This window comes from Triticum aestivum, chromosome 1B (genome assembly GCF_018294505.1).
Source record: "Triticum aestivum cultivar Chinese Spring chromosome 1B, IWGSC CS RefSeq v2.1, whole genome shotgun sequence".
NCBI classification, from domain to species: Eukaryota; Viridiplantae; Streptophyta; class Magnoliopsida; order Poales; family Poaceae; genus Triticum; species Triticum aestivum.
In genome coordinates this window covers 199,997,250-200,069,338 of record NC_057795.1, presented here as the reverse complement: position 1 = coordinate 200,069,338, position 72,089 = coordinate 199,997,250, and the positions used below count along the sequence as shown (strand labels likewise).

The window sequence follows — 72,089 nt, the reverse complement described above, 5'->3', positions numbered from 1 at the left end:
CCGCTGGTGATGTACCAGTACTGCAGAACCTCATCCGGGAGCTTCTTGAGAGACATTAACCTCGTCAGCATAATTCAAGTGATGTTAATCCGGCGGATGCTGCCGTGCCATCGCCGACCTCTCCGGATGTGGGAGTTTAATCCAGAGGGTCCGCGGACTGTTAAGCACTTCTTTGGCCTAAAGCTCGAAGGGATGTGTAAATTATTCTTAGGACCACAAGTAGAGTGTCCGGACACCACTCAGGATGCGGGACTAAGCTGCAATCGCCTAGATACCCAAGTAAGTAACCTTGATACCGGACACTTTGTTTTATATTTGTCATAGTTGTTGTTCTGAAAACCCTCCGCGGGCGGGAATGGCTCAGCAAGGCGGAGAGAATCAGGTGTCCGGCGCCACTTCCTGAAGGCTCGCCTGGCCCAACCATTGCTAAGATGCTTGGCCGGGTGCTCAGCAAAATGCCCTTAGGGAAAGATGAAGGAAAGGGTAGCGAAGCCGAACTTCACACACTGCGCATCCGGACCGGGGGAATTGCTTCCTCCCCAGGGGAGGATAATCGGGGAGGGGAATCCGAGGCCGCCTCCCCGCGCGGGAAGAAAAGGGCCGCCTCCGAAGACTTGGAGACGAAGATGCCCAAACAGGGGACGAAAGTGTCACCGGGGGGCTCTGCCCCAACGAGCGTCCTCACCGCGTCATGCCCGCCAACGGGCCAGCCCTCAATCGAGCTATAAGTTAATCGTTAATTCGAAGGTACTGCGTTCCTCCGAGATCAATAACCAGGATTCGTTTTTTGCAGTTCGGCTAGCAGCTCTTCTCAATAGAGTTCGTCTTCGGGGGATCTTCCTCCGGAGATGATGGAGAGCGAGACCCCACCCACCTCTCCGCCTTATGAAGCGGCCTACACCGAGGTGTCGTCACGGAGGAGTCCGGATCTGCCGAAGCCGGAAGCTAATACGTCAGCAGCCCTGAGTCCGGAGCGTTTGGCTCCCACGGGGGGGGCGATGAGAAGGGTCCGGCAGAGTTCGATGTCCGGCCGGACATACTGACAGACCTTCTGGAGCGAACTGCGCTCTTAGAGGAGCACCGCTCATTAATGAGAACGGTGCTCAAGAAGATTTCATCCGCCACAAGCGGTTTGAATGAAGCATTTACGAGCCTGCTCAAAGGGTTTGAGGTATGTAGTGAAAAATACACTTTTTTTGGCTGTGAGGCACGCGCTAGGTGTGCTCCATATGGATAGTAGCCCCTGAGACTCTGGTTGGCCGCCCTAGGCGGCAAATGGGGGATCATATAGTAATGATTGCGCTGTACATGTGCGCAGGTATCTAAGGGTCCGGCAGCCGACCAGTCCGTTGAAGTTGCCGAGCTAAGGAGGCCGATCAGATCTATCGATGCCGATATCACACTGGTGAACAAGTGGCTGAACGAGTCACAAGGTATGTGCTCTGCTTTTCTTATTATATTGTATAGGAAAATATGAGAGGGGCATACTATTAATGCAATGTGTTTGCAATGCACATGGTGCTGCTGCTGTGGAAGCCCTGAGGGCGGAACTTGCCCAGGCCAAGGAACAAGCTCGGGTTAGCAATGCGGCTGCCCTAAAGGCGGCCAAAGAATTGAGAGCCGAACAGGCTGCTCATCCCCGAAGCGAGAAAAAGATAGCCGAAATGGTTGTGGAGTTGAAAAATGCCGCCGGCCGGTATGAACTCCTTGAAAAGGAGAATAAGGCTAGTTCGGCCGACATGAACAAGGCACTTAATGCCACCAAGGAGATGCGGACCGAAGTCAGGGGTGTGCGGGAGGAGCTTCGACAGGCCGGTAAAATCGCGGCTAGGGGCTCCTACTTACTATAGACGAAGTTTTTTGATCCGAACTATGTTCCCCTGGATGGACGCTGGAGTCCTGCAGACGCGTATGCGGACTTGGCGAAGAGTACAACTGATGCAGGCAAGTTTTTCAAGGATCAAGGTGATAAAGAAGTGGAGAAGCTTTTTTGGTCGCAATTCAATGCTCCCGCGCGCCCGCTATCGTTAAGTGAGAAGATGGCTGCTGTGGCGGAGCTTCATAGGATGTCTGGGCTTGCAATGCGGTCTGTAATAGACCATCTTTGGCCAAAGGGGCCTAAGCCGAACAGTTACTTTGGTTTGGTGCAACAGTTCCTTGGGGCCGTATCTCAGATCGATGCCCTGAGAAGGTCGGCGTGCATAGAGGGTGCACGAATGGCTCTTGCCCGCATTAAAGCATATTGGACAGATATGGAGGCCACCCTTGTAGCGACCCAGAATCCGGCGGGAGGCCAGTATCCGGCCGAGCACTACTTAGCGCAGGTAATAGAAGGTGCCCGCTTAATAGAGGCGCAGTGCTCGAAGAATGTCTTGTTCAAGTGACAAATCAAATCATTGTAAAAAAATGTTATTTTGGTTACAAGGCTATATTTATACTTTTTGCCCGAAAGTATTATTGTGTCTCTTGTGCGGCCGTTTATATATATATATGTAATCCGAAAGTTAGTAGTCGTTGGCTTCAGCCCCCAGACATACAATGCGGAGGTGTTCGCGAAAGATACGCGTAATCACACTTGATCCAACGTCTTGGTCCATTAAGGAGGTGACCGCATGTCGAACTAGGCAACCGGACTATATAGCTGTAACACTTTCGCTTAGCCATGGGAGTCTAATGGTGGGGCTACTATGTAGACCCTAGTACTTTTACGTGCATTCGAATATGGGCACATATGTACATGGTCGGGAAACGGCCCTTCGTTAATGTGGAGGAATCCTAAAGATTCCGGTAAGTCTTCGAGTGGTTGAACAGTCTCGCGCTGTATCATGACAGTTAGTTTTTGGCTTTCTCTACTGAGGTGCTCATCCGGAATAACCAGGGCACAATAACAGTAGTTCTCCTTTGACCGCCTTAGCCGATAAGAACGGAACGTAAGGCGGCAAACCCAGGAGCCGGGCAAAGCCAACATTTAACCAAAGACATGATTCGGAGCTGATGCATACAAGGCCAAACTCGTGACGCCTAACACTCCCGAAGGTATGCGGACTTTATAACAGAAAATGGGCTGAAGAATGCCCTTTCATTATAAACCCTGTATTTCCAGGTACGTGCATTAGTCTGTCGTGGCGAAATGCCAATAACGGCAGTATCCTTTGTGGGTATGGGACCCATGGGATGTTTAAACAGCAAGAGGCAATAGAAAAGGTTCACACAGGGGCTTAATCTAAAGAGAAACCTTTGAGCGGGGCCCTGCTGCACGTCTGTGCCTTTATCTCCATTGTGTCGTATCCTGGAAAGGTATCGCGCGAATGTTGCATGTAAAAAAGAAAACTCGTGTAGGAGAGTACAACGTAAGTATGCGATGGATAGTAAAAGTGTAAGACGTTGGCCTGCCAATAAGGTTGAGCCAAGTGTGGGGCTATATTAAATATTTATAGCCCCTGGTGTCCTCTATGGGATATATACGGTGCCCTGGTTTAGTTTTATCTGGGCTGCCAGACTCGTCTAACCGTGTCTGTGGTCTTGACGTCCAGTCATGCTTTTTGGTATCGGAGGCCGCTTAGAGTTCGGCCGCTAGAGCCGTCGCGTATTCCTCCGCGCGTGAAGAGCGCTCTGTGTTTCCGTTAACGGTGATGACGCCATGTGGACCGGGCATCCTGAGTGTAAGGTAGGCATAGTGCGGTAATGCGTTGAAGCGGGCGAAGGTCGTTCTTCCAAGCAATGCATGATAGTCGCTTTGGAAGGGTGCGATGGTGAAGAGTAATTCTTCGCTTCTGGAGTTATCTGGGGAGCCGAATGTTACCTGCAGTACAACGGAGCCCCTGCTGTAGGCTTCAACGCCTGGTATCACCCCTTCAAAGGTGGTGTTGCTTTGACTAATTCTGGATGGGTCTATCCCCATCCTGCGGACAGTGTCCTCGTATATTAAATTGAGACTGTTGCCGCCATCCATGAGGACGCGGGTGAGATGGTATCCGTCGATTATTGGGTCAAGCACCAAGGCCTCTGATCCTCTGCGTCGAATACTAGTTAGGTTGTCTGTGTGATCGAAGGTGATCGGACAAGCCATCCAGTAGTTAGGTGTGGGTACGATGGGCTCTATATCGTGCGCGTCTCTGAGCGCGCGTTCGTGCCTTCTTGTGGATGTGTGAGTCGCGTTGATCATGTTTACTGTTTTAACCTCTGGTGGGAATTTTTTCTATCCCCCAGTGTTCGGCTGGCGAGGTTCATCCTCGTCTTCACTTGGTGTTTCCCTTCCCTTGTGTTCGGCATTTAATTTGCCGTCCTGCTTGAAAACCCAGCACTCTCTGTGTGTGTGGTTCGCAGGTTTGTTGGGGGTGCCATGAATTTGGCACAGTCTGTCCAGGACTTTGTTCAGACCGGACGGTCCCTCTTTACTGCCTTTAAATGGCTTCTTTTGCTGATCGGGTCGAGAGCCCCTGAATTCGGCATTGACCATTGTGTTCTCCGGGCTCTCTTCCTTGTTTTGGCATTTGTTTTTATTACGACGTGGCTTCCCATTGTCGTCCCTTATTTCGGATGTGCTTGGGTCGCTGGTGCCCTTACGGGCCAACCGGCTATCCTCACCCGCGCAAAAGCAGGTCATAAGGCTTGTTAAGGCTGCCATTGTCCTTGGCTTTTCTTGGCCGAGGTGTCTGGCAAGCCACTCGTCGCGGATGCTATGTTTGAATGCCGCTAAGGCTTCGGCATCGGGACAATCGACAATTTGATTCTTCTTAGTGAGGAATCTGTTCCAAAGCTTGCGGGTGGACTGTCCGGGCTGTTGGATTATGTGACTTAAATCGTCCGCATCTGGAGGCCGAACATAAGTCCCTTGAAAATTGGCCCTGAAAGCGTCTTCAAGTTCCTCCCAACTCCCAATTGAATTTTCGAGGAGGCTTTTCAACCAGTGTCGAGCTGGTCCATTCAACTTGAGGGGAAGGCATTTGATGGCGTGGAGGTCATCCCCATGAGCCATGTGTATATGCAGGATAAAATCCTCGATCTAGACTCCTGGGTCTGTCATTCCATCGCATGCCTCTATATTCACAGGTTTAAAACCCTGTGGAAATTCATGGTCCAGTACTTCTTCGGTAAAGCATAGGGGGTGAGCAGCCCCTCTGTATCTGGGCGTGCTGTGGCATGCCGTCGGCTGTTGTTGCGTCCCGTGTTTATTTTGAACTGGTATTCGATTTGTATAATCGTTTTGGTGGCCGTAGTCCCGCATCGGGTTGTGTCCTTTAGATCCGTAGATGGATCTAGCCGCACTGGCTTTCTCATCCAGGTGCCCACGTAAATCGTGTGCGGCGTCGGTTACTGCTCTATTGCGGTTACGTAGTGGTACATCCGGCCTCCTTGTTGTGTTGGTCTTTGGTGGAACGGCTGTTGGGGAACGTAGCAGAAATTCAAAATTTTCCTACGTGTCACCAAGATCTATCTATGGAGAGACCAGCTACGAGTAGAAGGAGAGTGCATCTACATACCCTTGTAGATCGCTAAGCGGAAGCGTTCAAGTGAACGGGGTTGATGGAGTCGTACTCGTCGTGATTCAAATCACCGATGACCAAGTGCCGAACGGACGGCACCTCCGCGTTCAACACACGTACAGCCCGGTGACGTCTCCCACGCCTTGATCCAGCAAGGAGAGAGGGAGAGGTTGAGGAAGACTCCATCCAACAGCAGCACAACAGCGTGGTGGTGGTGGAGGAGCGTGGCAATCCAGCAGGGCTTCGCCAAGCACCATGGGAGAGGAGGAGGAGGGAGAGGGGCAGGGCTGCACCAACGAGAGATCAAATCGCGTGTTATGGGCAGCCCCATGCCTCAATATATATAGGGGGAGGGGAGGGCTGCGCCCCCTTTAGGGTTTCCCACCCCAAGGGGGGGCGGCCAGCCTCCAGATGGCATCTGGTGCGGCGGCCAAGAAGGGGGGGAGGAGTCCATCCTCCCCAAGGCACCTCGGAGGTGCCTTCCCCCTTGAGGACTCTTCCCTCTAGGGTTCCCTAGGCGCATGGGCCTCTTGGGGCTGGTGCCCTTGGCCCATGTAGGCCAAGGCGCACCCCCTACAGCCCATGTGGCCCCCGGGGCAGGTGGTCCCACCCGGTGGGCCCCCGGGACCCTTCCGGTGGTCCCGGTACAATACCGATGACCCCGAAACTTGTCCCAATGGCCGAAACAGGACTTCCTATATATAAATCTTTACCTCCGGACCATTCCGGAGCTCCTCGTGACGTCCGGGATCTCATTCGGGACTCCGAACAACATTCAGTAACCACATACAAGCTTCCTTTATAACCCTAGCGTCATCGAACCTTAAGTGTGTAGACCCTACGGGTTCGGGAGACATGCAGACATGACCGAGACGTTCTCCGGTCAATAACCAACAGCGGGATCTGGATACCCATGTTGGCTCCCACATGTTCCACGATGATCTCATCGGATGAACCACGATGTCAAGGACTCAATCGATCCCGTATACAATTCCCTTTGTCTAGCGGTATTTTACTTGCCCGAGATTCGATCGTCGGTATACCGATACCTTGTTCAATCTCGTTACCGGCAAGTCACTTTACTCGTTTCGTAACACATCATCCCGTGATCAACTCCTTGGTCACATTTCGCATATGATGATGTCCTACCGAGTGGGCCCAGAGATACCTCTCCGTTTACACGGAGTGACAAATCCCAGTCTCGATCCACATAAAACAATAGATACTTTCGGAGATACCTGTAGTGCACCTTTATAGTCACCCAGTTACGTTGTGACGTTTGATACACCCAAAGCACTCCTACGGTATCCAGGAGTTACACGATCTCATGGTCAAAGGAAGAGATACTTGACATTGGCAAAGCTCTAGCAAACGAACTACACGATCTTTGTGCTATGCTTAGGATTGGGTCTTGTCCATCACATGATTCTCCTAATGATGTGATCCCGTTATCAACGACATCCAATGTCCATAGCCAGGAAACCATGACTATCTGTTGATCACAACGAGCTAGTCAACTAGAGGCTCACTAGGGACATATTGTGGTCTATGTATTCACACGTGTATTACGATTTCCGGATAATACAGTTATAGCATGAATAAAAGACAATTATCATGAACAAGGAAATATAATAATAATACTTTTATTATTGCCTCTAGGGCATATTTCCAACAGTCTCCCACTTGCACTAGAGTCAATAATCTAGTTCACATCGCCATGTGATTAACACTCACAGGTCACATCGCCATGTGACTAATACCCAAGAGTTTACTAGAGTCACTAAACTAGTTCACATCATCATGTGATCAAGACTCAATGAGATCTGGGGTTTGGTCATGTTCTGCTTGTGAGAGAGGTTTTAGTCAACGGGTCTGAACCTTTCAGATCCGTGTGTGCTTTACAAATCTCTATGTCATCTCCTAGATGCAGCTCCCACGTTCTATTTGGAGCTATTCCAAATAACTGTTCTACTTGGAGCTATTCTAAATTGTTGCTCCATTGTACGTATCCGGTATCTCTACTCAGAGCTATCCGGATAGGTGTTAAGCTTGCATCGACGTAACCCTTTACGACGAACTCTTTTACCACCTCCATAATCGAGAAAATTCCTTAGTCCACTAGTTACTAAGGATAACTTTGACCGCTGTCCTGTGATCCATTCATGGATCACTCTTGTACCCCTTGACTGACTCATGGCAAGGCACACTTCAGGTGCGGTACACAGCATAGCATACTGTAGAGCCTACGTCTAAAGTATAGGGGACGACCTTCGTCCTTTCTCTCTTTTCTGCCGTGGTCGAGCTTTAAGTCCTAACTTCGTACCTTACAACTCAGGCAAGAACTCCTTCTTTGACTGGTCCATCTTGAACACCTTCAAGATCATGTCAAGGTATGTGCTCATTTGAAAGTATTATTAAGCATTTTGATCTATCCTTATAGATCTTGATGCTCAATGTTCAAGTAGCTTAATCCAGGCTTTCCATTGAAAAACACTTTCAAAATAACCCTATATGCTTTCCAGAAATTCTACGTCATTTCTGATCAACAATATGTCAACAACATATACTCATCAGAAATTCTATAGTGCTCCCACTCACTTCTTTGGAAATACAAGTTTCTCGTAAACTTTGTACAAACCCAAAATCTTTGATCATCATCAAAGCACACATTCCAACTCCGAGATGCTCACTCCAGTCCTTGAAGGATTGCTGGAGCTTTGCATACTTATTAGCATCTTTTGGGATTGACAAAACCTTCCGGTTGTATCACATACAACCTTTCCTCAAGTATAACGTCGAGGAAACAATGTTTTGACATCCTATCTGCAAGATTTCATCAATCATGCAGTAACTGCTAATCCAATTCCAACAGACTCTTAGCATCGCTACGAGTGAGAAAACCTCACCGTAATCAACTCCTTGAACTTGTCGGAAAATATCTTAACGACAAGTCGAGCTTTCTTAATGGTAATTCTTACCATCATTGTCTGTCTTCCTTTTAAAATCCATCCGTACCCAATGGCCTTACGACCATCAAGTATTTCTTCCAAAGTCATGGATCCGTTCTCGGATTTTATGGCCTCGAGCCATTTATCGGAATCCGGGCCCACCATTGCTTCTCCATAGCTCATAGGTTCATTGTTGTCCAGCAACATGACTTCCAAGACAGGATTACGTACCACTCTGATGTAGTACATATCCTTGTCATCCCACGAGGTTTGGTAGTGACTTGATCCGAAGTTTCATGATCAATATCATAAGCTTCCACTTCAATTGGTGTAGGTGCCACAGGAACAACTTCCTGTGCTCTGCCACACACTAGTTGAAGAGACGGTTCAATAACCTCATCAAGTTTCCACCATCCTCCCACTCAATTCTTTCGAGAGAAACTTTTCCTCGAGAAAGGACCCGATTCAAGAAACAATCCATATTGCTTTCGGATCTGAGACAGGAGGTATACCCAACTGTTTTGGGTGTCCTATAAAGATGCATTTTATCCGCTTTGGGTTCGAGCTTATCAACCTGAAACTTTTTCACATAAGCGTCGCAGCCCCAAACTTTTAAGAAACGACAACTTAGGTTTCTCTAAACCATAGTTCATACGGTGTCATCTCAACGGAATTACGTGGTGCCCTATTTAAAGTGAATGTGGTTGTCTCTAATGCCTAACCCATGAATGACAGTGGTAATTCGATAAGAGACATCATGGTACCCACCATATCCAATAGGGTGCAACTATGATGTTCGGACACACCATCACACTATGGTGTTCCAGGCGGTATTTATTGCGAAACAATTTCCACAATGTCTTAATTGTGTGCCAAAACTCGTAACTCAGATATTCATCTCTATGATCATATCATAGACATTTTATCCTCTTGTCACAATGATCTTCTACTTCACTCTAAAATTACTTGAACCATTCAATGATTCAGACTTGTGTTTTATCAAGTAAATATTATCAACATCTACTCGAATCATCTGTGAAGTAAGATCATAATGATATTCACTGCATGCCTCAGCACTCATTGGATTGGACACATCAAAATGTGTTACTTCCAACAAGTTGCTATCTTGTTCCATGTGGTATGATTTGCATATCTCAAGTGATTCAAAATCAAGTGAGTCCAAACGGTCCATTTGCATGGAGTTTCTTCATGCGTATACACCAATAGACATGGTTCGCATGTCTCAAACTTTTCAAAATGAGTGAGTCCAAAGATCCATCAACATGGAGCTTCTTCATGCGTTTTATACCATTATGACTTACATGGCAGTGCCACAAGTAAGTGGTACTATCATTACTATCTTATATCTTTTGGCATGAAAATGTGTATCACTACGATCGAGATTCAATAAACCATTTAGGTTTAATACTAATCTTGATGGTAGAGGGAGCGTGCGATGTTTGATCACATCAAACTTGGAAACACTTCCAACATATATCGTCAGCTCACCTTTAGCTAGTCTCCGTTTATTCCGTAGCTCTTTATTTCGAGTTACTAACACTTAGCAACCGAACCGGTATCTAATACCCTGGTGCTACTAGGAGTACTAGTAAAGTACACATTAACATAATGTATATCGAATATACTTCTATCAACCTTGCCAGCCTTCTTATCTACCAAGTATATAGGGTAATTCTGCTCCAGCGGCTATTTCCCTTATCACAGAAGCACTTAGTCTCGGGTTTGGGTTCAACCTCGGGTTTCTTCACTGGTGCAGCAGCTGATTTGCCGTTTCATGAAGTATCCCTTCTTGCCCTTGCCCTTCTTGAAACTAGTGGTTTCACCAACCATCAACAATTGATGCTCCTTCTTGATTTCTACTTTCGCGGTGTCAAACATCGCGAATACCTCAAGGATCATCATATCTATCCCTGATATGTTATAGTTCATCACGAAGCTCTAGCAGCTTGGTGGCAATGACTTTGGAGAAACATCACTATCTCATCTGGAAGATTAACTCCCACCTGATTTAAGTGATTGTTGCATTCAGACAATCTGAGCACAAGCTCAACGATTGAGCTTTTCTCCCTGAGTTTGCAGGCTAAGAAAATCGTCGGAGGTCTTATACCTCTTGACATGGGCACGAGCCTGAAATCCTAATTTCAGCCCTCGAAACATCTCATATGTTTCGCGACGTTTCAAAAACCGTCTTTGGTGCCTCTACTTAAACCATTTAATTGAACTATCACGTAGTTATCAAAACGTGTATGTCCGATGTTCGCAACATCGACAAACGACGTTGGGGTTCAGCACACTGAGCGGTGCATTAAGGACATAAGCTTTCTCCTGATCGCATAATCGCTACTATCAACTTTCAACTATATTTTCTCTAGGAACATAACTAAAACAGTAGAACTATAGCGTGAACTACGACATAATTTGCAAAAGGTCTTTTGACTTTGTTCAGGATAATTAAGTTCATCTTATGAACTCCCACTCAGATAGACATCCCTCTGGTCATCTAAGTGATCACATGATCCGAGTCAACTAGGCCGTGTCCGATCATCACGTGAGACGGACTAGTCATCATCGGTGAACATCTTCATGTTGATCGTATCTACTATACGACTCATGCTCGACCTTTCGGTCTCCGTGTTCCGAGGCCATGTCTGCACATGCTAGGCTCGTCAAGTTAACCCTAAGTGTTTTCGCTGTGTAAAACTGTCTTACACCAGTTGTATGTGAACGTAAGAATCCATCACACCCGATCATCACGTGGTGCTTAGAAGCGACGAACTGTAGCAACGGTGCACAGTTAGGGGAGAACACTTCTTGAAATTTTGTAAGGGATCATCTTATTTACTACCGTCGTCCTAAGTAAACAAGATGCATAAACATGATAAACATCACATGCAATCAAATAGTGACATGATATGGCCAATATCATTTTGCTCCTTTTGATCTTCATCTTCGGGGCTCCATGATCATCATCGTCACCGGCATGACACCATGATCTCCATCATCATGATCTCCATCATCGTGTCTTCATGAAGTTGTCACGCCAACGACTACTTCTACTTCTATGGCTAACGCGTTTAGAAATAAAGTAAAGTAAGTTACATGGCGTTCTTCAATGACACACAGGTCATACAATAAATTAAGACAACTCCTATGGCTCCTGCCAATTGTCATACTCATCGACATGCAAGTCGTGAATCCTATTACAAGAACATGATCAATCTCATACATCACATATCATTCATCACATTCTTCTTGGCCATATCACATCACATAGCGTACCCTGCAAAAACAAGTTAGACGTCCTCTAATTGTTGTTGCATGTTTTACGTGGCTGCTATGGGTTTCTAGCAAGAACGTTTCTTACCTACGCAAAACCACAACGTGATATGCCAATTGCTATTTACCCTTCATAAGGACCCTTTTCATCGAATCCGTTCCGACTAAAGTGGGAGAGACTGGCACCCGCTAGCCACCTTATGCACCAAGTGCATGTCAATCGGTGGAACCTGTCTCACGTAAGAGTACGTGTAAGGTCGGTCCGGGCCGCTTCATCCCACAATACCGTCGAAACAAGATTGGACTAGTAACGGTAAGCATATTGAACAAAATCAACGCCCACAACTACTTTGTGTTCTACTCGTGCAAAGAATCTACGCAATAAACCTGGCTCTGATACCACTGTTGGGGAACGTAGCAGAAATTCAAAATTTTCCTACGTGTCACCAAGATCTATCTATGGAGAGACCAGCTACGAGTAGAAGGAGAGTGCATCTACATACCCTTGTAGATCGCTAAGCGGAAGCGTTCAAGTGAACGGGGTTGATGGAGTTGTACTCGTCGTGATTCAAATCACCGATGACCAAGTGCCGAACGGACGGCACCTCCGCGTTCAACACACGTACAGCCCGGTGACGTCTCCCACGCCTTGATCCAGCAAGGAGAGAGGGAGAGGTTGAGGAAGACTCCATCCAACAGCAGCACAACGGCGTGGTGGTGGTGGAGGAGCGTGGCAATCCAGCAGGGCTTCGCCAAGCACCATGGGAGAGGAGGAGGAGGGAGAGGGGCAGGGCTGCACCAACGAGAGATCAAATCGCGTGTTATGGGCAGCCCCATGCCTCAATATATATAGGGGGAGGGGAGGGCTGCGCCCCCTTTAGGGTTTCCCACCCCAAGGGGCGGCGGCCAGCCTCCAGATGGCATCTGGTGCGGCGGCCAAGAAGGGGGGAGGAGTCCATCCTCCCCAAGGCACCTCGGAGGTGCCTTCCCCCTTGAGGACTCTTCCCTCTAGGGTTCCCTAGGCGCATGGGCCTCTTGGGGCTGGTGCCCTTGGCCCATGTAGGCCAAGGCGCACCCCCTACAGCCCATGTGGCCCCCCGGGGCAGGTGGCCCCACCCGGTGGGCCCCCGGGACCCTTCCGGTGGTCCCGGTACAATACCGATGACCCCGAAACTTGTCCCAATGGCCGAAACAGGACTTCCTATATATAAATCTTTACCTCCGGACCATTCCGGAGCTCCTCGTGATGTCCAGGATCTCATCCGGGACTCCGAACAACATTCGGTAACCACATACAAGCTTCCTTTATAACCCTAGCGTCATCGAACCTTAAGTGTGTAGACCCTACGGGTTCGGGAGACATGCAGACATGACCGAGACGTTCTCCGGTCAATAACCAATAGCGGGATCTGGATACCCATGTTGGCTCCCACATGTTCCACGATGATCTCATCGGATGAACCACGATGTCAAGGACTCAATCGATCCCGTATACAATTCCCTTTGTCTAGCGGTATTTTACTTGCCCGAGATTCGATCGTCGGTATACCGATACCTTGTTCAATCTCGTTACCGGCAAGTCACTTTACTCGTTCCGTAACACATCATCCCGTGATCAACTCCTTGGTCACATTGCGCATATGATGATGTCCTACTGAGTGGGCCCAGAGATACCTCTCCGTTTACACGGAGTGACAAATCCCAGTCTCGGTCCGCATAAAACAATAGATACTTTCGGAGATACCTGTAGTGCACCTTTATAGTCACCCAGTTACATTGTGACGTTTGATACACCCAAAGCACTCCTACGGTATCCAGGAGTTACACGATCTCATGGTCAAAGGAAGAGATACTTGACATTGGCAAAGCTCTAGCAAACGAACTACACGATCTTTGTGCTATGCTTAGGATTGGGTCTTGTCCATCACATGATTCTCCTAATGATGTGATCCCGTTATCAACGACATCCAATGTCCATAGCCAGGAAACCATGACTATCTGTTGATCACAACGAGCTAGTCAACTAGAGGCTCACTAGGGACATATTGTGGTCTATGTATTCACACGTGTATTACGATTTCCGGATAATATAGTTATAGCATGAATAAAAGACAATTATCATGAACAAGGAAATATAATAATAATACTTTTATTATTGCCTCTAGGGCATATTTCCAACAACGGCCTCGTCGTTGAATTCTGGCAGTAGCTTGTGTTTTGGGTAGCTCTTTGCATGGCGATCATCGCCGTATCTTTCTTCAGTGTCTAGCACTTTGTTCCACCTGCGATTGAGCGTTTCCTGTGCGGCCTTTAGCCATTGCTTCTGCTTCTTTAGACTTCTTGTGGTGGCCATAAGCTTTCTGTGGAGGTTATCTCGTTCCACGCGTTTTTCCGGGATGATGAATGCATCATCATCCGGATTGTGTTCTTGTGCTGGGTCGGTTTGATGAACTCATCCCTCGGGATCATTGTGATCGGGCGTCTGCTCCAGACTATGTTCGGCGTGACCTGGCTCGTCCTGCTCCATCGCTGGGTCCATATGGTCATTGTTGCCTTCGTAGTTGACGGGAGTATCGATCCTTCTGGCACTCTTGTCGCTATTTTTACTGTTGCTGGATTTGGAACAGCGTCTGCGCCGCCGCTTTGGTTTTTGCCCGGGGGTTTTATCTTCCGTATTGTCACCGTCGTCCTCCTTAGGCATGTCCACCATGTATATGTCGTATGACGTGGTGGCTGCCCACCGTCCTGTAAGCGGTGGTTCTTGTTCTTCTCCTGCATCATCGTCTATACTGTCGATGTCTTCGGAGTCGAAGTCAAGCACGTCGGTTAGATCGTCAACCGTGGCAATGAAGAGGGTGGTGGGTGGGCAACGAATTCCTTCTTCGCCTGCTTCCCACTCGAGCCGGACATAGTTCGGCCAAGAGTCTCCTGCCAAAGAGAGAGATTTTAACGAGTTCAGCATGTTGCCAAAGGGCGAGTGCTGGAAGATATCCGCAACGGTAAACTCCATTACCGGAGCCCAACCTGGCTCGGCTGGCTCGGGAGCGCGCGGACTGGAACCAACAACCGGATACGAGTCCGGGGTTCCAGAGTCACAGGCCTCCATAGAGGTGAGACCTGTGTTCGGCTCCACCGCCGATGAGTGTGCAGCCTGCGGGGCGGGGTCCATCCTTCCGTCCCTAGGCAACGCAGCCTGCTCCGGATTTAGGTCCGGGGCTACTGCAGGGGTGATATCTCGAGCATTGTCCGACAGCGGGTCTAAGCCGTGCTCGTCGCGACTGTACGGTGCTCCTGGCATAGGCCCGAATCCATCGAAGATCAAGTCTCCGCGAATGTTCGCCGTGTAGTTCAGGTTTCCGAACCTGATCTCGTGGTTGATAACCCACAAGTATAGAGGATCGCAACAGCTTTTGAGGGTAGAGTATTCAACCCAAATTTATTGATTCGACACAAGGAGAGCCAAAGAATATTCTTGAGTATTAGCAATTGAGTTGTCAATTCAACCACACCTGGATACCTTAGTATCTGCAGCAAAGTGTTTAGTAGCAAAAGTGGTATAAAAGTAATAGTAGCGGTAGCAAAAGTAAAGATAAATGTTTTTGAGTTTTTGTAGTAGTTGTAACAGTAGCAACGAAAAGTAAATAAGCGAAGAACAATATGTGAAAAGCTCGTAGGCAATGGATCATTGATGGATAATTATGCCGGATGCGATTCCTCTTGCAATAGTTATAACATAGGGTGATATAGAACTAGCTCCAGTTCATCAATGTAATGTAGGAATGTATTCCGTAAATAGTCATACGTGCTTATGGAAAAGAACTTGCATGACATCTTTTGTCCTACCCTCCCGTTGCATCGGGGTCCTTACGGAAACTAAGGGATATTAAGGCCTCCTTTTAATAGAGAACAGGAACAAAGCATTAACACATAGTGAATACATGAACTCCTCAAACTATGGTCATCACCGAGAAGTATCCCGATTATTGTCACTTCGGGGTTGTCGGATCATAACACATAATAGGTGACTATAGACTTGCAAGATAGGATCAAGAACACACATGTATTCATGAAAACATAATAGGTTCAGATCTGAAATCATGGCACTCGGGCCGTAGTGACAAGCATTAAGCATAACAAAGTCATAGCAACATCAATCTCAGAACATAGTGGATACTAGGGATCAAACCCTAACAGAACTAACTTGATTACATGGTAAATCTCATCCAACCCATCACCGTCCAGCAAGCCTACGATGGAATTACTCACGTACGGCGGTGAGCATCATGAAATTGGTGATGGAGGATGGTTGATGATGACGACGGCGATGAATCCCCCTCTCCGGAGCCCCGAACGGACTCCAGATCAGCCCTCCTGGGAGAGATTAGGACTTGGCGGCGGCTCCGTGTCGTGAAACGTGATGAAACTTTCTCCTTGATTTTTTTTCTCTCTGAGACGATATATATGGAGTTGGAGTTGAGGTCGGGAGGTGTCCAGGGGGCACACGAGATAAGAGGGCGCACCCCCTTGTCTCGTGGACAGCCCGTGGGCCCCCTGGCCTTCATTCTTTCGCCAAAAATTCTTATTAATTCTGAAAAGTGCCTCCGTGCATTTCCAAGACATTCCAAGAACTTTTCTTTTCTACACATAAAACAACATCATGGCAGTTCTGCTGAAAAAAGCGTCAGTCCGGGTTAGTTTCATTCAAATCATGCAAGTTAGAGTCCAAAACAAGGGCAAAAGTGTTTGGAAAAGTAGATACATTGGAGACGTATCAACTCCCCCAAGCTTAAACCTTTGCTTGTCCCCAAGCAATTCAGTTGATAAACTGAAAGTGATAAAGAAAAACTTTTACAAACTCTGTTTGCTCTTGTTGTTGTAACATGAAAAGCGAGCATTCAAGTTTCAGCAAATATTATGAACTAACCATACTAACAATAACACATAGGTCTCACAATTACTCATATCAATAACATAATCAGCTAGCGAGCTATAATAATAAAACTCGGATGACAACACTTTGTCAAAATAATCATAACATGATATAACAAAATGGTATCTCGCTAGCCCTTTTTGAGACCGCAAAACATAAATGCAGAGCACCTTTAAAGATCAAGGACTGACTAAACATTGTAATTCATGGTAAAAGAGATCCAGTTAAGTCATACCCAATATAAACCAATAATAATGAATGCAAATGACAGTGTGCTCTCCAGCGGGTGCTTTTTAATAAGAAGGGTGATGACTCAACATAAAAGTAAATAGATAGGCCCTTCGTAGAGGGAAGCAGGGATTTGTAGAGGTACCAGAGCTCGATTTTAAAATAGAGAGTGAATAACATTTTGAGCGGCATACTTTCACTATCAACACAACAACTATGAGATGGTTGTATCTTCCATACTACATGCATTATAGGCAGTTCCCAAACAGAATGGTAAAGGTTTATACTCCCCTAACCACCAACAAGCATCAATCCATGGCTTGCTCGAAACAACGAGTGCCTCCAACATACAACAGCCCTGGGGGAGTTTTGTTTAATTATTTTGATTTTCTTTGATCTTTTTCGATCATGGGACTGGGCATCCCGGTTACTGGCCCTTTCTCGTGAATGAGGAGCGGAGTCCACTCCTCTTGAGAATAACCTACCTAGCATGGAAGATATAGGCAGCTCTAGTTGAAGCATGAGCTGCTCGAGCATACAAAACAGAATTTCATTTGAAGGTTTGGAGTTTGGCACATGCAAATTTACATGGAACAGCAGGTAAATACCGCATATAGGTAGGTATAGTGGACTCATATGGAACAACTTTGGGGTTTAAGGAGTTTGTATGCACAAGCAGTATTCCCGCTTAGTACAGGTGAAGGCTAGCAAAAGACTGGGAAGCGACCAACTGAGAGAGCGACAACAGTCGTAAACATGCATTAAAATTAAATTACACCGAGTACAAGCATGAGTAGGATATAATATACCATGAACATAAATATCATGAAGGCTATGTTGATTTGATTCAACTACATGCGTAAACATGTGCCAAGTCGAGTCACTTAATACATTCAAAGGAGGATACCATCCCATCATATCACATCATAATCATTCTAATAGCATGTTGGCACGCAAGGTAAACCATTATAACTCATAGCTAATCAAGCATGGCACAAGCAACTATAATCTCTAAATGTCATTGCAAATATGTTTACTTCATAATAGCTAACTCAGGAACGATAAATCATCATATTTACAAAAAACAAGAGAGGTCGAGTTCATACCGGCTTTTCTCATCCCAATAAGTCCATCATATATCGTCATTATTGCCTTTCACTTGCACGACCGAACGATGTGTATAATAATAAGAGTGCACGTGCATTGGACTAAGCTGGAATTTGCAAGCATTCAACTCAACAGAGAAGACAAGTAATATGGTCTCTAGATTAAGTAAGCAATCATGCATATAAGAGCCACTAAGCATTTTCAATATGGTCTTCTTGACCCCCAAAAGAAAGAAAAGAAAATAAAACTATTTACACGGGAAAGCTCCCAACAAGTAAAAGAAGAACAAGAAATCTTTTTGGATTTTCATTTTAATGTCTACTACAGGCAAGGAAATTAAACTAACTAACCTTTTTGGTTTTTCTAAAGGTTTATCAAACACACAAGAAGAAAACTAGAAAAAGAAATTTAAACTGACATGGATAATACAATGAAAGAGTATGATCACCGACGACTAGTGTGTGAACATGAATGTAAAGTCGGTGAGAAATACGTACTCCCCAAGCTTAGGCTTTTGGCCTAAGTTGGTCTAATACCAATGACCGCCTGGCTGATATCCATAAGAATAGTCGGGGTAGTACTGGGATGCAGAGGCGACCACCTCCTGAGCAGCAGTGTGTTGGCTAGCTGCCTCCATTCCTCTCTCATATTCAGTGGCTTCTTCCCTGGTGACAACATATCTTCCTTTTGTCTGATAATCAAAAAGGTAGGGAGCAGGAAGATTAACAGGGACGACGTTGCGTCTGTTATAGGTTAGTCGATAATGTAGGAATTGTTCATTCCTCTCAAGAAAATGATGATCAAACATAGCTTCTTTATCCAAATAAACAGGAGGTACAATCATATCCCCCTCTCGTGGAGCTATATTAAGAAAATTAGCCACATGTGTTGCATAAATTCCTCTAAAGAAATCTCCCTTTTTATTATTATTATGCAACCTACGTGCAACTATTGCCCCCAAGTTATAACCTCTATAACCTGACACAGCACTCTTGAGGACACAAAGATCAGGAGCACACATGTGACATACTTCGTTGTTACCATTGATGCATCTACCAATAAAGAGAGCAAAGTAATGTATAGCAGGAAAATGGATGCTCCCTATGGTAGCTTGTGTTACGTCCCTAGATTCTCCCACAGTAATACTAGCAAGAAAATCTCTAACTTCAGATTTGGGAGGATTATTAATATCACCCCACTGAGGGAGTTTGCAAGCAGTTGTAAAATCCTCTAAATCCATGGTATAAGATGTATCATAAATATCAAACACAACACTAGGAGAATTACGCGAAGAAATATATTCGAACCTCCGCACAAAGGAATCAGTTAGTTGATAATTTTGAGGACACTTATCTTGTAAGAAGTCCTCAAGCTCGGCATTACGCACATACGCGTCAAATTCCCCCTTGAAGCCTGCTTCAACCATAAAATCATCGGATGGCCACTCACAAGCCCGTACATTTGCGTTCCTCGGCAAATTAACATCTTGTTCACGTATAGCAATCCTGGGCCCTTTCTTTGCCGAGGAACCACCTTGGTACATTCTTCTAAGCATATTTCTTTTTCTGAAAATTTCTGAAATTTTAGTAACTTCAAAATAAAAGTGAATAAAACTAAACAAGATTGGTAGCAACTACTCCTACAAGTGCCTAGAGCCTATATCATGCATTGGGATTGCTAGGGACCTCAAAAATTTAACATGCAAGCTCAAGAACATGGTCACCTATGCAGCAAAAAATTGCAATGAATAAAGCACTAGAACAAAAACTAATTGGACCAATGGAGGAGTCACATACCAAGCAACAATCTCCCAAAGCAGTTTTGTGAATGGAGCTTTGAGCTAAGAGATCGAAAATCGCAGCAAAACGAGCTAGAACTCGGGCTTGAGCTGGATGGGGATTTTTTGGGTAGAAGATGAAGTGTGTGGGTGATGGCATAAGTGGAGGGGGCCCACCAGGGGCCCACGAGACAGGGGGCGCGCCCTACAGGGGTGGCACGCCCTCCTCTCTCGTGGCCTGGTGATTGCCCCTTTTCAGTGTTTTCAGTGCCTAAAATCCTCAAATATCCCAGAAAAAATCATACTAAATTTGCAGGGCATTTGGAGCACTTTTATTTTTGGACTATTTTTTAATGCACGGATAATTCAGAAAACAGACGGATAATATTATTTTTGCTTTATTTATTCTAAATAACAGAAAGTAAAAAGAGGGTACAGAAGGTTGTGCCTTCTAGTTTCATCCATCTCGTGATCATCAAAATGAATCCACTAACAAGGTTGATCAAGTCTTGTTAACAAGCTCATTCCGAATAACACGGAACCGGAGAAATTTCGAATAACACTAAGTTACCTCAACGGGGATATGAAAATCGCCAACAATAAGAATATCATACTTTTTCTTGACAGTAGGTAGAGGAAATTCAAAACCTCCAAAAATGATAGTTGGAACTTTTTCAATAGAATTGATGCTATGAACTTGAGATTGTTTCCTCGGAAAGTGTACCGTATGCTCATTACCATTAACATGAAAAGTGACATTACCTTTGTTGCAATCAATAAGAGCCCCTGCAATATTAAGAAAAGGTCTACCAAGGATAATAGACATACTATCGTCCTCAGGAATATCAAGAATAACAAAGTCCGTTAAGATAGTGACATTTGCAACCACAATAGGCACATCCTCACAAATACCGACAGGTATAGCAGTTAATTTATCAGCCATTTGCAAAGATATTTCAGTAGGTGTCAACTTATTCAATTCAAGTCTACGATATAAAGAGAGAGGCATAACACTAACACTGGCTCCAAGATCACATAAAGCAGTTCTAACATAATTTCTTTTAATAGAGCATGGTATAGTTGGAACACCCGGATCTCCAAGTTTCTTTGGTATTCCACCCTTAAAAGTGTAATTATCAAGCATGGTGGAAATTTCAGCTTCCGGTATCTTTCTTTCATTTGTGATGATATCCTTCATATACTTAGCATAAGGATTTACTTTAAGCATATCAGTTAAGCGCATACGTAAGAAAATGGGTCTAATCACTTCAGCAAAGCGCTCAAAATCCTCATCATCCTTTGACTTGGATGGTTTAGGAGGGAAGGGCATGGGTTTCTGAACTCATGGTTCTCTTTCTTTACCGTGCTTCCTAGCAACAAAATCTCTCTTATCATAACATTGATTCTTTGATTGTGGGTTATCAAGATCAACAGCAGGTTCAATTTCTACATCATTGTCTTTGCTAGGTTGAGAATCAACATGAACATTATCATTAACATTTTCACTAGGTTCGTGTTCATCACCTAATTGTGTTTCAGCATCAGAAATAGAAATATCATTGGGATTCTCAGGTGTGTCTATAGTAGGTTCACTAGAAAGACCTATCGTTTTTCTTTTTCTTCTTTTTAGAAGAACTAGGTGCCTCTAAATTATTTCTCTGAGAATCTTGCTCGATTCTCTTAGGGTGGCCTTCAGGATACAAAGGTTCCTGAGTCATTCTACCAGTTCTAGTAGCCACTATGACAGCAAAGTCATTTTTATTATTTAATTCCTCAAGCAAATCATTTTGAGCTTTAAGTACTTGCTCAGCTTGAGTAGCAACCATAGAAGCATATTTGCTAACATGGTTCATCTTTAACTCTAGCTAGATTATCACTTACGCATCCTATCTCGAAAGCATTATTCTTTAACTCTCTACCAACATAAGCATTAAAACTTTCTTGTCTAGCCATAAAGTTATCAAATTCATCTAAGCATGGGCTATGAAATTTAGTAGAGGGTACTTCAACTTTATCATATCTATAGAGAGAATTTACCTTCACTACCTGTGTCGGGTTATCAAGACAATGTGGTTCTTCAGGCGGTAAATTAAGACCATGTATTTCTTCAATAGAAGGTAAATTCTTAACATCCTTAGCCTTAATACCTTTTTCTTTCATTGATTTCTTTGCCTCTTGCATATCTTCAGGACTGAGAAATAAAACACCTCTCTTCTTCGGAGTGGGTTTAGGAATAGGCTTAGGAGTTGGCTCAATTGGTTCAGGAATTACTTCAGGAACTGGCTCGGGAAGAGTCCAATTATTTTCATTAGTCAACATATTATTCAATAATATTTCAGCTTCGTCGACTGTTCTTTCCCTGAAAACACAACCAGCACAACTATCCAAGTAGTCCTTTTAATAGAGAACCGGATATTAAAGCCTCCTTTTAATAGAGAACCGGAACAAAGCATTAACACATAGTGAATACATGAACTCCTCAAACTACGGTCATCACCGAGAAGTATCCCGATTATTGTCACTTCGGGGTTGTCGGATCATAATACATAATAGGTGACTATAGACTTGCAAGATAGGATCAAGAACACACATATATTCATGAAAACATAATAGGTTTAGATCTGAAATCATGGCACTCGGGCCCTAGTGACAAGCATTAAGCATAGCAAAGTCATAGCAACATCAATCTCAGAACATAGTGGATACTAGGGATCAAACCATAACGAAACTAACTTGATTACATGGTAAATCTCATCCAACCCATCACCGTCCAGCAAGCCTAGTGACAAGCATTAAGCATAGCAAAGTCATAGCAACAACAATCTCAGAACATAGTGGATACTAGGGATCAAACCCTAACGAAACTAACTTGATTACATGGTAAATCTCATCCAACCCATCACCGTCCAGCAAGCCTACGATGGAATTACTCACGCACGGCGGTGAGCATCATGAAATTGGTGATGGAGGATGGTTGATGATGACGACGGCGACGAATCCCCCTCTCTAGAGCCCCGAACGGACTCCAGATCAGCCCTCCTGAGAGAGATTAGGGCTTGGCGGCGGCTCCATGTCGTGAAACGCGATGAAACTTTCTCCTTGATTTTTTTCTCCCCGAGACGGTATATATGGAGTTGGAGTTGAGGTCGGGAGGTATCCAGGGGGCCCACGAGATAGGAGGGCGCGCCCTAGGGGGGGCCTGTCTCGTGGACAGCCCGTGGGCCCCCTGCCCTTCATTCTTTCACCAAAAATTCTTATTAATTCTGAAAAGTGCCTCCGTTGATTTCCAGGACATTCCGAGAACTTTTCTTTTCTAGACATAAAACAACATCATGGTAGTTCTGCTGAAAACATCGTCAGTCCGGGTTAGTTTCATTCAAATCATGCAAGTTAGAGTCCAAAACAAGGGCAAAAGTGTTTGGAAAAGTAGATATGTTGGAGACGTATCAGTGGCCAGGGGCGTAGCTATCGATCTGCTCCAGATGGCCAAGCGAATTAGCCCGCAGCGCGAAGCCGCCGAACACAAAGACCTGTCCGGGGTAAAAAATTTCACCTTGGACCGTGTCGTTGATGATGATTGAAGGAGTCATCGAGCCTTGCAGCAACGACACAGAGGAACTCTCAATGAAAGCACCAATGTCGGTGTCAAAACCGGCGGATCTCGGGTAGGGGGTCCCGATCTGTGCGTCTTAGGCTGATGGTAACAGGAAGCAAGGGACACAATGTTTACCCAGGTTTGGGCCCTCTCGATGGAGGTAAAACCCTACTTCCTGCTTGATTAATATTGAAGATATGAGTAGTACAAGAGTAGATCTACCACGAGATCGTAGAGGCTAAACCCTAGAAGCTAGCCTATGATGATTATGATTGTAATTGTGATCGGCCTCCTAAGGACCAACCTCTCCGGTTTATATAGACACCGGAGAGGGCTAGGGTTTACATGGAGTCGGTTACAAGGAAGGAAATACAATATCCAGATCGCCAAGCTTGTCTTCCACGCAAAGGAGAGTCCCCACCGGACATGGGACAGAGTCTTGAGTCTTGTATCTTCACGCTTCAATAGTCCGGACAAAGTATATAGTCCGGCTATCCGGATACCCCCCAATCCAGGACTCCCTCAGCCGGGCCCTGTCAATGCAGAACACAAGGGCTTGTCCCTGCACCTTTTCCTAAGTTGTTCGTACGTCAAGGAGGACTCCTGAGCACCATGCCTCAGGAGCCTAACTGGTCACGTAGCCTCTCACCCCTTGGGCTCGTCCTGGTGATCCGGACGACCTAACGGCGACTGAGATAGGCGCGGGGCCGGGCTCTGCCGATGCAGAACAACAAAGCAAATGGAGAAGTCGAGGGAACATAATCTAATTATCACAAAACATATTGTTCCAAGCAAACAGTTTTAAACGCCTCCCCAAGGCATGCTACATGATGCAGGGCGGACAAGGAAAAACAGAGTCACCAAGCCACCTCTTCAGACCTGGGCGCCACCGTCGCCCGCCAGCGGAGCCTCGTCGCCAGGCGCGTCACCCGTTCCATCGACCTCGGTCGGAGGACCGATGGCCAGGACTTACTCAGCATGGCGTCCATGATGCTCTTCACGGCAGCGGCAGCAGCATCCTGGGAGTCCGAATCCATCGGAGTAAGAAAGGAGGAGAGGTCGAAGCCGGCATTCTGGAGATAAAGATGGCTGAAGACGCAAGTAAGAGCCGGGGAAGAAAGTGAGCGCCCCTCGCTTTCCACCAGGAAGGCAAACCCGTCGACGACATCTTCGAGCACTGCCAAGACTTCAGGAAGCAGAGCAGTAGGGCTCTCCCTCGAGGTCATTGCCGCCACCTTCTTCAAGGAATCGTCCCCAAAGAGCAACTTCTGAGCCTTGTGGAAACGTGCCTCGAGGGAGGAAAGGGTGCTGTGCTCCATGGTGGCCACCTTCTTGGCCTCGGCAAGGGCTGCTTGGGCCGCCCCCACCTCCTCCTTCAGCTTCGTCAGTTAGTCGCCCTCTGCAGCCTGCTCCAACACCGCCTTCTTCACCTCGGTGTCTCGATCAGCGACGGCAGCCTCCTGGGCCTTCAGCTTCTCCTCACGCTCCTGGAGCTGCTGGCCTGGGTAGCCTGCCAATCCTGAAGAGCCCTCGGTTCAGCGTTCGCCACGCGGCACTGACCCTCAGCTTCCGTGGCCTCCTTCCGCGCCAAGTTGCGCATAGTGGATAGCACCCTGAGCACCTTCTGGGCTTCCTCCGCAGAATCCCAGGCCGCGCGGACAGACGCATCGGCTTGAAGCCAACCAGAAATCAGCCCAGGCGTCCCTGCGCCGAGCGACAATCCGGGCCCCGAAGTTCACCCTGGAGGAGGTCCAATGCCACCCTTGCCTCCTCCAGGGCCCCAAAGGTAGCAGGAGTGTCGCGGCTCGGCCACGCGCTGGGCAGGGGAGAAGACGCCCTCAGTGCCAAGATAGAAGAAACCTCAGCCTCAGGAAGGACCGGGGGCTCCGGAGGCTGGGCGACCTCAGCAGCTGCAGCAAGGATGGGCACCGGCGGGGTCAGCCCCGCCAAAGGCTCCGGCACCTCCTAAGGGCGGGCTTCCATGCCCTGGGGAGACGGCATCACCACCGGAGCTGCGGGGCCGCGGCATTCTCCTTCGACAGGGTCGCGGCGGCCACCTCAGTGACCCCGACCGCGGTGACCTCCGCGTCCTCTCTCTGCTTCTTCGACGGCTGCTGCCTAATGACAAACGAAGACGCTAAGCATTGCTCCAGGAATCAACAAACAAGGATCAGGAAGAGACTTACTGGCCAGTGAAGACATAGTTCCTCTTCAGGCTCAGCAGCGGGCGCTGAGGCGGGGCAGCCGGTGCTGAACTCCTGAGAGCAAGAGAGCTCGCGGTTGGTGCCGCTTGGGACGTCGTCGACAAAGGCGGAACGCTGCACGGAGGAATCAGCGCGGTCTTGCCCTTCTTCGTGGCCGCTCGCTTGGGCTGCTTCGAAGAGGACACCCCAAATCTCGTAGTGACTCCAGAAGGGCGTGGCACCTCCACCACCGGAGGCTCATCATCATCATCGTTAGGGAAGTCGCGGAGGAGCTCCCTCTGCCGCGGAGCAAAGGATTCTTCCACAACCACATCCTCGGTGGCCTTGGAGGATTGGTCATTGGAGGATAGGTGCACCAAGGCGGTAGGCGGCGAGGGAGGCCCCGCCCGCACAAGCCCAAACTCGTTGAAGACCGGCATAGCGGCGGCAACCTCCTCGCCGTCATACCGGCAGTATAGCGCGAGACAATCTTCTGGAGGATCGCTCGGATCCTTCCCCGTCAAGTAGAGCAACACCTCGCTCAGCTCCTCTTCAGGAAGGGCGTCCTGACACAGGCGGACTTGTCATCAACACCACCAAACTTCCATAGGGGGTGGGAGCGGTCTTGGAGCAGCGCTATGCACTGCCTCAAGAACTCCTTGATGAACATGGCCCCCGTCAGCTTCTCGCTCCTCAGGTCCTCCTCCATCTTCTTCACCAACGGTGTCAAGAAAGGTCAGTGATCTTCTCAGAGTACCACCCCTTCTCGGAGATGGGGAGTTTGGTCGGCGGCTCCAACAAGCTCTAGGAGCACTTGGCATCCATCAGAACCCACCTCTTCACATCATCCTCTACCTTCTTCCCGGTGCGGGAGATCGCGTTACCGCCCCGCGCCGCGACGAAGCCGATGCACCCAACCGGATGTTCGCCAGTCATGTGAAGATAGAAGAAGTGGCGAAGCATGGCGACGGAGCGCATCACCCCCACGAACGCCCCACAATAGAAGGCAAAAATGGACAGGAGGAGGATGGAGTTGGCATGAATGTGGAGCGCGTGGAGGCCATAGTGGTGAAGAACAACGTAGAAGAAGCGGGAGAATGGGGGCACCAGCCCCGAGTAGACGTTGTGCAGGAAGAAGGGGAAGAAAGTGTTGTTCGCGGGCTCTGGCGCAGCGGTGGCGACCTGGAGCGTCGTCTCCTTCCACTCTTGTCTTCGCTCGCCGTCAGGAGAAGCACGGTCTGGAGCTTCTCCCCGGCCACGCAGGGCGCAAGCAGCGCTGGCTCGTACCAAGCGGAGCCGGCAACCGAGGCAGAGGCCGTGGTCTTCTCAGCGGCCATTGAGGAAGATATTGGGGGGGGGGGAATCGGAAGATCTGGTTAGTTCTTCTGCTGCTAGGAGAAGGGGATCTGGAGCAAGACATAGAAGAGGCGATGAAGTCCTGGCGGCGGACGGTAGCCCTTTTGTCAGATGGAAATAGTTGCCGAGGCAGCATGGGGGAGCGGAGTCGCCCACGTCCCATCAATCATCACGCGTCATCAAGGACGCAGGCGGTTAGTGCCCGCGGCGCTCCGCACTTGCCCTTTGGCTTCACCTGGAAGCCAAGTCCGAGCGCGCCTTGGGCCCGGGGGCTATTGTCGGCGTTCTGGATATGGGGGTATCCAGCCCTGCCTGCCTGCAGCCCACCGTGTGGCTCTATCAACGGCCTGGTACGGCCCGGCTTCAGCATCAACAACTCAAGACCCTCGCGAGGCGGACAACGTCAAGACCCCCGAGGGGACCGGCCTCACCAGGCTGGCTCCCGAGGGACGGAGAGTTCTATGCAAGGTTCACCTCACGAGGCTCAGCTGACGTGAGCCATGACGACCAAGGCCAGGCGGGCGCCAGGCGGGCACAGAGCCCAGGTTTCCTCTTTGGTGCCAAGGAGGAAATCCACAGGCGCGGAGTCCCAAGGAATCAGCCAAAGGTTTCCATTCAGGTGCAACGAGACCAAGACCGCCAAGATGGCAGGACGGAGGCCATCGATGAGCCCACCGCAGCGTCACGACCAGAGGCTTTTCGCAGGCAAAGACTACTTTTGTCAGGATAAGATGTACTACTTGTACCCTTTCAAATCCGGCCGTTGTGGGATCCCTTCCCGCCAACATTTGGGAAGAGGACCAAGGCCACTATAAATAGGACTAGCCACCACCATAGAGGTAAGACAGGTCGAACTAGCTCACACCACACCAGCTCACGCGAGCCCAAGAACACCTCACCTCCTGAGGCCAGTTCATCCATTGTACTAGTTCATCCTCAGCCCTCCGAGGCAATCCACCAAAACGCTGGAGTAGGGTATTACACCACAAGGTGGCCCGAACCAGGATAAACTGTTGTGTCTCTTTGTCCCTTTGAGCTCGACGCGCTAGGCTTAGGAGGATCGCGAGTAGGCAAGCTGGGTAGGTTGAGATTTCCACACACACCCCAGAGTTCGAACCTCTTAAGGGTTTGCGGATCCCTTAATCCGACAATATAGATCTGATCATAAACTCAAAGTTCATCGGATGCCAACAAACACACCGCAAAAAGAGTTACATCAAATACATCTCCAATAGACCATTGTATTGGGAATCAAAAAGAGAGAAGAAGACATCTAGCTACTGCCTACGGACCCGTAGGTCTACAATGAACTACTCACACATCATCGGAGAGGCACCAATGAGGATGATGAACCCCTCCGTGATGGTGTCTAGATTGGATCTCGTGGTTCTGGAACTTGCGGCGGCTGGAATTGTGTTTCGTCGACTCCCCTAGGATTTTTGGAATAGGGTATTTATAGGGCGAAGAGGCGGTGCAGGAGGCCACCGAGGTGGGCACAACCCACCTGGGCACGCTTTGGCCCCCAGGCGCGCCCAGGTGGGTTATGCCCCCCTCGGGGCACCCATTGGGTACTTCTTTGGCCCAAGTTGTTCCTTCTGGTCCATAAAAATTCTCCAAAAAGTTTCGCTGCGTTTGGACTCCGTTTGGTACTGATATTCTATGAAGTAAAAAACAAGCAAAACACAATATAATTCACCTAGTCCTAGAGTTAGACCACATCTTACGATCTCGAGGTAGATCAGCTCTGTACTCGATAAATCTATATCAATATAAACAAGAGCAGAACGTAGGGTTTTACCTCCATTAAGAGGCCCCAAACCTAGGCAAAACATTGTCTCCTTGTTCCTGTTACCATTTGTCCGAGATCCACAGCTCGGGACCCCCTGCCCGAGGTCTACCGGTTTTCACACCAATACCATGGCTGCCAAACATCCAGCCCTGCTCGTCGAGATGTGTGCGAGCTTTTGGCCCATGCGTTGGGGCTTCCTCCACCAGCAGCAACACCAGCGTCATCGGCTCCCTCATCGACCTCCGCCTCCCACGAATTAAAGGAGATGGCCGCCGATGTTCATCCTCGAGCCGCCCCGCTCGTCCCGGACTAGCAGCGCAGGGCGGTGCCCTATTCCTAGATCCGACGGTCTCCTGCCTCGTGGCCGGGATCTAGCACCTCCTGGCCTCATCTCCGGGCGCCACTCGATCCATACGGTCTTGGAGGAGGTGGAGAGTGAGATGCAGAGGGGAGTGAGAGGGAGGCGTGAGATGTGATGTGGGTGGAGTGGTTGGGTGGACTGGTGTGTGGTGAAAACATTCGGACGACGTGATCACTAGAACGAACCCTGGTACATCTGACGTGGCATTGACCATGACGTTAATATCCGAGCTCGTCATCCAATGGCCAAAAGCAGTTCAAGACGAGATGTGAAAATGCGGCACATTAGGGAGTTATATATTTCGTAAGAAAATCCACCCATGCCTCCCATTCCATCAAAACTCATAGGTGCAACAAATATCACACGTACAATTCGTTGTTTGTCACCACCAAAGAAGGTGAAAGTAACGATTACAATGGATAACTCTTGACTAGTGATTTCGAGGGAGGCGCTGGTGGAACCTTAGGGCCCTCCTAATGCTCCACCTTGTACATGTGCTAAGGTTACCAACTAAGCAAAAAGTTTGATGTGACATGCTAGTTAAGAAGGGAGAGAGTAGTATGGTGACCCCAGAAAGAAACAATGATAAGCACGTGTACCTAGATGGAAGCATAATTCTGAGTCTACAACTAATTAAATGCATGCTAGCACCCAAAAGCTTAGCATCTTTGCATTGGAGACTTGACTTGTTAAGGCATTTAATATAATTAGGCATTGGAGGAGGTCTTAGTGCAAAAAATAGCCTCGGTACAAAACACGATGACGCCGGCTGAGTTCCAATCGTTCCTTTTTCTAGGACAACGCTAACGCTCACACGTGTGGTGGGAGCCAAACCCGGCCACACGCCCTATAACACATAGTCTGCGTCACGTCACCGCATGTATGTATGTGGAATTTTTTTTGAATTTTCAGTTTTTAAAATGTTTTATCTCTTAAATGAAAAATCCGATTGAAGATCCGTTTTCATCATTAAATCCCTCGCGACGAGATCTTCGAAACAAAATCTCATATCAATATATTTTGACCAAATTTTTTTGGGGTTAAAAGTTGACATGTCTATTGCATATGAATTGTCATGATGTTTACATTGAAGTTGCCATGATATGTTTCAGCTATTTTCTTTTACATTTAAAAGTAAATTTTGACATATTATAAAATGGGGAATTAAGAAACTAGACTTGCCATGGACCATAAACTAAAATTGCCATGATACATGCACTTAAAATTCCCATAGTTAATACAAAAATTAATTTTCATGGTCAAAGTATTGGAATTGCCATCATCAAAAAATTAAAATTTTCATGCTCTACAAACTAAAATTGCCACATGGCAACTTTAGTTTAATCACTATGACAACTACAGTGTAAACATCATGTCAACTTTTGGACAAAAAAAATTTCGTCGAAATATATCAACATGGAGTCTAGTTTTGAAGATATCGTCGAGACGGATTTAAACGTGAAAATGGATTTTTAATTCAATTTTTTAATTAGGGGATAAAACATTTTTTAAGCTGATAATCAAAAAGATTCCTGCTGATGTTATCTGTCCATACGTCGCAAAATGAGTGATGATGGAGGCGTGTGGACGATGTGCAAGATGTCACACGTGTGGACGTTAGTTTTTTCGTTTTTCTAATATATATCAAACTTGTAATCCGAATCCGATGCTGGTAAAATTAGATAATAAAGCATACCATCCGTCCTCCCTCCACCCAAAAAATACTCCATTCACAAATGTACTTCTTGTACTCCCTCCGTTCTTTTATATGAGGAGTATTTGTGAATAGAGGGGAGTACTCCCTCCATTCCATAATGTAATGCCTATAGATTTTTGTAGAAGTCAAACGTTGTCAACTTTGACCAAATGTATAGAGAAGACTGTCTACATCTACAATACTAAATATATACATTCTGAAAATATAACTCACAATGTATTCAATGATGTGCATTTGGTATTCTAGATATACCTACTTTTCTCTATAAACGTGGTCAAAGTTTGTAATGTTTGACTTTTGTAAAAATCTATAGGCACTACATTATGGAACGGAGAAAATAGTAAACTACTACGAGCAAAATCACGCCAGGGTGCACCGAAAACACGTCCCCATCTGTACCACAGTCCGACAGACCAGTTAAATAATCAGGGCACGGTGCATGACAGCATCCCTAATTTCTTTACTAATTATTCTACTCTGTCACAGTACCAGGCCCCTTAATACATGATACCACTCCCATGACAGCATCCAAGTAACAGAGTACTAACTAATCCCATTCATTTCCATTTCCCTCTGTTCTCTTCTCTTCTCTCCAGTCTCCACACAACGGGAGGAAGCTAGCTAGTGAGGCGTGAGAGGGTGAGAGCAAGGCAGTACCAGCAGCGGCAATGGAGACGCTAATGGCGGCCGAGCTGCCGCAGCAGAAGGCGGGGGGCCTCGCGCGGAGGCTTGCGAGGCTCCTCCGCCGCAAGCGCTCGCCGGCGGGGTCGGGCGTGGCGTATTCTGTGGCCAGCGATGTGTACGACGAGTCCCTCGACAGCTCCATCAACTCGCTCAGCCAGCTCAAGCTCTCTGGGAACATGGCTGCCGCCTACTCCCTCGACGCGCTGTTCAAGACTGCCACCAAGAAGAAGGGCGCGCCGCGCCAGTCTCCGGTGCCGGCGGCGGACGCGCATGCGTTTGTCGCGAACCTTTTCGTCGAGGTTTCCGCGGTGAAGGCGTCGTACGCTCAGCTGCAGCTCGCCCAGCACCCCTACGACGCCGAGGCGATACAGTCGGCGGACGCCGCGTTGGTCGTGGAGCTCGGCAAGCTCTTGGACCACAGGAGGCAGTACGTCAGGGACCCGGTCGGCGCCGCCAAGAACGCGGAGGCGGGCCCCGCCGCAATCGCCAACGAGCAGCGCCACCTCATTCGGACGTATGAGATCACGGCGCGCAAGCTGGAGACGGAGCTGCGCGCGCGGGACGCCGAAGCGCAGCGCGCCAGGGACGAGCTCGCCGACGAGCTCCGCGCCACGCGCGCACTGGAGGAGCGTGTCCACCCCGGTCGCACGCTCGTCACGCTTGACGACCTTCACTTCTCCGGCCTCAACGCCACTCACTTCCTCACCGCGTTGCGCCTCTCCGTCAAGTCCGTCCGCTCCTTCGCCAGGTCAATGCTCGACGAAATGCGGCTAGCCGGATGGGATCCCGCTGCGGCCGCTGGTGCGGTGCACCCGAGCGTCCCGTTGCGCCATGCCGGCGACGCCAAGTTCGCGCTCGAGTCCTACATCACGCTGAAGATGTTCACAAACTTCCACCGGAGAGACTTCGGTCTGAATCATTTGCAGGAACGGGGCTCCTACGACCAGCGCCGCTTCTTCGAAGAGTTCGCGGAGCTCAAGACAGTGCCGGCTTCCACGCTCCTTGACGCGGGGAGCTCACGGTGGAGCACGCTAGGCAAGTTCTTGCGGGACAGGTACATTTCTGTAGTTCACGAGCGGATGGAAATGGCGTTCTTCGGAAGGCCAGTGCAGCGCGCTCTGCTGAACGCCGGGGCGGCGTTCCCGGAGACGGCGTGGTTTGCCGAGTTCGCCGAGATGGCGCGCCGCGTCTGGTTACTGCATTGCCTGTTCTTCGCGTTCGATGGGGGCGACGACGGCGCGTCCATCTTCCAGGCACGGGCCGGGGACCGGTTCTCGGAGGTCTATATGGAGAGCGTAAGCGACATGGACGAGGAAGACGGTGCCGGCATGTCACTGGCTCTGGCCGGGAACCGCGTCGTCGGGTTCACCGTTGTGCCGGGGTTCATAGTCGGGCGGTCAGTGATGCAATCCCGAGTATACCTCTCGCGCCCCGCGCGACATACGTGATGATGGAATCACCACGTTGCTTTTCTAGGCCATGGCAGACATTCCAGGCGGCGGCATGGTCGCCGGCCGGCAGCTGGATGGACAAGAATGTATGTGGGTATGTTATTAGTTCTATTTTTTAGACAGGTAGTATGTTACTAGTTGTATGCATAATGTATCTATGTATTTGTCTACCAGGGTATCGATGTACTGAGATGTCGCAATATGAGCATAATACAAATCGCATTTTGGTTCAAGATGCAATGTACTTTTGGTGTTCCCACTGTGCAGCATGGTCCAAATGAAATTGAATCCACCAACTTTTTGGCACGTTGAGAGCGAGCTGATCTAGATCAGAAATGTGTACATTCCACTTGATCTTTGTCGCAAAGCCGGAAAAGAGATTGGCAAAAGATGTATGTGTACATGGGGCGGAGAGAGAGAGAGAGATGGAACGGGAGGGAGCGCGCACATGAACCCCATATAGGCAGGCATAATGGATCTCAAGTAAAGCGTGGGCGAACAAATATGTGTTCCATATAATGGCATGTACAATGATGTACAGTCAACCGTTTATAAGAGGTGCCAATTGGGATATTTGATTTTTAGGTGAAAGGAAGAGAAGGGGAGATAAAAAATTTGAGACAAAGAAGGAGAGATAATTAGTCGGTCGATAGAATTATAGACGGTCGATAGCCCATAATTCTTGCCCGCTATTGATGACCTTTTTCTGTTGTATATTGAGGATGTCTGCACTCTCATATTTTCGGCATCACGGACGACCCAATATTCCAATTCCAGTACTTCTGAAGAGTGATATGACTGTCGATGTAGAGTTCCTCTCACTGTCGTCAGCGGTGAGACAGTCCTTGAGGAATAAGGAGGGAAGATGATGCGAGCAGCGGGCCGGCGGCAGTCTGTGACGGTTCGTCGGCGCCACCACCAGAGCTTAGCGGATGTTCGAGAATCGACCGTAGGCACGCATCTCGTTCGAAATACATGCCACCAGCGCCCGGATCTCCTTCACTTTAACCATCGCCGCAGTGTAGAGCTTCTCTCTGTGGGAAATGCATTGGAGCACCCGGGGCCACTGGGACTTCTCCAATGTATCTATAATTTTTGATTGTTCCATGCTGTTATATTATCATTCTTGGATGTTTTACAATCATTTTATAGTCATTTTATATCTTTTTGGTACTAACCTATTGACATAGTGCCAAGTACCGGTTGTTGTTTTCTGCATGTTTTTTACATCGCAGGAAATCAATACCAAACGAAGTCCAAACGGAGAGAAACTTTTTGTGGATTTTTTTTGGATCAAAAGACATCCAGTGAGCCGGAGAAGCACCTGGGGGTGCTCCGAGGGGAGCACAACCCACCAGGGCGCGCCTGGAGGCCCAGGCGCGCCCATGTGGGTTGTGCCCACCTCGATTGCCTCCCGAACCGCCTCTTTACTCTATAAATACCCCAATATTCCCGAAATCCTAGGGGAGTCGACGAAAATAAATTCCAGCCGCTGCAAGTTCCAGAAACCACAGATTCAATCTAAACGCCATCATGCAGGGGTTCATCATGCCCATTGATGCCTCTCCGATGATGCCTAAGTAGTTCTTGGTAGACCTACGGGTCCGTAGTTAGTAGCTAGATGGCTTCCTCTTTCCCTTTTGATTCTCAATACAATGGTCTCTTGAAGATCCATATGATGTAACTCTTTTTGCGGTGTGTTTGTTGGGATCCGATGAACTTTGAGTTTATGATTAGATCTATCTTTTTATCCATGGAAGTTATTTGAGTCTTCTTTGAATCTCTTAAATGCATGATTGCTTATAGCCTCGTATTTCTTCTCCGATATTTAGGTTTTGTTTGGCTAACTTGATCTATTTAACTTGCAATGGGAAGAGGTGCTTTGTGATGGGTTCGATCTTACGGTGCTTGATCCGAGTGACAGAAGGGAACCGACACGTATGCATCGTTGCCATTAAGGATAATAAGATGTGGTCTATTTATACATAAATAGATCTTATTTACATCATGTCATCGTTCTTATTGCATTACTCCGTTTTTCGATGAACTTAATATACTAGATGCATGCTGGATAGCGGTCGATGTGTGGAGTAATAGTAGTAGATGCAGGCAAGAGTCGGTCTACCAATCTTGGACGTGATGCCTATATAATGATCATAGTATGGATATCGTCATGATTATTTGAAGTTTTATCAATTGCCCAAGAGTAATTCGTTTATCCACCGTTTGCTATTTTTCTTGAGAGAAGCCACTAGTGAAATCTACGGCCCCCAGGTCTCTTCTTTATTATATTTGCCTTTGCGATCTATTTTCCTTTGCTTTATTTTCAGATTTATTAAACCAAAAATACAAAAATACCTTGCTGCAATTTATTTTATTTGGCGTTTGATCTATCAATATTTATAACTCTCTCACGCCCGTTTGCTAATTTCTGGCGCCGTTACCCGAAAGGGATTGACAACCCCTTTAACACGTGGGTTGCGAGTATTTGTTATTTGTGTGCAGGCGCTATTGACGTAGTGTTGCATGGTTTTCCTACTGGTTCGATACCCTTGGTGTCATCACTGAGGGAAATACCTACCGTTGCTGTGCTACATCATTCATTCCTCTTTGGGGAAATACTGACGTAGTTCTAACAGACATCAAAAGGAATTTCTGGCGCCGTTGTCCAGGAGACATCATCAACATCTACGAGGTTCCTAATCATAAATCTCATCTCCTTGCAATTTATATTATTTGCCATTTGCCTCTCGTTTTTGTCTCCCCCACTTCACAACCATTTGCCGTTTTATCCACCTTCTTTTTCGTTCGCCTTTTTCTCGTCAGGTCTCATGTTTCCTTGTGTTTCCATGTGCCTTCTATTTGCTTGCATCTTCTCTTGCTAAAAATATATTGTTATGGATCCTCATCCACTTGCTAATATTTTTGAAAGATCCAATTATGATGAACCAATTGCTAGTGAATTGAGTTCACTAGATTATCTTTATGAAGTTTTGCTTGAGATTTATGAATCTGAAAATTGTGATGAAGTGTAGAAAAAAAAACTGATGAAGTGATTCATGATAGCTCCTTGAATGAAAAGCACGATTGCAATGATGTTATTATAAATTCTATTAATGTCAATTGTGTTAATGAGATGCAAAACCCCAAGCTTGGGGATGCTAATTTTGGTACGTCTACTACTTATTGCAATGATCATGATTGTGGTGATTCTTCTTATGATCTTGAAAATTTATTTCAGCCTCATGATGAATATGTTTGCGACAATATTAAAAGTGGGTTTTGGAAGAGTGTCAACTCTAGGTAATAATGATTCCACTACTTTGGAGCATGATCAATCTTATAAATTTTTTGATAAAAATGGTCTTGTAGAGGTCATGACTTTATTTGATGATCCCACTATTTTGGAAGAGTGTCAACATTGCATGCATGTGGATCATGTAGAGAATATGTTATGTGATAGCTATATTGTTGAATTTGAATATGATCCCACATATAATTATTATGAGAGAGAAAAATATGGTTGTAGAAATTTTCTTATTACTAAATTACCTCTTGTTATGTTGAGATCGTCAATGTTTTATTCCTCTTCTTTGCATATGCTAGATGTTTCTTGTCTTGATAATTTATTTGCTTATAAAATGCATATGCATAGAAAGTATGTTAGACTTAAGTGTGTTTATCACATGTTTTATGATGTCCTCTTCGTATTTCAATTACTACATTTCATGTGAGAATCATTGAAATTATTATGCCTAACTAGGGGCGTAAAACGATAGCGTTTGTTGGGAGGCAACCCAATGAATACAATTTATTTTTGTCTTTTGCTTTCTGTTATTGAGTGTTTGCACAATTATGCTACAGTATGATTGTGTTTTTTGTGTTTTAGTTAGTGTTTGTGCCAAGTAAAGCCTTTGGGATCATGTTGGGTGATAGTTGATTTGATCTTGTTAAAAAATAGAAACTTCTGTGCCCAAAAGAATAATTTTAACATATAAGGAGGCTAGCCAACTTTGCCTCCACGGAGCTCCCCCGATTGGGCCGTTCCTGGCCGTCCGATCGTAGTAAATTTCCCACCTCGCCTCCCCTCGGACGTTGGATATTCACTGCATATTTCACCTTGTTATTTCTTTCACATATGTATGACCGGTGGGCCGCTTCGTCGGTGGGGTCGTCATGCATTGGCTGGGTTTGCCGGTGCGAGGGTCTGATTGGTTGCACCTCTGGAAAGCCCATTTGCCCCCAATCCCCACAGCCGCCCGCCCGCACCCCTCCCTCCTCCCTCGTCTCAGCCGCCACCCCCACGAACCCTAGTTGCGCCCTCCTGCATCCTCCCCTCCCTGGTCCGCCCCAAGATCCTCCTCCTCCGTCCTCACATGCTCCACCCTGAGCACGCCGTCGGCGAGGCGCACCGCAAGGCCCCGGAGCAACTCAGCCAGAGCCCCTCCGTACAGGAGGAACCCCGCGGCCAGCGCAACCAACAACGGTGGCGCATACAAGAGCTCGGCCTTGATGGGCCGCGCGCTGTACGCGAGGGTCACGTCCGCGCTGGAGGGCAGCAACGAGCACATGGTGTGGTACAAGGAGGTGCGCAGGGAGAAGGTGCACGGCTCCGCCTAGCACCATGTGTGCGGCGGCGGGGACAGGCAACCACGGGCAGATTTTGGGGAGCGGCACGAGCATCAAGAAATGGCTGATTCCAAGGTGGGCTTTCCCTTGGCTCCTCTCTCTCTCTCCCCATCACACAATAATTTCCTCCTGATCCCATCACACAATAATCTCCTCCTGATCTTGTTATTTATGCATCTCCATATGTCATTGATGTTGTTCCGATTTGCAGGCATGTCAAGATCAAGGATATTTAAAGTTGTTTCTTCTATCGATGGAAGATTTCAGATACTTCTGTAGATGAATTTCTAGGATAAGATACATTGTGTTAATTGTCCCAAAGATGGAACGATTTGCTCCATGGAAATTATCTCCTTAGTTGCATTCCATTTACAGGTAAAGTGAGATTGTTACCTTTGTTTGATTTTCTGTTCAAACTTCACAATTGGAGTATGGATATTAGCTTAGTTGTTGTATTGAATTTTTCATTAGAGGGGCCCAGGCTGAGACTTAATACTTAATTACTTTCTCTTTGAACAAAAAAAAAGAGTGCACTTATGAAATGTAAAATGTGAAGTGCACACCCGACATCCTCCAATATTACCTGATTTGGTGCTGATTTTCATCTTCCAGTTCATGTTCATTGCCTTGCTGTGGTTGCACCGTGGTCTGTGGGGAACATGAACAAATACCTTTGCTACAACCGAGGTCTTAAAAGACCAGTCAAGGAGAGATAGGTTCGGTGAGTTATTTTACCCTCTGTTTATCCCTCTCAGATTAGCGGAGAAGAAGGATCTTTTTTTTCATTTCCTTTTGATTTCCTCTCTTGTTTGACAGGAACGAACTTTTTCTTCATAATTTTGTAGGGGTTGTTATGCTCTGTCCCTCGAGGTAAGTTTGCTAGGCAGCAACTTACTCCTATCTTGTTTTTTTTTAGTTTTGACCATGGTATGGAAATTACATGTGGTCGATGGTGTCAAGTTTAGGCAGGTGCCATCTGCATTTTGTGAAGATTGTCGTCATCTAGATTTTATTGCGGCATGATGCATATGTAATAAGGAATTTGGTGTTTCAGAAGCATCATTCGAAGTTCGTATGCTAAGATCTCAATTGGCAAGATAAAAAGACCACTACTTCTTACCTTCCAGTCATTTTAATATTATAGGAATGTAAGTGTGTACTAAGTAGAAAAGATGGTTGAATTCAGTGCCCCTGCATTTACACGACTAGGTGTTATTCATTTTTTGTTTCCTTTGATGCGCTGAGTACATATTGGAGCTTGTTGGGTACAAAATGTTTCCAAGATTAGTTTAGGATCAGAATTATTGTCATGTTGTCCAGATATTGCTCTAAGAGGTTCCTAGAATTAGTTTACTATCAGAGTTATTGTCATGTTGTCTAGATATTGCTCTGAAGAATCGAAACATACTTTTCAGGTTGCTTGGTTATAATTTTTGCCCCCCAAATGGCAGCTTTGCCCATTTTCTTGCTATAATATTATCATAAGGCTTGATTAATTTTGAACATACCTTTGTCTTTTCACTCTTATGTTATTTTAATAGTTATTTGACATGCTGTAAACTATTTCTTTTATTTTTCCAGGAAGAAATAGAAGTTGAGGGGAAGCTATTGCATGCTGGGAAATCAGTTGGTGTTGTCTATGTTGGTTTCCGGAAGAAAAGGACCGGCAAATTGATGGCTCAGGCACGTCGTACAAAGTACCTTGCTGTATCTTGCAGATTGTGAGGATTCCCTTCTGTTGTAAGATAAAAACCTGGTTATGTGTTGCATCTCAAAATCAAGATGTTGATTCGAGAAGAGAAAGGAGTTGTCGGCGTGGTGTGGTGCGAGACCTTTGTCCCGGAGCATGCAGATTGTCAGTATAAAGTAATGGGTATCAATGTTTTCTCATACATATGATTCTGAAGTAATAGAGAGCAGGAAGTGGTAGGCTTCATGCTTTATACATCGTGTATATACGCATAAAGTACACCCACATAAACTATAGTTCGTAATATCGGCAGCAAACAGAGGCACAACTAAGTAGTAGCATGTCCCTATTTTAAATGGGTAAAAAAAGCGCTTATCAAAAGAACAGTATCTCTGTTACATGATAAGAACGAATGTTTGCTTTTATGCATATGTGTAAAAGCACTCCACTATCATGCAAATAGTATCATGTTCAGAGCCTTAATAATGGCAGTTGTAAACCCAAAATAATCCATCTTATAATTTAGTATACAAAACAGATTCCGGTGAGAATTACTCCAATAAGAATGCTAGCTGCTACCATATATCTAATTGGTCCCAGATTGAAAATTTCAGTTGTTAATCTCCGAATGCAGTATGCACTTGTGCTGAAACATAGAGCGTGTGCAGTGTTGCTCTGTACAAGAATAAAAAAATCTCGGTTGTTAATCTCTGAATGAAGAAGGATCATGGTTCCCCACCTCTCTACTACTCATATTAATGCCACCCTTTGCTAATTTATCTTTGGTTGTTCAATGCATGATAACACTTTTTGAATTTGCAACATATGATACCTTCATCTTCTGAGTAGGAAGTCACTGGATAATATAATTAGACGAATACAACGTTAGAAGATGCCACAACCTCGAATATACCTAAATCTGGAAAAACAATTGGTTAGGTAGGAGGTCTATTGACACAATTTCCAATTTTTTAGTGCAAGATGAACTCAGTTTGGGGTTCTTCATCTATTCTCAGCGAGTGTTAGTTTTGTATTTTGTGTGTACTTCCACTTAATAATTAAAAATTTCATGATACATCCGATTTTATAAAGGGCTACCTCACAAGCATTTGATAGTAAGAGAATTAGTCCATGATATTGCCTCAACTGCATGTAATGACTGATAAGCAAGCTATTCTCCAAAATAAGATTACTGGTTGATCTGCTTACCACCTTCTCATTTCAGGCCCTCTTGCTATAGTCATGTGAAAGGATGGTGTTCGGAGCTATATATTGGAAAATATTTCTTGGCATTCCATTAAATTTTCGAGGTAACAATTTTCCATCACTTCAACACCATAGTGTGTTCCATAAATAGCTTGAGTATGGTATTATAATTGTACTCTTTTCCTTAGATAAGGTATTTTAATGTTTTAGTGTTCTCCAACTGCAGCGGCCATGTCGTGACTGCCGTGTTGAGTTCTTGCACAAGCACAACCTCTAGCCCAGTGAGCACACTCACCCCACTTAGTTTTATGGTCTTGGTCTGTTTTACTGTACTGATAATACATAGAAGATGTGCCGGTGAGTAGAAATGCTTACTGGATTTTGCATCTCTCCCTTCAACAGTTTTGAATGTAGCATCATCTGCTATTAATGTCATTCTGCCGCCAGCAAATTACTCACCTGGCATTTTTGCTCTGTGAATGAAATACACAGACAACATCTGTTGTTTATCGTCTGCAATATGATTGCTTTTACAGGCTTGGTTGAGTTCCTCTTTATTTTCTAAGAAATTATGCATTGGACTTGGCACGGAACTGCTGCATTGTTATCAATTTGGCACTTGGTTGTTCGTCGCCGCTGAGCTACTCTAAGCAAATTTATTTATCTGTGCCTTAAAAGTGTTCGACTGATTGATCATAAAGCTATGCTGCATATTATGCTCTTACGAACGGCAACCCTGTTTTGCTACATTGGTCTGGCGTTAGGTACGGAAAAGATTACAGGTATCACTTAGAATCTCGGAGCTATCAAACAATTCTTCTTGATTAGTACTACTACATGATACTACGATAATATACATTGTAACTGCTCTTTCCTGAGTGAATCTATTTAATTGTGCCTTAAAAGTGCTCGATGGATTGACCGTAAAGCTATGCTGCATATTTTACCATTGAAAGTGTGGACATATAGTTCTCCACAAATGTTATACCCCCTGCTGCAATTATTGACCCTTTTAGCATTCAATCAGAAACCAAGACGGCAATCCTCCAAACTTTTCAGTAACTTCGTATGTTTAATATCCTTTGATAATTGATAGTATGTTTCTCTTCAGATATATACCGGATTGAGTACTGCACTTTTAACTTATATACCATGGTCGTGCCTGATGATTGCTGTCATGCTTTGTGGGTTGCATTGTCGCCAATAGTTGCAAAACCACGCGGAGATGTACAAAATGCGTAAGCACTTAAGATTGGGATCACCTGGTGTATTACCTGGGCCTTACTCTCATGTACTACAATTGTTCAAAGCTATGATTTAAATGATCATGGTGTATTACAGAAAAGTCTAAAAATACTCATTATTGTCCATGTTAGTCAGGATCAAGATTTCTGCGTAATTATTTTTATTGTCAAAATTTTTTAAGTACAATGACAATTGTTCCTGTTCGTTAGGCCTTGATCTTACTATCCTATCTGAATATTCCTTTTATGACAATTCACATATCTATGCGATTGCCGGAGATGTAACCATGAGAGGAGCAGTGGCAATACTCAAAAAATTTAAATGGCGTGGTTTGAGTATATCCATTACAGGGATCCCAAAAATTATGCACAACGACATTGGCATCATAGACAAGTCGTTTGGGCTTCAAACTGCAGTGGGGATTGCTCAGCAGGCGATCGATGCGGCACATGTGGAGGTTGTGAGCTTTGTGAATGGCATCGGTCTTGTCAAACTTAGGGGCAGGAGTACGGGCCACATTGCTATCAATGCCACCCTGAGCAGCCGAGATGTTGACTGTTACTCCCTCCGTCCCAAAATAGTATAAAGTTAGTACAAAGTTGAGACACTTATTGTGGGACGGAGGGAGTATTTATTTCTGGGATTTTGAGTTCCTGGATTAAAGGATAAAGACGAAGGAGCATGCTGTCTGTTGTTGCTGAAGTCGCTGGTAAGGAGTTATTCCACGGACTGATGACCAGAATCAAGAGCAGGATGAGTCTGGCAACTGTCCTGCATGGTTAAAAAACTAATTTATATCTTTTGTTTCTTTGACGGTTATACTCATTTCTCTTATCATTGTATAAAATCAATTGTATTTTTGTTGTTGGCCGCTTGTTTCTTCTGTGGGCTCATTTTCTAGGAGAATGAGATGTTGCATAAACTACTATATAATGTTTGGTTCCCTTCAATCCATTTATTAGCTAACTAATTTTGGCTGTTGTTGCACATGATACAATTGTACTCTGTTGTTGCCATCTTGCCTTCTATAGTTTTATATGTGTTTAGCTCTGTACAATCAATTACACTTTTTAACTAATTAATAAAGGAGTAAAGAAAAGCCATGCATATGTTTAAAAAAATGGGCATATACATTCTTTTACGTTTTTTAACGCAGTCACAAATACGTTTCTCTTTTCATACATAAGGATCTGTTATACCACCAAATAAGTATGTGCGTGCGTGTGTGCGTGTTTTTTTCATTGTACACAACAATTTTCAAAACGCCTAAGTGGTTGCTAAAACCTATTTTTACTGAGAAAGATAAATCTTTTCAAAACACTCATTGTATAGATTTTGAAGACAATTCTATCTTAATTTTTCATACCAAGCCATGTTTTTTTTGTTTTAAATTAGACTCTATAAAGTTAAGCCATGTATATTCATATCGTATACACAATATTCCACCGTGTTTACTATGGCAAAAACTTTTCAAAGAAAACCATAGAATCATCAAAACAAGCACACAACACAAAGAAAATAGAATCTGTCAAAAACAGAACAGTCTGTAGCAATCAGGGAACTTCGAATACTTTTGTAACTCCAAAAATTCTGATAAATTAGGACAACGTGGGAAATTTGTATATCAATCTAGTGTAAAACATTCAGAGAAAAATCATGTTTTTTTTGTTTTAAATTAGACTCTATAAAGTTAAGCCATGTATATTCATATCGTATACACAATATTCCACCGTGTTTACTATTAGAGGGATTAAAGCATGGAACTTTTTTCATCACGGACATAGCTTTAGCGTGCCTCTGTGCCATCTGGCGCAACGGGTCCACTAGTTTTCATAAATCACGGAAACGTGATTTTTCTCTGAATGTTTTACACTAGATTGATATACAAATTTCCCACGTTGTCCTAGTTTGTCAGAATTTTTGGAGTTACAAAAGTATTCGAAGTTCCCTGATTGCTACAGACTGTTCTGTTTTTGACAGATTCTATTTTCTTTGCGTTGTGTGCTTGTTTTGATGATTCTATGGTTTTCTTTGAAAAGTTTTTGCCATAGAAAGGTTGGAATACAGTAGATATAATTCAAGAATAAAATAAGGGTTGGTTTGCTACAGTATTTATAGTAGTGATTTGTTTTCTTATACTAATAGATCTCATGAAGGTTTTGTTAAGTTTTGTGTGATTCAAGTTTTCAAGTTTTAGGTGATGTTACGATGGATGAAGAAATAAGGAGTAAGAAGAGCCTAAGCCTGGGGATGCCCATGGAACTCCAAGCTATTATCCAAAGAGAAGCAAGCAACTAAGCTTGGGGATGCCCGAGTGGCATCCCCTCTTTCTTCTAACGACCATCGGTATTTTACTTGGAACTATATTTTTATTCGTCACATACTATGAGTTTTGCTTGGAGCGTCTTGTATGATATGAGTCTTTGCTTGTTTTGCTTTTTGTTTATGTCTTGAATCCTTGCTAGACACACCTATTTGAGAGAGCCAAAATTATGCCATGACTTGTTAGAATTGCTCTCTATGCTTCACTTAAATCTTTATGAGCTATGGAATTTCTCTAGGTCTTCACTTATATCTTTTTGAGCACGGTGTGCTTTGTTATTTTTGAATAAATGCACTCATGATTCACTTAGATTTATTTGATAGTTAGTAATTTTTTTAAGAAATTTTCTCTTGTTTCACTTAAATTAATTTGAAAGAAAGAACTATTATGCTCATGATCTTCACTTATATTTGTTTGAGCTTATCAAAAGCAACACATGAAAATTAGTTCCAAAGTGATAGATATCCAAGAAGGATATAATAAAAACTTTCATGAAGATCATTGGATGAAATAAACTTGATTCCTTGTAATAGTTTTGAGATATGATGATGTGATATGTGAGTCATGTTGATGGGTAATTATGCTTTAGTAAGAATATTGGTGTTAAGGTTTGTGATTCCCTATGCAAGCACGGAAGTCAATAGTTATGCAATAAAATTACATCCTACTTGTGCTGCATTATTCGGTGTTAATTATGCTTAATGCTCGCTTATGAGATTTTTTGTTTCTTGGTTGGTCGCTTCTCAATCTTTTGCTAGCCTTCACTTTGCACTAAGTATGATCACTACTTGTGCATCCAAAATCCTTTAAACTAGTTTTGCCACATGAGTCCACTATACCTACCTATATGCGGTATCTCCGTGCCATTCTAAGCAAATTTGTATGTGCCATATCTAATTTTCAAAATAAACTTTTCTTTTGTGTGCTCGTACCGCTCATGAAACGGTAGGGGGTGGCTAATATATTTCCATGCTAGATATGTTATTCTCACGATGAGTGTTTATTCAGTTGGCATTGCACGAGAGTAAGGCAAATGTATTAGGGTTGCCTAGTCCCGAAATGAAAAAATGAATTTATTTTATGTTGTCAAAAAATAAATTCCTTGGAAAGTGTTGGTATGGAAGGCACCCGTGGATACGGTTAGCCATGGAAAGTGAAAGTATGGTGAAAAAAGGAATAAACTTTCATTTTTGTTTGGGAAGCGCCTATGATATATCTAGCATAGAAAGTATTGCGAACTTCTCGATCGTTCTCATTCACAGGAAAAGCATGCCTCTCAAAATGTTTTTATCTCTATGTTTTTCGCTTTGAGCTCTCGCACCTCTACAAATCCCTCTGCGAAGGGCCTTTCTTTTATTTTATGCAATTTTTATTTTTAATTTGAGTCTCCATCTTCTCTTATAAAGCACCAACTAAGGGGCACTATGATCGTACTTGAGCATTGTGTGTAGCTAATATGCGAGTGTGTTTCATGAATGGATCAATGATTGAGCATGATGGGCTAGGGATAACTTATATTAGCGTTGATATTTTGAAAGACATGGTTGCTTGTTGATATGCTTGCGTATTTAAGTCTCGTGTCAAAACTAGACTACTGCTTTGAACCATATAAAAGTCCAAATGTCCATGCTACAAAGAAAATAATATGTGATGAACATGTTAGGCAGCATTCCACATCAAAAATTCTGTTTTTATCATTTACCTACTCGAGGACGAGCAGGAATTAAGCTTGGGGATACTGATACGTCTCCAACGTATATATAATTTTTGATTGTTCCATGCTATTATATTATCGTTCTTGGATGTTTTACAATCATTTTATAGTCATTTTTATATCATTTTTTGGCACTAACCTATTGCCATAGTGCCAAATGCCAGTTGTTGTTTTCTACATGTTTTTTACATCGCACGAAATCAATACCAAACGGAGTCCAAACGCAGCGAAACTTTTTGTGGATTTTATTTGGACCAGAAGACATCCAGTGGGCCGGAGAAGCACCTGGGGATGCTCCGAGGGGAGCACAACATACCAGTGCGTGCCTGGAGGCCCAGGCGCACCCAGGTGGGTTGTGCCCACCTCGGTTGCCTCCCGAACCGCCTCTTTACTCTATAAATACCCCAATATTCCAGAAACCCTAGGGGAGTCAATGAAAATCAATTGCAGCCACCGCAAGTTCCAGAGACCACAGACCCAATCTAGACACCATCACAGAGGGGTTCATCATGCCGATTGGTGCCTTTCCGATGATGCGTGAGTAGTTCTTTGTAGACCTATGGATCCATAGTTAGTAGCTAGATGGCTTCCTTTCTCTCTCTTTTGATTCTCAATACAATGGTCTCTTGGAGATCCATATGATGTAACTCGGTGTGTTTGTTGGGATCCGATGAACTTTGAGTTTATGATTAGATCTATCTTTTTATCCATGAAAGCTATTTGAGTCTTCTTTGAATCTCTTATATGCATGATTGCTTATAGCCTCATATTTCTTCTCCGATATTTGGTTTTTTTGGCCAACTTGATCTATTTATATTGCAATGGGAAGATGTGCTTTGTGATGGGTTCGATCTTACGGTGCTTGATCCCAGTGAAAGAAGGGGAACCGACACGTATGTATCATTGCCATTAAGGATAACAAAATGGGGTCTATTTCTACATAAATAGATCTTGTCTACATCATGCCATCGTTCTTATTGTATTACTCTGTTTTTCCATGAACCTAATACACTAGATGCATGCTAGATAGCGGTCGATGTGTGGAGTAATAGTAGTAGATGCAGGCAGGAGCCGGTCTACTAATATTGGACTTGATGCCTGTATACTGATCATTGACTGGATATCGTCATGATTATTTGAAGTTTTATCAATTGCCCAACAGTAATTCATTTACCCACCATTTGCTATTTTTCTCGAGAGAAGCCACTAGTGAAATCTACGGCCCCAGGTCTCTTCTTTATTACATTTGCCTTTGCGATCTATTTTCCTTTGCTTTTATTTCCAGATCTATTAAACCAAAAATACAAAAATACCTTGCTGCAATTTATTTTATTTGGCGTTCGATCTATCAATATTTACAACTCTCTCACGTCCGTTTGCCAATTTCTGGCGCCGTTACCCGAAAGGGATTGACAACCCCTTTAACACGTCGGGTTGCGAGTATTTGTTATTTGTGTGCAGGTGTTGTTCACGTAGTGTTGCATGGTTCTCCTACTGGTTCGATAACCTTGGTCTCATCACTGAGGAAAATACCTACTGTTGCTGTGCTGCATCATCCCTTCCTCTTTGGGGAAATACTGACGTAGTTCTAGCAGACATCAGCTACGCACCCCTATATGAAAGTAGCATTAAAAAATATCAAAAAATTTATTTTTTTTGAAGTTTTGGGATATCAAACCTGGGTGCTCGCTGTATACCCGTGTTCATTTTCATGGGGAATGGTGCCCGTGGTATCTGCAGTGCTAGAATTGTGGTCCGACATACAAACATCCAAAAAATAATATATAAATACAATCTTTTTACTGACATTGCCATGTGCACCCATTCCCCACGAACTAAACACGGATGTACAATGGACACCATGTTTCATATAAAAAATCAGATTTTTTTGGAAAATTCCTAACATGTTTTTAATGCTACATTCATATAAGGGTGTATGGCACCCGTGAGCCATAAAGCTTCCTCCTTCTCTCTGTCGTCCAATGAAGCAAAGTCCGGCCATCTCTATGTTCGCATGACTCTACACATGGCCCGCCTTTAAAAAAATTAACATAACGCTGGAACATCAGAAATCTGGCTTCTCCTCTGAAAGGCTTCATAGTCGGTGCACGAATCTTGGCAATCCCATGTTGTCATGTCCTTAAGAGGCACTCGTTCGCTCGAAGGCTCACGTGGACGTTTTTCACTCGCTCGCATCGCATATTGCCTCACTCCCCCAGTTCTCGCCTCACCTCTCTTCCCCGGTTCTCTTGTCACCTCACTCCATCCTCGCACTCTCCCATCTACATGGGATCTCTCTGCCATGACGGGGGAGGCCATACACCGGCGATGAGGAGCCCATGTGTGGCGACAAGGCGGGTTCCGCCGTTCCCGTGGCTGGCGGTAGTGGAGCCTAGGCGGGTCACTACGGAGAGGAGCTCCACCAGACCAAATCAGGGTGTCGCGCGGCGGAGTTCATGCGCGCGGGCCTTGAGGCATCACACGCGGGGTGATTTTGCGGGTTTCGTCGTTCCAGTGGCTGGCGGTGGGGAGTCGAGGCGGGCCGCTACGGAGAGGAGCTCGACTGGACCAAAGTGGGGTGTCGCGTGACGGAGGCGGGCCGGCACAGCAGAGGCGGGCTTTCCACAGATGCTCCTACCTCGCTCCGTTCTTCGTCCTGCTTCTTGGGTCCCCTTCAAGCTTGACATCGTCTCCCCCAAGGTGAGCAGCGTCTTACCCTCCTTCCTCCCTTTCAGATCGATGCCCAAAGGCGTCGTGCCCGTCAAATCCAGCCGCGACCTACCCATCCTTGATATTTTACTTGAATGAGGTGATCCCAAGATTCGGCCGCCCATAGTTGTTGTGTTGAGTTTAGTATCAACAACATCGAGCAGTAGGATATGAGATGCGGGGATCAAATTTTTCCATGCGGTTGTATTATTTTGTATTTTGAATTAGAGAACTATTGTTCCACGTACACACCATGGCAAGTTTTAGATCCATGGCAAAGTTAAATTTCCAAGACATGACAATTTGCATTGCTCGGCCATGGCTAGATTTATATCCATGGCAAACTTTTTTCAGAGCCATTGTAAATTTTAGTTCAATAACCATGGCAAATTCATTATCTACAACTTGTCAATTCCTTTTGTTTTTGCTTTTTAAACTATATATGTCTTTGCATGATTTTCAAATCACTGGTATGTGGTAGTTGGTCATGGTAAATTCTATGTGTACAGTATGAAAATTCCATGGACATAACATGGCAAAAAAATTGATAAGGGAATGGGGGTCGGGTGGGCAAAACCACACTTTTTTCCTATAGGGGGTGGCAAATCCTTTATATGTAGCATGACCAACATAGCATGACAATTTCTATATTTGATCACATGGCAAGTTTAGAAATTGTTCCAATAAACGGTTTTTAAAGTTTGCCATGGCAAAGCTGTCATGATTATTTTCCATGGCAGAGAAACATATCCAATTTTTTTCCATCAAGTTCACATGATGTATGCATAGGTGCCATGGCAGAAAAAACTTCCTATAGATGATACTATAATTCATGGCAACAATGTCAGGAAAATGTTCTATAGTTCATGGCAATTTTAGACATGTTTTTGTATTGACGAGAATTTGAAGTTTAGAAATTTTCCTTATAACAAATTCTTAAGGTTTTTGCCATGGCAAAAATGTTATGGACATAACAAGGCATTTTTTGATAAGGGGGTATGGGGGGGGGGGACCACACTTTTTCCTATAAGACGATGGCAAATCTTCCAGATGCAGCATAGCAAATGTTTTTGTAGACAACATGGCAATGATTCGTCGCCATGGCACCTCAAAATTTGTTGACACGACAAGAAACCCTAGGATACATCATATGTTCCTTTTGAAACAGAAAATATATTGCCATATTAACTCAACTTTTGCACCATTTTGTCAAATTAAACCATGCTTTTATTGCGATGGCAAGCTAGATCAAGAGAAATGAACTTAACTTTGTCATGATGGGGAAAGCAATTGTGCCATATCATTTTGCTTATGAATCAACCATTTACTTTATGAATCAATGAATATTAAGATGCATTTTCCATGGAAATGTCTCTCTCAAAATTTATACGTATGATTTTCCCATGGCAAACTAAAACTATATGTTGCCATGATGGCAACTTTTCGTAGTGTTTTCGCCATATCTATTTCAAGAATATTGCCATGGTTACTTACATACTTTTTTGGCCATGGCATCTTGCAATCTAGTTTTTTCCATGGCAAATTTTTAATACGATATCATTGCAACTTAAGATGCCTTTTCCATTGAAATGTCTCTCTCACATTCTATATAGATGTTTTTGCCATGGCAAACCAAAACTATACACTAGTGGAAAAACAGCTAGCCACAACTTTTGTTGGTGGCGTGCCATTTTCCATCAATGGCAGCACAATTTTTTTCAAATAGTGTTGGCGGCTGCATAATTAGCACGTTAGCTATACATAGTTAGTCCTGGTGTTGATATTTTGTAATACATCAGTACTATGTGGACCCAACTGTGCTGAACAGTTGGAAGATACTGCTGGTGTAGGATTGCTATGCATGTAGTAGTTAATTAATTAGTGCTGGCGTGCCAACTTATGTTACACCAGAAATAATTTTTCCATTTTATCAAGTGTTTTAAGTGTTTAATGATTATAGTAGTCAAAAAATAATGCACATATTATATTATATTTTTGTCATCATTATTATTAGTATTTTTTTTTATCATTTTGGGTCTTTTATTTCTTTACTACAATTCTAATTTTGAGTCTTTTATTATGTTAAGTCTTTTATTAATCTTAGTCTTTTTTATTTGGGATGTTATTATCTATGACGTTGCATTTTTGGCCCACGCTAGCACTGGCCCACTTGAGTAAACTCCCCACCTTAGTAAAAGACCTAGTCGTCGCACTCATTTCACCCACTACACTCCCCCTCAACCAGCCGTCGTCGCCACCTCCAGACCTCGCCGCCCCGTCGCCGCACCGCCGGTAGCAAGGTTCGATCCTCTCCTTCCCCTCCCATCACATCTCCTTCCTCTCCACTCGCACCTCCTCCATCCGCGGGCATGCCACACGGAATCCATGGGGATTGCTTTGTGTAGGAATTTAGGGGATTACTTTGTGTAGAATTTTAGTATCATGGATTGCTTTGTGTGATGTAGAATTCACAGTTAGTTCCATGAATTGCTTTGTGTAAGAATTTTAGTGATAGTCTGGTTGCTATTGTGTAGAATCCGATTTTAATACTACATTTTGAGTAGAAATTTTTTGAGTGTCTCAAATGTTAATGATTCAAGTTTAACTTAATTTGGTAGTGTAGTCTGGAATGTTTGGAATAAAGAAGATGAACTCCTATAAGTTAGATTGGCAGTGTAGAATTTGTTTATTTGTGTCTCCCTCCGTGGATTTTGTTTATTTGTATAGAGAAATACTAGTGTAGAATAATATTTAGCACTATAGCATCCGATCATATTTAGTAGAACTAGTGTAGAAACCGATTGTACTTAGTGTTGATCAGTAGTCTAGAATCTGATTATACTTAGTTTTCAATATGTTTTTTGTAGAATGGTGCAACCACCATCATGTCGAGTGTGCAAATCAAGGTGTGCAACTGGCACGTTGTTCGGCATCTACTTCCAGTCGTGTTTTGTTCCTACAGTGGTAACAAATTATATGAACATTCTAACAGTTAATTCTTTGTTTTTGTTGCTATTTCCACTAATGCATTTATGTGTTTTTTGGTTTTTCTTACACAGATTGTCCCTTGCAATGTGATATTAGAATTCAGTGAGCTCATTACTGGAGACACTGTGATCTTCGACGCTCCTGGGGACACTACACTATGGAGGTTGATGAGTGATATTTTTACACTCATTTCAACCTTGTTTAAACTGAATTATTTCACTAAAAGAGAGATATATGTTTCAATATTGCCACTAATGACTAATGAATGCAAAGGATTCCACAAATACTCTCTTTGTTATTTTTTCCACAGGAAATGGGCTAAAAAGGTAAGAGATCACATGGGAGATAGGAAAGGAAGGAAAATGGAGAAGAAATAAGTCACCAGGAGGTGTCAGAAGGCCACCATAACCAAAGACGGTGTTCCAGGTGACCGCACACGCTTGCATGAGCAGTTTTTTGGCGTGGAAGCCGAGGCAGGTTGTCAACCTAAGCAACTTTATAAAGGGGGCCCCATCGAAATGTCAACAGAAAGGGGGAGAAGGAGGAGCGTCGAGCACAGGTAGAACTTGTTCATCATCATCTTCATCCACAAATCCTAGTGTGACGCCCGGGTAATCAGGCTACAGTAATCCCATGTTAATGATGCCACGTCACCTCGGTTATTGTTGATAATTCCATGTTAGATCGAAACGGATTCAAATTCTAAATTTGAATTAAAGTTAAAACTATTAAAGTTTTCAAAAGTCAAAACTAAAATGTTCGATGTGTTGAAAATATTCCCTAACTATTTGTCATGAAGAAACCATGTTTTTATATAAGGCCTATATTTTTTTAAAATGAGCTAAAACAGTAGAGAAAATAAAGAAAAAGGAAAACAATAAAAACAGAAAACAAAACTACAAAAAAAAAGAGAAGAGGCCCCCTGGCTAACTGGGCCAGACGGCCCAGCTGGCCATCCAACCAGACCGGCCCAAACCCCCCTCCATATCCCCTCTAGGGAAAACCCTAACTCCCCCGACCGCACCCCCCACTCCCCACGACTCTCCCCTCCCCCTCCCGATCTGATCTGGATCGGGGGCTCGATCGCCGCCGCCAAGACGCCACCCGGAGTGCCCCCTCCCCCGCCTGAGGACCCCGTCGCCCTCCACCTCGCTCCCTCATCTCCCTCCCTGCCCGATCTGGATCGGGGCAGCCCCCCCCCGATCCCATCTCGACGCCGAACCGCCATCGCCGCGCTCGCCTCGGACGTCGTCGTCTCCACCACCGCCGCCCTCTTCATCGCCGGACCTCCCCGACTCCTCCTCGAGCCTACTTAAGCACACCTACAGGGCTCGGTGAGCTCCGCCGTCCGTTCCCTCCCTTCCCCTCTGCTCCCATCGCTATGCAACGCTCGTAGTCGCCGCTGGCCGCCGCCTCTGTCGACGCGCTCACCGCGCCTGTAGGTGCGCCCGGTCGTGCACGCCCTCTCCTCGACGCGCCCGGGGCGCGCCCCGCAACCGCCCGCGCGTGCGCAACCTCACCTCACCAGCGATGCGGCCTCGCCGGTCTGCGCGCCCGTGCCTCCCACTGCTGCAGCTGCCGTGGCCTCGCCCCTCACGCCAGCCCGTCCGCACGGCCCCACTCCGGCGGCGCCTCCTCTGTCGCCCGCGAGCTCGCTCGTCGCCGGCCCCGCACTTCGTCTCCCCACGCCGGCCGGCCACCGCGGTCGCCTTGGCCACTGGCCTCGCCTCGCCACACTCCGTGCGGGTGAGCGCTCGCCCCGGCGCCCGTCGCCCTCCTGCCCGCTAACCCGTTAAGGCCCCCTGGGGCCACTAACATGGGGGCCCCAGCCCCAGAACGTTTTGTTAAAAAAAAGGAATTAAAAATAATATATAAAATAAATAAAATAAATAAATAGATAATAATAATTTAATTAAGAAACTAATTAAGTTAATTAATCATAATTACATTAACCTAACTAACTAATTAGTTTAATTAAACAGTAGTTAGATTAGTTACACACTAATTAGACTAAACAGTCAATGACTAGTGGGACCCACACGTCAGTTGACCAGTCAACATCTCTGTTGACTGCTGACGTCATGCTGACGTCATGATGATGTCAGCAAACACTGTTTTGGATAATGTTGAATTTAAATAAATAATTAAAATCAGAAAATGATTTAAATCTTTAGAAAATCATATCTTTTAATCCGTAATTCGGATGAAAATACTTTCTACATGAAAGTTGCTCAGAACGACGAGACGAATCCGGATACACGGTCCGTTCGTCCGCCACACACCCCTAACCTATCGAACCCGCAACTTTCCCCCTCCGGCTCCTCTGCCCGAAAACACGAAACCCCGGGAATACTTTCCCAGATGTTTTTCCCCCTTCACCGGTATCACCTACTACCGCGTTAGGGCACACCGAACACCGCGTATTGCCTTGTTATATTTTGTGATGCTTTGTTTGCTCTGTATTCATTATTTCTTCCCCCTCTTCTCTCCGGTAGACTACGAGACCGACGCTGCTGCTGACCAGTTCGACTACGGAGTTGACGACCCCTCTCTATTGCCAGAGCAACCAGGCAAGCCCCCCCTTTGATCAACAGATATCGCCTATTCTACTCTATACTGCTTGCATTAGAGTAGTGTAGCATGTTACTGCTTTCCGTTAATCCTATTCTGATGCATAGCCTGTCATTGCTGCTACAGTCATTGATACCTTACCCGCAATCCTAAATGCTTAGTATAGGATGCTAGTGTTCCATCAGTGGCCCTACACTCTTGTCCGTCTGCCATGCCATACTACTGGGCTGTGATCACTTCGGGAGGTGATCACGGGCATATACTATATACTTTACACTGTTACATTACCTGTGATACTGTACGGAGTTGGGGGCTGAAAGGACAGGTGGCTCCATCCCGGTAGAGGTGGGCCTGGGTTCCCGACGGTCCCCGACGATTACTTTGTGGCGGAGCGACAGGGCAGGTTAAGACCACCTAGGAGACAGGTGGGCCTGGCCCTGTTCGGCGTTCGCGGATACTTAACACGCTTAACGAGATCTTGGTATTTGATCTGAGTCGGCTACGAGCCTATACGCACTAACCATCTACGTGGGAGTAGTTATGGGTATCCCGACGTCGTGGTATCAGCCGAAGCACTTCAGACGTCAGCGACGGAGCGGCGCGCGCCGGATTGGAACGTAAGCCTGCTCTTGTATTAAGGGGGCTAGTTCTGCTTCCGGCCGCCCTCGCAACGTGCAGGTGTGCTATGGGCGATGGGCCCAGACCCCTGTGCGCTTAGGTTTAGACCGGCGTGCTGGCCTCTCTGTTTTGCCTAGGTGGGGCTGCGACGTGTTGATCTTCCGAGGCCGGGCATGACCCAGGAAAGTGTGTCCGACCAAATGGGATCGAGCGTGTTGGGTTATGTGGTGCACCCCTGCAGGGAAGTTAATCTATTCGAATAGCCGTGATCTTCGGTAACAGGACGACTTGGAGTTGTACCTTGACCTTATGACAACTAGAACCGGATACTTAATAAAACACACCCTTCCAAGTTCCACAGACAACCCGGTGATCGCTTTTCCGCAGGGCGACGAGGAGAGGATCGCCGGGTAGGATTATGCTATGTGATGCGACTGGAGATGCGCTTGGAGATGCTACCTGGATATGCTACTTGGAGATGCTACTTGGAGGACTTCAATCTACTCTCTTCTACATGCTGCAAGACGGAGGCTGCCAGAATAAGAGGTAGATTGTAGCATGTAGAGAGTAGATTGAAGTCCTCCAAGTAGCATCTCCAAGTAGCATATCCAGGTAGCATCTCCAAGCGCATCTCCAGTCGCATCGCATAGCATAATCCTACCCGGCGATCCTCTCCTCGTCGCCCTGCGGAAAAGCGATCACCGGGTTGTCTGTGGAACTTGGAAGGGTGTGTTTTATTAAGTATCCGGTTCTAGTTGTCATAAGGTCAAGGTACAACTCCAAGTCGTCCTGTTACCGAAGATCACGGCTATTCGAATAGATTAACTTCCCTGCAGGGGTGCACCACATAACCCAACACGCTCGATCCCATTTGGCCGGACACACTTTCCTGGGTCATGCCCGGCCTCGGAAGATCAACACGTCGCAGCCCCACCTAGGCAAAACAGAGAGGCCAGCACGCCGGTCTAAACCTAAGCGCACAGGGGTCTGGGCCCATCGCCCATAGCACACCTGCACGTTGCGAGGGCGGCCGGAAGCAGAACTAGCCCCCTTAATACAAGAGCAGGCTTACGTTCCAATCCGGCGCGCGCCGCTCCGTCGCTGACGTCTGAAGTGCTTCGGCTGATACCACGACGTCGGGATACCCATAACTACTCCCACGTAGATGGTTAGTGCGTATAGGCTCGTAGCCGACTCAGATCAAATACCAAGATCTCGTTAAGCGTGTTAAGTATCCGCGAACGCTGAACAGGGCCAGGCCCACCTGTCTCCTAGGTGGTCTTAACCTGCCCTGTCGCTCCGCCACAAAGTAACCATCGGGGACCGTCGGGAACACAGGCCCACCTCTACCGGGATGGAGCCACCTGTCCTTTCAGCCCCCAACTCCGTACAGTATCACAGGTAATGTAACAGTGTAAAGTATATAGTATATGCCCGTGATCACCTCCCGAAGTGATCACAGCCCAGTAGTATAGCATGGCAGACGGACAAGAGTGTAGGGCCACTGATGGAACACTAGCATCCTATACTAAGCATTTAGGATTGCAGGTAAGGTATCAATGACTGTAGCAGCAATGACAGGCTATGCATCAGAATAGGATTAACGGAAAGCAGTAACATGCTACACTACTCTAATGCAAGCAGTATAGAGTAGAATAGGCGATATCTGTTGATCAAAGGGGGGGCTTGCCTGGTTGCTCTGGCAAGAGAGAGGGGTCGTCAACTCCGTAGTCGAACTGGTCAGCAGCAGCGTCGGTCTCGTAGTCTACCGGAGAGAAGAGGGGGAAGAAATAATGAATACAGAGCAAACAAAGCATCACAAAATATAACAAGGCAATACGCGGTGTTCGGTGTGCCCTAACGCGGTAGTAGGTGATACCGGTGAAGGGGGAAAAACATCCGGGAAAGTATTCCCGGGGTTTCGTGTTTTCGGGCAGAGGAGCCGGAGGGGGAAAGTTGCGGGTTCGATAGGTTAGGGGTGTGTGGCGGACGAACGGACCGCGTATCCGGATTCGTCTCGTCGTTGTGAGCAACTTTCATGTAGAAAGTATTTTCATCCGAATTACGGATTAAAAGATATGATTTTCTAAAGATTTAAATCATTTTCTGATTTTAATTATTTATTTAAATTCAACATTATCCAAAACAGTGTTTGCTGACGTCATCATGACGTCAGCATGACGTCAGCAGTCAACAGAGATGTTGACTGGTCAACTGACGTGTGGGTCCCACTAGTCATTGACTGTTTAGTCTAATTAGTGTGTAACTAATCTAACTACTGTTTAATTAAACTAATTAGTTAGTTAGGTTAATGTAATTATGATTAATTAACTTAATTAGTTTCTTAATTAAATTATTATTATCTATTTATTTATTTTATATATTATTTTTAATTCCTTTTTTTTAACAAAACGTTCTGGGGCTGGGGCCCCATGTTAGTGGCCCCAGGGGGCCTTAACGGGTTAGCGGGCAGGAGGGCGACGGGCGCCGGGGCGAGCGCTCACCCGCACGGAGTGTGGCGAGGCGAGGCCAGTGGCCAAGGCGACCGCGGTGGCCGGCCGGCGTGGGGAGACGAAGTGTGGGGCCGGCGACGAGCGAGCTCGCGGGCGACAGAGGAGGCGCCGCCGGAGTGGGGCCGTGCGGACGGGCTGGCGTGAGGGGCGAGGCCACGGCAGCTGCAGCAGTGGGAGGCACGGGCGCGCAGGCCGGCGAGGCCGCATCGCTGGTGAGGTGAGGCTGCGCACACGCGGGCGGTTGCGGGGCGCGCCCCGGGCGCGTCGAGGAGAGGGCGTGCATGACCGGGCGCACCTACAGGCGCGGTGAGCGCGTCGACAGAGGCGGCGGCCAGCGGCGACTACGAGCGTTGCACATCGATGGGAGCAAAGGAGAAGGGAGGGAACGGACGGCGGAGCTCACCGAGCCCTGTAGGTGTGCTTAAGTAGGCTCGAGGAGGAGTCGGGGAGGTCCGGCGACGAAGAGGGCGGCGGTGGTGGAGACGACGACGTCCGAGGCGAGCGCGGCGATGGCGGTTCGGCGTCGAGATGGGATCGGGGGGGGGGGGGCTGCCCCGATCCAGATCGGGCAGGGAGGGAGATGAGGGAGCGAGGTGGAGGGCGACGGGGTCCTCAGGCGGGGGAGGGGGCACTCCGGGCGGCGTCTTGGCGGCGGCGATCGAGCCCCCGATCCAGATCAGATCGGGAGGGGGAGGGGAGAGTCGTGGGGAGTGGGGGGTGCGGTCGGGGGAGTTAGGGTTTTCCCTAGAGGGGATATGGAGGGGGGTTTGGGCCGGTCTGGTTGGATGGCCAGCTGGGCCGTCTGGCCCAGTTAGCCAGGGGGCCTCTTCTCTTTTTTTGTAGTTTTGTTTTCTGTTTTTATTGTTTTCCTTTTTCTTTATTTTCTCTACTGTTTTAGCTCATTTTAAAAAAATATAGGCCTTATATAAAAACATGGTTTCTTCATGACAAATAGTTAGGGAATATTTTCAACACATCGAACATTTTAGTTTTGACTTTTGAAAACTTTAATAGTTTTAACTTTAATTCAAATTTAGAATTTGAATCCGTTTCGATCTAACATGGAATTATCAACAATAACCGAGGTGACGTGGCATCATTAACATGGGATTACTGTAGCCTGATTACCCGGGCGTCACAAATCTCCTCCACTACAAGAAATCTCGTCCCGAGAATTTAAGAGGGGGACTAGGGGGAAAGGTCTGGTTACGAAATCCTAACGAATCTTCTCGTCTTTGGTTGCTCTTCTCGAAGAGGTCGATCCATTACATTGATGTCTTCAGTTCTCCGCTTCGGGTCATCATGATGAAGTTATCGTCCTTCCTTGGGGATCTTCATCGTACTTACGGAAAGGATAAGGGGTAGCTTCAAAAGGACAGACCTCTACAAGGTTGACTATCTGGTCGATAACACCGAGGAAGGTGGCGGAAGTTACTCTCGAATTGAATCTTAAGAAAATATCGAGAGCAAAGTAAGGAGGTACCATGAGAAGTTTCAAACGGATAGGCAAGTGTTCGATGCCTAATCAGCAGGTGAAAGGGGTTCAGGGCAACGAGAATAAGTATTGCGTCTGATACCAAAATAGATCACTTGGGACGGCGGTCCGTGAATTACATACGAGTCCACTCGCGAGGAATAACTTTGGGAACAGGGGTTGTACAGGAGAGTCAGGTTTCGATCCTGTGAAACTGTGGGTTATGGGCCCACCATGTGGATTAACAGTAGGAAGGGCGGTGACGTTTTGCACGATCATGATAGCAAGGCATGTCAGAGAGTAGCATATCAGTTATGTCGGCAACAATGTTGGTACCAAGGGCGAGGGACGAAGAGAACCATTTTCCTGCTCGTTGAAACGAGGCGGGCCAAGAGGCAAAGTTCTCATCCATCGGCGGTTACCGAAATGTCATCAACAATAGAAACAGGTCTCACTGGCAGAGTTGTACACCGAGGTGTTTACATGAGCAGAAGAATCTTACTGTTTAGATCAGATAGATCACAAGAAAGGTTAAACAAACCAATGGAAAAGAAAATGTGATCCTCAGGTTAAACAGAACAAATGGAAAGGAAAAATGTGTTTAAACACATATTTCAGGGGTATATCCTTCCCAAGGACAAGCAGAGCATGATATCCTTGATAGGATATAAGGTAGAAAACCCTTTCAGGTAAGGGGAGAGAAATTTCATGACATTACTCACACAACGGTGTTAGGATAAATGATAAATAAAATTTAGCATCGTGCTTCAAATGTTCCTGTTGAAAATCGGAGTACCATTGACATGCTTCTAGATAGCATTGACAAGGTCTTCAGGTGAAGATCAAACTTTGGAAACACGAAGGATCCATCAGGAATAACTTGTAGAATAAGTCTTACAATTTCCTCCAGGAAGAATGGTTGTCCTTGCAAAAGAAATTATAACGATAGGTCCTCCACCCAGCGGGGGGGGGGGGGGGTGCTAGGCATGACATCATGTTACCGGGTCACGTAGAGATCAATGTTACAACTCTTGGAGGTATGTCCCAACCATCATATCTGACCGAGATTCAGATCCGGTTGGTGTCAGGATACCTCAGACTTAGGATACCTGAGAAGAAAAGGTGCAACGCAAATTGACGAGATGACATTGTAAGATTCTCGGGGAAATGAACTGTGAAGTGATTTCCGTTATCAAGAGTCCATCATTAACCCAAGGAGAGGACAAGGAGGTGTCTGGTGAACTCAACGGCAATTCACCGAGATTCCTAAAAGATGGATGTCCACAATTAAGTGAACAAGGAGATAACATTGGTCAGATCAAATGATATAAGGAAATATGCTCGAGGAAAACATACACAATTAAACATTGGTTGAAAGGTGCGTCCGAAATATGGGTTGGGTTGCACGACCGACGTCGGAAATGGTGATTCAATAATCAATAGTCTAAGAATGAATGGCCAACCATTAACTTCAAAGCAAGAGGGTTCCTAGAAGGGCAGAATCCAAACAGCACCGCCCACTTGTTGGTACCCCGGTTGGAATCAACACGAGGACCCAAGAAAGAATGGTGATGGTGAGAAGTATCACCTACCAAGAATTCTTAAGAGGTGGTGTAATTCCCATGACATTCTTGACATAAAAGGTGGTAATATCCAAGGTAAAGAAGAACAATGCTGGGTAGCAAGGAACTCAAGGTACAACACAAAACAAGAACAAGTCTGTGTTGGAGGAAAGGTAGTAGAGTGGTCGATGATAACACTAATCATCGAGGGCAAGGATGGTATTTCTCATCATGAACTCAATTGACATCCTGGAAGAGCTCAGAATGCCGATGATGATCACGACACAATTGTTGAGAGATTTCATGAAGATGTAATCGGTCGGCGATGGCATCAAGCCAAAGGAATGATGAAGTGAAAGGTTACTGAAACCAAGGGTATGACACAAACTCGAAACAAGCTTGTAGTTCAAGGCGAAGTGTTAAGACGAGGAAGATCGACGTAAGCTTAGCTCATCGTCGAAAATTGGTGCTCCGAGAATAAGGACCAGGTAGCACGGTTAGAATCATCACGTCAATGATATAGCCAAACAGGCTAGGAATGGCGTGATCGGGTTCAAACTCGTACTTATAGAAGCTTACTGAAGAGTTGTTGAACCATAGTGCGGACTTGGTTCAGTTATCGGTGTCTTTGAGTGTTTAATAACTCAGAGCCCGTGAAAAATTGGGATCAGTGGGAAGGTAGCACTTGATGAAGAACTCATAAGAGGTTATGCAGTTCCATGATAATCTCGAGATACCAGGGGTAACACTCAACGACAGATCAAAGTAGAGGTTGGACTGGGGTAATGCTCTGCAGAAGACAAGTACTCTAACTTGTCTGAGAAATAGAATCAAGGGAGAACAACATGGTCGGAACCACAGTTGCGTAGGATCAATTCACAGATACCAGATGATATTTATCAAGAAAATAGTTATTATTACAAGAAGTTTCCATGATAGGATCTACATCGTGTCCATGGGCATGAACACAAAGTTCAAGGTCGACTCCCACTTCTTCAATGTATAACCTTCCATTCACTTCTCGCTTTGATAAAGGCATTGGTGTTGAAAGTTTTACCTGGTGAAATACCAGATGAGTACGACTCGTGAAAACTTCCGAGTTCACACATATAAAGGAAGGCATAGGTTCAACCCGGCAGGGTATCATGGAAACATATACCACAAGCTTCAATAGTAAATACCACCAGCTCGAAAGCAGAGCATGGTTGGCAAAAGGAAAGGATACAATTTACCAAAGGCATTATGTATCGGAGAAGGAACTCACAAAGTGATTAATTATGAAGGACACTGTCAGATAATAATCCAACAGTGGATATGGCGATCCACGATGGGGCTGATATGAGTATCGATACCCAATCAGAGGAAGAAAGATTGCAAATGCATCGGTTTATAGAACAGCTGAATAGTTCAACGCTTAATTAGCAAAGTAATTATGATTTTCAAATCAAGGGATCAGGAGCAAATGCTCTGATCAAGAATGGATAAGCTGAATAGAATTAGGGATACAATCAACGACAATTGGACTGGTCGAGAACCAATTCCAGTTAAAAGAATGGCAGCTCAGCCGGAAAGGTAATTTATAAGGATCAATGATGATTGCGTGTATTCGCAAACATATTGAGTCATTAGACCCAAAATGATAATGACAAGGAATGTCAATAAGACTACGAGACTTATGGGATTAACCATAATGCGAGCAAGCAAGAATTTCAAGAGCCAAAGGCTCCAGAGGATTTTCGGAAGATCGAATAGTATTTAGACTTTTGTGAAACACATGAACAACTGGGGATGAGCGGATACTCGATAAGTGCGAGAATTATCCATAGGGGTATTCAGGTGACAAGGAACAGCAAGGCGATAAGCTCAAAGGATTATCGAGACAACGACGAGTGTTTCGAGGTATCTGGTAATAACAAGACCAACTGGGGATGAATGTAAGAATAACAACTGCAAGTAGTTATCCATAAGGGTTGACGGTGGAAGGGGAATTGCAAATGCGATGAACATAAGTTCTCGGGTTAACAACGGAGAGTATCTTCAGGGTCTTCACGTGCCGCAGACGATCATCATTAATAAGGGGCTCTCCGGGTGAAAGTGATAACGAGATCCTAATGTTAGATTTAGCAAAAATCATTTAACCCGAATAGAAGAGAAATAAGAGTCCCAGAGTATAGGTCGAGGAATAAAAGATCCTAATACCACCCAATGGCGACGTGGGCCCGTAAGGCACACAGCCAAGTTAGTAAAAGTTTTGCAATGGCTAGACTCAACTTCGGCCGAGGAGTTGGAAAGGGGATTCCTACAGGCAGTCGGCTCTGATACCAACTTGTGACGCCCCCGATTTAATCGTACACTAATCATGCACGCAAATGTGTACGATCAAGATCAGGGACTCACGGGAAGATATCACAACACAACTCTAAAACATAAATAAGTCATACAAGCATCATAATACAAGCCAGGGGCCTCGAGGGCTCGAATACAAGTGCTCGATCATAGATGAGTCAGCGGAAGCAACAATATCTGAGTACAGACATAAGTTAAACAAGTTGCCATAAGATGGCTAGCACAAACTGGGATACAGATCGAAAGAGGCGCAGGCCTCCTGCCTGGGATCCTCCTAACTACTCCTGGTCGTCGTCGTCAGCCTGCACGTAGTAGTAGGCACCTCCAATGTAGTAGTCGTCGTCGACGCTGGCTCCTGGCTCCTGGACTCCAGCATCTGGTTGCGACAACCAGAAAGAAAGGAAAGGGGAAAAAGGGGGGAGAAAGCAACCGTGAGTACTCATCCAAAGTACTCGCAAGCAAGGAGCTACACTACAAATGCATGGGTATATGTGTAAAGAGGCCATATCAGTGGACTGAACTGCAGAATGCCAGAATAAGAGGGGGATAGCTAATCCTGTCGAAGACTACGCTTCTAGCAGCCTCCGTCTTGCAGCATGTAGAAGAGAGTAGATTGAAGTCCTCCAAGTAGCATCTCCAAGTAGCATATCCAGGTAGCATCTCCAAGCGCATCTCCAGTCGCATCGCATAGCATAATCCTACCCGGCGATCCTCTCCTCGTCGCCCTGCGGAAAAGCGATCACCGGGTTGTCTGTGGAACTTGGAAGGGTGTGTTTTATTAAGTATCCGGTTCTAGTTGTCATAAGGTCAAGGTACAACTCCAAGTCGTCCTGTTACCGAAGATCACGGCTATTCGAATAGATTAACTTCCCTGCAGGGGTGCACCACATAACCCAACACGCTCGATCCCATTTGGCCGGACACACTTTCCTGGGTCATGCCCGGCCTCGGAAGATCAACACGTCGCAGCCCCACCTAGGCAAAACAGAGAGGCCAGCACGGCGGTCTAAACCTAAGCGCACAGGGGTCTGGGCCCATCGCCCATAGCACACCTGCACGTTGCGAGGGCGGCCGGAAGCAGAACTAGCCCCCTTAATACAAGAGCAGGCTTACGTTCCAATCCGGCGCGCGCCGCTCCGTCGCTGACGTCTGAAGTGCTTCGGCTGATACCACGACGTCGGGATACCCATAACTACTCCCACGTAGATGGTTAGTGCGTATAGGCTCGTAGCCGACTCAGATCAAATACCAAGATCTCGTTAAGCGTGTTAAGTATCCGCGAACACCGAACAGGGCCAGGCCCACCTGTCTCCTAGGTGGTCTTAACCTGCCCTGTCGCTCCGCCACAAAGTAACCGTCGGGGACCGTCGGGAACCCAGGCCCACCTCTACCGGGATGGAGCCACCTGTCCTTTCAGCCCCCAACTCCGTACAGTATCACAGGTAATGTAACAGTGTAAAGTATATAGTATATGCCCGTGATCACCTCCCGAAGTGATCACAGCCCAGTAGTATAGCATGGCAGACGGACAAGAGTGTAGGGCCACTGATGGAACACTAGCATCCTATACTAAGCATTTAGGATTGCGGGTAAGGTATCAATGACTGTAGCAGCAATGACAGGCTATGCATCAGAATAGGATTAACGGAAAGCAGTAACATGCTACACTACTCTAATGCAAGCAGTATAGAGTAGAATAGGCGATATCTGTTGATCAAAGGGGGGGCTTGCCTGGTTGCTCTGGCAAGAGAGAGGGGTCGTCAACTCCGTAGTCGAACTGGTCAGCAGCAGCGTCGGTCTCGTAGTCTACCGGAGAGAAGAGGGGGAAGAAATAATGAATACAGAGCAAACAAAGCATCACAAAATATAACAAGGCAATACGTGGTGTTCGGTGTGCCCTAACGCGGTAGTAGGTGATACCGGTGAAGGGGGAAAAACATCCGGGAAAGTATTCCCGGGGTTTCGTGTTTTCGGGCAGAGGAGCCGGAGGGGGAAAGTTGCGGGTTCGATAGGTTAGGGGTGTGTGGCGGACGAACGGACCGCGTATCCGGATTCGTCTCGTCGTTCTGAGCAACTTTCATGTAGAAAGTATTTTCATCCGAATTACGGATTAAAAGATATGATTTTCTAAAGATTTAAATCATTTTCTGAGTTTAATTATTTATTTAAATTCAACATTATCCAAAACAGTGTTTGCTGACGTCATCATGACGTCAGCATGACGTCAGCAGTCAACAGAGATGTTGACTGGTCAACTGACATGTGGGTCCCACTAGTCATTGACTGTTTAGTCTAATTAGTGTGTAACTAATCTAACTACTGTTTAATTAAACTAATTAGTTAGTTAGGTTAATGTAATTATGATTAATTAACTTAATTAGTTTCTTAATTAAATTATTATTATCTATTTATTTATTTTATTTATTTTATATATTATTTTTAATTCCTTTTTTTTAACAAAACGTTCTGGGGCTGGGGCCCCCATGTTAGTGGCCCCAGGGGGCCTTAACGGGTTAGCGGGCAGGAGGGCGACGGGCGCCGGGGCGAGCGCTCACCCGCACGGAGTGTGGCGAGGCGAGGCCAGTGGCCAAGGCGACCGCGGTGGCCGGCCGGCGTGGGGAGACGAAGTGCGGGGCCGGCGACGAGCGAGCTCGCGGGCGACAGAGGAGGCGCCGCCGGAGTGGGGCCGTGCGGACGGGCTGGCGTGAGGGGCGAGGCCACGGCAGCTGCAGCAGTGGGAGGCACGGGCGCGCAGGCCGGCGAGGCCGCATCGCTGGTGAGGTGAGGCTGCGCACGCGCGGGCGGTTGTGGGGGGCGCCCCGGGTGCGTCGAGGAGAGGGCGTGCACGACCGGGCGCACCTACAGGCGCGGTGAGCGCGTCGACAGAGGCGGCGGCCAGCGGCGACTACGAGCGTTGCACAGCGATGGGAGCAGAGGAGAAGGGAGGGAACGGACGGCGGAGCTCACCGAGCCCTGTAGGTGTGCTTAAGTAGGCTCGAGGAGGAGTCGGGGAGGTCCGGCGACGAAGAGGGCGGCGGTGGTGGAGACGACGACGTCCGAGGCGAGCGCGGCGATGGCGGTTCGGCGTCGAGATGGGATCGGGGGGGGGGGGGGAGGGGGGCTGCCCCGATCCAGATCGGGCAGGGAGGGAGATGAGGGAGCGAGGTGGAGGGCGACGGGGTCCTCAGGCGGGGGAGGGGGCACTCCGGGCGGCGTCTTGGCGGCGGCGATCGAGCCCCCGATCCAGATCAGATCGGGAGGGGGAGGGGAGAGTCGTGGGGAGTGGGGGGTGCGGTCGGGGGAGTTAGGGTTTTCCCTAGAGGGGATATGGAGGGGGGTTTGGGCCGGTCTGGTTGGATGGCCAGCTGGGCCGTCTGGCCCAGTTAGCCAGGGGGCCTCTTCTCTTTCTTTTTGTAGTTTTGTTTTCTGTTTTTATTGTTTTCCTTTTTCTTTATTTTCTCTACTGTTTTAGCTCATTTAAAAAAATATAGGCCTTATATAAAAACATGGTTTCTTCATGACAAATAGTTAGGGAATATTTTCAACACATCGAACATTTTAGTTTTGACTTTTGAAAACTTTAATAGTTTTAACTTTAATTCAAATTTAGAATTTGAATCCGTTTCGATCTAACATGGAATTATCAACAATAACCGAGGTGACGTGGCATCATTAACATGGGATTACTGTAGCCTGATTACCCGAGCGGGGCCGTGCGGACGGGCTGGCGTGAGGGGCGAGGCCACGGCAGCTGCAGCAGTGGGAGGCACGGGCGCGCAGGCCGGCGAGGCCGCATCGCTGGTGAGGTGAGGCTGCGCACGCGCGGGCGGTTGCGGGGCGCGCCCCGGGCGCGTCGAGGAGAGGGCGTGCACGACCGGGCGCACCTACAGGCGCGGTGAGCGCGTCGACAGAGGCGGCGGCCAGCGGCGACTACGAGCGTTGCACAGCGATGGGAGCAGAGGAGAAGGGAGGGAACGGACGGTGGAGCTCACCGAGCCCTGTAGGTGTGCTTAAGTAGGCTCGAGGAGGAGTCGGGGAGGTCCGGCGACGAAGAGCGCGGCGGTGGTGGAGACGACGACGTCCGAGGCGAGCGCGGCGATGGCGGTTCGGCGTCGAGATGGGATCGGGGGGGGGGGGGGCTGCCCCGATCCAGATCGGGCAGGGAGGGAGATGAGGGAGCGAGGTGGAGGGCGATGGGGTCCTCAGGCGGGGGAGGGGGCACTCCGGGCGGCGTCTTGGCGGCGGCGATCGAGCCCCCGATCCAGATCAGATCGGGAGGGGGAGGGGAGAGTCGTGGGGAGTGGGGGTGCGGTCGGGGGAGTTAGGGTTTTCCCTAGAGGGGATATGGAGGTGGGTTTGGGCCGGTCTGGTTGGATGGCCAGCTGGGCCGTCTGGCCCAGTTAGCCAGGGGGCCTCTTCTTTTTTTTTTGTAGTTTTGTTTTCTGTTTTTATTGTTTTCCTTTTTCTTTATTTTCTCTACTGTTTTAGCTCATTTTAAAAAAATATAGGCCTTATATAAAAACATGGTTTCTTCATGACAAATAGTTAGGGAATATTTTCAACACATCGAACATTTTAGTTTTGACTTTTGAAAACTTTAATAGTTTTAACTTTAATTCAAATTTAGAATTTGAATCCGTTTCGATCTAACATGGAATTATCAACAATAACCGAGGTGACGTGGCATCATTAACATGGGATTACTGTAGCCTGATTACCCGGGCGTCACACCTAGCCACCACCATCTCCACCACCATAGCAGCTCTCTCATCTAGTTCATACTTCTAATCGTGCATCGCACAAGTTATCCATTGTAAGACATATTGCAATCAATCAATTCCAAGATGTATTCTTCAATGATTTCTTCTCATGGTCTGATCTCCATGTGTGAGTAGTTCGGTTAGTTATGGGGTGAGGCATGAGCCTTGCAACCCTGGGTATTTGGTGAAGGGATCAATGGAAGTCTTTGACACAACGTCTCGTATGTGTGAAATAAAATTGTTTTGTGAAGTATCTCTTGTCTTGTCCGCGATCTTCATCCCTGCAGGTACCTAGGATCATGCAGATTGAGCACTGGTAATGCTAGGAGCAAGGGGACTGTGACGTGTTATATTAAACACCGGTGACAACAAGGTTTAGTAGGGTAACATGGATCATATCCTTGGGGATTCATGAGGTTTAGTCATTAAACATCAAATGCTTTTGTCTGATATTACTATCTTAATTATCGGGGCAACCCCGCGAGACGGATAGGGCCTTCGACAGGACAACTGATTCTTGACGCAAGACTCGTGCCAGTCAAGATGTTATTGAAGGAAATATGCCCTAGAGGCAATAATAAAGTTGTTATTTTATAATTCCTTATATCATGATAAATGTTTATTATTCATGCTAGAATTGTATTAACCAGAAACTTGATACATGTGTGGATACATACACAAAACACCTTGTCCCTAGTAAGCCTCTACTAGACTAGCTTGTTATCAAAGATGGTCAAGTTTCCTAACCATAGAGATGTATTTTCATTTGATGAACGGGATCACATCATTAGGAGAATGATGTGATGGACAAGACCCATCCGTTAGCTTAGCATATTGATTGCTTAGTTTTATTGCTATTGCTTTCTTCATGTCAAATACATTTTCCTTGGACTATGAGATTATGCAACTCCCGGATAGCGGAGGGATACCTTGTGTGCTATCAAACGTCACAACGTAACTGGGTGATTATAAAGATGCTCTACAGGTATCTCCCCAGGTGTTTGTTGGGTTGGCAGAAATTGAGATTAGGATTTGTCACTCTGAGTATCGGAGAGGTATCTCTGGGTCCTCTCGGTAATGCACATCATAAGAAGCCTTGCAATCAAAGTGACTAATGAGTTAGTTACAAGATGATGTATTATGGAACGAGTAAAGAGACTTGCCGGTAATAAGATTCAACTAGGTATGTGGATACCGACAATCGAATCTCGGGTAAGTAACATACCGATGGACAAAGGGAATAACTTATGTTGTCATAGCGGTTCGACCAATAAAGATCTTCGTAGAATATGTAGGAGCCAATATAAGCATCAAGGTTCTGATATTGGTTATTGACCGGAGAGGTGTCTCGGTCATGTCTACATAGTTCTCGAACCCGTAGGGTCAGCACGCTTAACGTTCGACGATGATTTAGTATTATATGAGTTATGTGATTTGGTGATCGAATGTTGTTCGGAGTACTGGATGAGATCACGGTCATGACAAGGAGTCTCGAAATGGTCAAGAGGTAAATATTGATATATAGGACTATGATATTCGGACATCGGAAGTGTTCCGAAAGGTACCGGGTACATATCGGTTCACCCTAAGGGGTTCCGGACACCCCCGGCAAAAGATATGGGCCTTATGGGCCAAGAGGGGAAACACACCAGCCACAAGGGGCTGGTGCGCCCCCATATGGGCCAGCCAAGAAGGAGAAGGAAAGAGGGGAAGGGAAAGGAAAAAGAGGGAATAGGATTCCCACTTCCTTCCCTCTCCCCCTCTCTTTCCTTCCCCCTCCGGTAGATAAGGAAAGGGGGTGCCAGCCATAGGGAGGCCCCAAGTAGGATTCGGCCTACTTGGGCGCCTCCTTAACTACCTCCCCTCTCCCCCCACCCATATATATGTGGGGGCACCCCTAGCACAGACCATACAATTGCCTAGCCGTGTGCGGTGCTCCTCCACCGTTTACTCCCACGGTCATATCTTCATAGTGCTTAGGCGAAGCCCTGCGCGGATCACTTCACCATCATCGTCACCACACTGTCGAGCTGACGGAACTCATCTACTACCTCGACAACTTGCTGGAACAAGAAGGCGAGTGACGTCACCGAGCTAAACATGGGTAGAACTCGGAGGTGCCGTATATTCGGTACTTGATCGATCGGAGCTAGAAGAAGTTCGACTACATCAACCGCGTTGTCAAATGCTTCCGCTTTCGGTCTAGGAGGGTACATGGACACACTCTTCCCCTCTCATTGCTATGCATCTCCTAGATAGATCCTGCATGAGAGTAGGGATTTTTTTGAAATTGCATACTATGTTTCCCAACAGTGGCATCCGAACCAGGTCTATGCTTAGATGACATGCACGAGTAGAACACAAAGAGTTATGGGTGGTGATAGTCATACTGCTTGCCACCAATGTCTTATTTTGATTCGGTGGTATTGTGGGATGAAGCGGCCCGGACCAACCTTACATGTGCACACACATGAGACTGGTTCCACCGACAAACATGCAACTAGTTTTGCATAAAGGTGGCTGGCGGGTGTCTGTTTCTCCTACTTTAGTTGAATCGAATTTGGCTGCGACCGGTCCTTGAAGAAGGTTAAAACATCAAACTTGGAGAAACACCATTGTGGTTTTGATGCGTAGGTAAGAACGGTTCTTGCTAGAAGCCCGTAGCAGCCACGTAAAACTTGCAACCACAATGTAGAGGACGTCTAACTTGTTTTTGCAGGGCATGTTGTGATGTGATATGGTCAAGACATGATGTGCTATACGTTATTGTATCAGATGATCATGTTTTCTAAAAGTTACTGTAAACTGGCAGGAGCCTTATGGTTGTATTTATTGTACAAAATGCAAACGCCACGTAATTGCTTTACTTTATCACTATGCGTTAGCGATAGTTGTAGAAGCAATAGTTGGCGAGATGACCACGATGCTACGATGGAGATCAAGGTGTCGAGATGGTGACGATGGAGATCATGATGATGCTTTGGAGATGGAGATCAAAAGCACAAGATGATGATGGCCATATCATGTCACATATTTTGATTACATGTGATGTTTATCTTTTAAGCATCTTAGTTTGCTTTGTAAGGCGGTAGCATTATAAGATGGTCCCTTAACTAAATTTCAAGGTATAAGTGTTCTCCCTGAGTATGCACCATTGCTACAGTTCTTTGTTTCGAGATACCACGTGATGATCGGGTGTGATAGACTCTACGTTCATATATAATGGGTGCAAGACAGTTTTGCACATGCGGAATACTCAGGTTAAAATTGACGAGCCTGGCATGTACAGACATGGCCTCGGAACACTGGAGACCGAAAGGTCGAACGTGAATCATACAGTAGATATGATCAACATAGAGATGTTCACCATTGATGACTAATCCATCTCACGTGATGATCGGACATGGTTTAGTTGATGTGGATCTTGTATCATTTAGATGACTTGAGGGATGTCTATCTAAGTGGGAGTTCTTAAGTAATTTGATTGATTGAACTTTAATTTATCATGAACTTAGTCCTGATAGTATTTGCAAATTATGTTGTAGATCAATAGCTCGCGTTGTAGCTCCCTTATGTTTTTGATATGTTCCTAGAGAAAACTAAGTTGAAAGATGATGGTAGCAATAATGCAGACTGGGTTCGTGATTTGAGGATTATCCTCATTGTTGAACAGAAGTATTATGTCCTTGATGCACCGCTAGGTGACAAACCTGTTGCACGAGCACATGCAGACATTATGAACATTTTGCAAGCTCGATATGATGACTACTTGATAGTTTAGTGCGCCATGATTTACGGCTTAGAACCGTGATACGTCTCCAATGTATCTATAATTTTTGATTGTTCCATGCTATTATATTATCCATCTTAGATGTTTTATATGCATTTATATGCTATTTTATATGACTTTTGGGACTAACCTATTAACCTAGAGCCCAGTGCCAGTTTCTGTTTTTCCTTGTTTTTGAGTTTTACAGAAAAGGAATACCAAACGGAGTCCAATTGACATGCCAATTTTCTATGATTTTTATGGACCAAAAGAAGCCCCTGGAGTAAAAGAGTTGGGCCAGAAGAGTCCCGAGGCATCCATGAGGGTGGAGGGTGCACCCACCCCCTAGGTGCGGCCCCCTATCTCGTGGATGACTCGGAGAACCCCCCCTGACGTGAGACCTACGCCAAAAATTCCTATAAATACAGAAACCTCTAGAAAATACCATAGATCGGGAGTTCCACCACCGCAAGCCTCTGTAGACACAAAAAACCAATCGGGACCCTGTTCCAGCACCCTGCCGGAGGGGGGATCCCTCACCGGTGGCCATCTTCATCATCGTGGCGCTCTCCATGACGAGGATGGAGTAGTTCACCCTCGGGGCTGAGGGTATGTACTAGTAGCTATGTGTTTGATTTCTCTCTCGTGCTCCTGATTTGGCACGATCTTGATGTACCGTGAGCTTTGCTATTATAATTGGATCTTCTGATGCTTATCCCCCTCTACCCTCTTGTAATGGATTGAGTTTTCCCTTGTGTGATGCATATCATATAATCATACCCACGGATACTTGAGGTGACATTGGAGTATCTAGGTGACATTAGGGTTTTGGTTGATTTGTGTCTTAAGGTGTTATTCTAGTATGAACTCTAGGACAGATCGAACGGAAAGAATAGCTTTGTGTTATTTTACTACGGACTCTTGAATAGATCGATCAGAAAGAATAACTTTGAGGTGGTTTCATACCCTACAATAATCTCTTCACTTGTTCTCCTCTATTAGTGACTTTGGAGTGACTCTTTGTTGCATGTTGAGGGATAGTTATATGATCCAATTATGTTAT

At 46.0% G+C, this 72,089-nt stretch overlaps 1 protein-coding gene and 1 long non-coding RNA gene across 4 annotated transcripts; both read left to right on the top strand.

The window, feature by feature from the left end:
* The first annotated feature begins 31,295 nt into the window (after positions 1-31,295).
* Positions 31,296-33,117, top strand: LOC123089446 (protein GRAVITROPIC IN THE LIGHT 1-like). Its single transcript, XM_044511129.1, has one exon. The coding sequence runs from the start codon at positions 31,443-31,445 to the stop codon at positions 32,904-32,906; it is 1,464 nt and encodes a 487-aa protein (XP_044367064.1). The 5' UTR covers positions 31,296-31,442; the 3' UTR covers positions 32,907-33,117.
* Positions 33,118-37,165: 4,048 nt separating this feature from the next.
* On the top strand, positions 37,166-42,649 carry LOC123115585 (uncharacterized). 3 transcript variants are annotated; one of them, XR_006456672.1, is made up of 6 exons: positions 37,166-37,613; positions 37,750-37,913; positions 38,151-38,259; positions 38,384-38,408; positions 39,120-40,538; positions 40,661-42,649. It is a non-coding gene; the product is annotated as an uncharacterized lncRNA (long non-coding RNA). The 3 variants fall into 3 exon arrangements; XR_006456671.1 differs by having other exon boundaries at positions 38,355-38,408; XR_006456673.1 differs by lacking the exon at positions 38,384-38,408.
* The last annotated feature ends 29,440 nt before the right edge of the window (positions 42,650-72,089 follow it).

Coding starts and splice junctions, on each gene's coding strand:
- LOC123089446 (XM_044511129.1), top strand. CDS start 31,443: ATGGAGACGCTAATGGCGGCCGAGCTGCCGCAGCAGAAGGCGGGGGGC.